The sequence below is a fragment of the Neovison vison genome, chromosome 13, assembly GCF_020171115.1.
Source record: "Neovison vison isolate M4711 chromosome 13, ASM_NN_V1, whole genome shotgun sequence".
In the NCBI taxonomy this organism is placed as follows: domain Eukaryota; kingdom Metazoa; phylum Chordata; class Mammalia; order Carnivora; family Mustelidae; genus Neogale; species Neogale vison.
In genome coordinates, this window is record NC_058103.1 from 94,191,496 (window position 1) to 94,263,584 (window position 72,089).

Below are 72,089 nucleotides of genomic sequence, written 5' to 3' on the forward strand. Positions count from 1 at the left end.
TCCAAGCAAAAAGATAAACAAAGAAATTAAGGCCTTGGTTTAGACAAGATGGCGGGGAAGTAGGAGGAGGCGCCTTTTCAATCTGTACCCTAAAGTGAGCTGATTACCTACCAAAAACTCCGATCACCCACGAAATCAGCCCGAGATCAGAATTATACACATCTGGATCTCTACAGGGTCAGAAGATGCCAGTGGGCAGGTAAAGCAGAGTAAGAATGGCGGACTGATATTGGAAGATAAACAAAAGGGGGAGGGAGCCACCAGAGGTGACTGGTTGGAAAGTAATACCCCTAATATGAGCAAGAGTGCCCTGCGTCTGGGGACCAGCATTAACTTGAAGACTGGTTGAGAGCACTCCAAAAGAGTAAAGGATCATGGGGGGTGGGGAATTGTGGGAATCAGGGTGGCTAGGGACAGGGGCTTAAGTCCCCGGTACCAGGACAGTCTCCCCTGGCACTGAGCCAGAGAGAGTGTGGTGGAGAAACCAGGCCTTGGTCCCTGAGCCACCAGCGTGCCCAAGATTGCATGGGGTCTGGCTCCTGTGAGGGGATGGGAGCCATGCCAGATGGCAGAACACGCAAGCACTGCTACAGAGCCCGAGATGCATGTGCCCTCATCCTTCCCTGAGAGAGGTACAAAGGCCCAGCCAGTGCTCTTTGACCCGCGCCATTGTTTCAGAGCCTAAGATGCGCGCCCCAAACTCTCCCCTGAGAGAGGTTTGCAATGGCCCAACCTGGTGCTTTCGGACCTGCGCCCCTTTTTCAGAGCCTGAGATGCACTCATGGCCCACAGCCTCCCCTGAAAGAGGTGAACGCAAGCCAGGCGCTCTTAGACCCAGAAAGACCAGGCATTCCTAGCCCAAGGCCAATGGGAAAATCTCAGTGTGTGATCGTTGCTTGGAAACTCTCTGGCGGTTTTCAGCTTCCCAGACAGCTGCCACTGCTGTGGTTTTGGGTACATGCAGAAGATTCTGTGTCCCCAGGGACTGTGACTTGGAACCTGCCCTGCCAGAGGCAAAGGGGAAATTTATGTGGGCTCTGCAACTCCCACAGAAGAACAGACTGAGGCTTTTCTCTGAGAGGGAGGTCAGGGTGCAGTTTGCTTTCCTCTAAACCTACAAAAACCATTAAAAGCAGTCAAGGTGAGAGGAAAAAAAAAAAAAAAAAGAAGTGAACAAACATAAAACCTCCAAAGAACAAAAGCCTGAAAAAACCGGTTTCCTCAGAGCCCACCCCCTTGAGGGGGACTGGAGGACTTAACTCCGACATCATTGACTGAAAACCCATGTGGTAGGAACCCTCCCCCAGAAAACCAACCAGGAAAGAAAAAAAAAAAAAAGACTATAAGAGAATAACCACCACTACTTCATAGGACAACTTTTATTTTTAAATTGTTCCCACTATTCTGGCTCATTTTTTTAATATAGATTTTTTTAACCTATTCACCATCACAGCAAGCTATCCGGTACATCAAATTCCATAATATACTTCTAACCTGAACTTTTTGATACATACACCTGTGTTTTTTTTTTTTTTTTGCATTTCTTTTTTTAAATTTATTTTTTAAAATTTTAGTTTAGTTCAGTCTAGTTTATTCCTTTTTTATTTTAATTTTCTAATATTCATATATAGTTAAACTTCAAAGTAATCCATTTTCCCCAATCAATACTACCCCTATAGGTAAACCAATTTTTAGTCCCCCTTTATCTTAGGAAAGTTGAGTCCTTTGACAAAGATATCAAGATACATCCAGAAGAATCAAAACAACCTTCCTTGGCCACACTGAGAATTTATAACTACTCTCCCATCTTTTTCTTCCACCACTGTTTCTGTGTTTGTCCTGATAGTATATAAATCTTACACTTGGGGCTCTTTTCGATGATGTTCTCCCTTTATTTGCATATATATATATATATATATATATATATATATATATATTTCTCTCTTGTTATATACTTTTATCAGTCTTTTTGTTTGTCTGTTTTTGTTTGTATACCTCATAAATCTTACCTTGGGGCCCATCTGGGCTGAACCTTCTCTTTATCTTCCCTATCTTTCCTGTCTCAATCTCTCTCTCTCTCTTTTTTCTTTTTCTTTTCCTTTATCTCTCAATTGGGAGGGGAATCCTGATTGCTAGAAGTGTTCCAGGGTGCACACTGACTGCACCACGGTCGATACATCCAGCTACATCTGTTCAGTCATCTCTCACCAAAATGACTAGGAGGAGAAATGCCCAACAGAAGAGAAATACAGAGGATGGACCTTCTGCAACAGAGCTAATGGCTATCAACATAGATTATATGTTGGAAAGAGAATTCAGGCTAACAATTATCGAGGCAATAGCTAGGTTGGAGAAAGCCATGGATGACCAAACAGAATTGATTAGGGCCGAGTTGAAAGCGACCAGACAGGATGTTCACAATGTTAGGGCAGAGCCAAAAGCTACCAGGGAGGAGGTTCAAAATGCTCTCAATGAGTTCCAATCTAATCTAAATTCTCTCAAAGCTAGGGTAACTGAGACAGAAGAAAGAATTAGTGATCTGGAGAACAAACAGATAGAGAGAAAGGATCAGGAGGAAGCCTGGAACAAACAGCTTAGGAACCACAAAAACAGAATCAGAGAAATAAATGATGCCATGAAACATTCCAATGTCAGAATTATTGGAATCCCTGAAGGGTAGGAGAAAGAAAGAAGTCTAGAAGATATAGTGGAACAAGTTCTTCATGAAAATTCTCCCAATCTTGTGAATGGAACCAGAGTTCATGGACTAGAGGCTAAACGGTATCCACCCAAGATTATAGATTCCAGAAAAACATCTAGGCACCTGATAGTAAAATTGAGGAATCATAAATGTAGGTATAATCTCTTGAAAGACACTAGGACAAAGAGGCTCCTTACTTACAGAGGAAAGCCCATCCGAATAACATCAGACCTGTCCACAGAGACCTGGCAAGCCAGAAAGGCCTGGCAAGATATATTCAGGATACTGAATGAGAAGAACATGCAGCCAAGAATACTTTATCCAGCAAGACTGACATTCAAAATGGGTAGAGAGATAAAGAGTTTCCAAGACCGGCAAGGCTTAAAAGACTATGCAACCACCAAGCCGACACTGCAGGAAATATTAAGGGGGGTTCTATAAAAGAGCAAAAATCCCAAGAATAGCATTGAACAGAAATATAGAGACAGTCTACAGAAAGAAAGACTTCAAAGGTAACTCAATGTCAATAAAAACGTATCTATCAATAATCACTCTCAATGTGAATGGCCTAAATGCACCCATAAAATGGCACAGGGTTGCAGATTGGATAAAACGACAGGACTCATCCATATGTTGTCTACAAGAGACCCATTTTGAACCTAAGGATACAACCATACTGAAAGTGAAGGGATGGAGAAGCATCTTTCATGCCAATGGGCCTCAAAAGAAGGCTGGGGTAGTGATTCTCATATCAGACAAATTAGATTTTAAACTAAAGACTGTTGTCAGAGATACAGAAGGACACTACATCATTCTTTTTTTTCCCCACAATTTATTTATTTTCAGAAAAACAGTATTCATTATTTTTTTCACCATACCCAGTGCTCCATGAAAGCCGTGCCCTCTATAATACCCACCACCTGGTACCCCAACCTCCCACGCCCCCCGCCACTTCAAACCCCTCAGATTGTTTTTCAGAGTCCACAGTCTCTCATGGTTCACCTCCCCTTCCAATTTACCCAAAAGCACATACCCTCCCCAATGTCCATAACCCTAGCCACTTCTCCCAAACCCCCTCCCCCCAGCAACTCACAGTTTGTTTCGTGAGATTAAGAGTCACTTATGATTTGTCTCCCTCCCTATCCCATCTTGTTTCATGGATTCTTCTCCTACCCACTTAAGCCCCCATGTTGCATCACCACTTCCTCATATCAGGGAGATCATATGATAGTTGTCTTTCTCCGCTTGACTTATTTCGCTAAGCATGATACGCTCTAGTTCCATCCATGTTGTCGCAAATGGCAAGATTTCGTTTCTTTTGATGGCTGCATAGTATTCCATTGTGTATATATACCACATCTTCTTGATCCATTCATCTGTTGATGGACATCTAGATTCTTTCCATAGTTTGGCTATTGTGGACATTGCTCCTATAAACATTCGGGTGCACGTGCCCCTTTGGATCACTACGTTTGTATCTTTAGGGTAAATTCCCAGTAGTGCAATTGCTGGGTCATAGGGCAGTTCTATTTTCAACATTTTGAGGAACCTCCATGCTGTTTTCCAGAGTGGTTGCACCAGCTTGCATTCCCACCAACAGTGTAGGAGGGTTCCCCTTTCTCCGCATCCTCGCCAGCATCTGTCATTTCCTGACTTGTTGATTTTAGCCATTCTGACTGGTGTGAGGTGATATCTCACTGTGGTTTTGATTTGTATTTCCCTGATGTCGAGTGATATGGAGCACTTTTTCATGTGTCTGTTGGCCATCTGGATGTCTTCTTTGCAGAAACGTCTGTTCATGTCCTCTGCCCATTTCTTGATTGGATTATTTGTTCTTTGGGTGTTGAGTTTGTTAAGTTCTTTATAGATTTTGGACACTAGTCCTTTATCTGATATGTCATTTGCAAATATCTTCTCCCATTCTGTCAGTTGTCTTTTGATTTTGATAACTGTTTCCTTTGCTGTGCAAAAGCTTTTTTTGATCTTGATGAAATCCCAATAGTTCATTTTTGCCTTTGCTTCCCTTGCCTTTGGCGATGTTCCTATCTATTTTTTGGAACAGTTTCAGGAGAATAGGAATTAGTTCTTCTTTAAATGGTTGGTAGAATTCCCCTGGGAAGCCATCTGGCCCTGGGCTTTTGTTTGTTCGGAGATTTTTAATGACTGTTTCAAACTCCTTACTGGTTATGGGTCTGTTCAGGCATTCTATTTGTTCCTGGTTCAGTTGTGGTAGTTTATATGTTTCTAGGAATGCATCCATTTCTTCCAGATTGTCAAATTTGTTGGCGTAGAGTTGCTCATAGTATGTTCTTATAATTGTTTGTATTTCTTTGGTGTTAGTTGTGATCTCTCCTCTTTCATTCATGATTTTATTTATTTGGTTTTTTCTCTTTTCTTTTTGATAAGTCTGGCCACGGGTTTATCAATTTTATTAATTCTTTCAAAGAACCAGCTCTTAGTTTCATTGATTTGTTCTACTGTTTTTTTGGTTCCTATTTCATTGATTTCTGCTCTGATCTTTATGATTTCTCTTCTCCTGCTGGGCTTAGGGTTTCCTTCTTGTTCTTTCTCCAGCTCCTTTAGGTGTAGGGTTAGGTTGTGTACCTGAGACCTTTCTTGTTTCTTGAGAAAAGCTTGTACCGCTATATATTTTCCTCTCAGGACTTCCTTTGTTGTGTCCCACAGATTTTGAACCGTTTTATTTTCATTATCATTTGTTTCCATGATTTTTTTCAATTCTTCTTTAATTTCCCGGTTGACCCATCCATTCTTTAGAAGGATGCTGTTTAGTCTCCATGTATTTGTGTTCTTTCCAAACTTCCTCTTGTGGTTGAGTTCTAGCTTCAGAGCATTGTGGTCTGAAAATATGCAGGGAATGATCCCAATCTTTTGATACCGGTTGAGTCCTGATTTAGGACCGAGGATGTGATTTATTCTGGAGAACGTTCCATGTGCTCTAGAGAAGAATGTGTATTCTGTTGCTTTGGGATGAAATGTTCTGAATATATCTGTGATGTCCATCTCATCCAGTGTATCATTTAAGGCCTTTATTACCCTGTTGATCTTTTGCTTGGATTATCTGTCCATTTCAGTGAGGGGAGTGTTAAAATCCCCTACTATTATTGTATTATTGTTGATGTGTTTCTTTGATTTTGTTATTAATTGGTTTATATAGTTGGCTGCTCCCACGTTGGGGGCATAGATATTTAAAATTGTTAGATATTCTTGTTGGACAGACACTTTGAGTATGATATAGTGTCCTTCCTCATCTCTTATTATAGTATTTGGCTTAAAATCTAATTGATCTGATATAAGGATTGCCACTCCTGCTTTTTTCTGATGTCCATTAGCATGGTAAATTCTTTTCCACCCCCTCACTTTAAATCTGGAGGTGTTTTCGGACATAACATGAGTTTCTTGGAGACAACATATAGATGGGTCTTGTTTTTTTATCCATTCTGATACCCTGTGTCTTTTGATTGGGGCATTTAGCCCATTAACATTCAGGGTAACTATTGAGAGATATGATTTTAGTGCCATTGCATTGCCTGTAAGGTGACTGTTACTGTATATTGTCTCTGTTCCTTTCTGATCTACCACTTGTAGACTCTCTCTTTGCTTAGAGGACCCCTTTCAGTATTTCCTGTAGAGCTGGTTTGGTGTTTGCAAATTCTTTCAGTTTTTGTTTGTCCTGGAAGCTTTTTAATCTCTCCTTCTATTTTCAATGATAGCCTAGCTGGATATAGTATTCTTGGCTGCATGTTTTTCTCGTTTAGTGATCTGAAAATATCATGCCAGTTCTTTCTGGCCTGCCAGGTCTCTGTGGATATGACAGCCGCCAATCTAATACTTTTACCATTGTATGTTACAGACTTCTTTTCCCGGGCTGCTTTCAGGATTTTCTCTTTGTCACTATGGCTTGTAAATTTTATTATTAGGTGATGGGGTGTGGGACTATTCTTATTGATTTTGAGGGGCGTTCTCTGAACCTCCTGAATTTTGATGCTCGTTCCCTTTGCCATATTGGGGAAATTCTCCCCAATATTTCTCTCCAGTATACCTTCTGCTGCCCTCTCTCTTTCTTCTTCTTCTGGAATCCCAATTATTCTAATGTTGTTTCGTCTTATGGTGTCACTTATCTCTCGAATTCTCCCCTCACGGTCCAGTAGCTGTTTGTCCCTCTTTTGCTCAGCTTCTTTATTCTCTGTCATTTGGTCTTCTATATCGCTAATTCTTTCTTCTGTCTCATTTATCCTAGCAGTGAGAGCCTCCATTTTTGATTGAACCTCATTAATAGCTTTTTTGATTTCAACTTGGTTAGATTTTAGTTCTTTTATTTCTCCAGAAAGGGCTTTTATATCTCTGGAGAGGGTTTCTCTAATATCTTCCATGCCTTTTTCAAGCCCGGCTAGAACCTTGAGAATTGTCATTTTGAACTCTAGATCTGACATATTACCAACGTCTGTAATGATTAGGTCCCTAGCCTTCGGTACTGCCTCTTGTTCTTTTTTTTTGTCGTTAATTTTACCGCCTTGTCATTTTGTCCAGCTAAGAGTATATTAAGGAGCAAGTAAAATACTAAAAGGGTGGCAACAATCCCAGGAAAATATGCTTTAACCAAATCAGAAGAGATCCCAAATCGTGAGGGGGGATTTCTCCCCCCTCACGATAGGGTGAGGGATCTCCTCTGATTGGGATCTCTTTTTATTGGGATCTCCCAATCTCTTCTGATTGGGATCTCTTCTGATTTGGGGATAAAAAGAAGTTCAAAAAGAAAGAAAGAAAAAAAAGAAAAAAAAATTTAAAAAAGAGATTGAATTAAAAATTCAATCAAGAATTTAAAAAAGAATTAAAAAAAGAGATTGAAGAGATTGGGATCTCTTCTGATTTGGGGATAAAAAGAGGTTCAGAAATAAAGAAAGAAAAAAGAAAAAAAAGAATTAAAAAAAGAAAACGAATAAAGAAAAGTATAAAAAAGAAAAAATATATATTAGATAAACTAGTTAAAAAACGTTAAAAAAGAAAAGGGTAAAAGTTAAAAAAATTAGCAAAAGAAGAGAAAAAAAATGAAAAAAAAGTTAAATTAACTGCAAGACTAAAAAATCACAGGGAGAAAGCCATGAGTTCCGTGATTTGTTTTCTCCTCCTCTGGAATTCTGCTGCTCTCCTTGGTATTGAAACTGCACTTCTTGGTAGGTGAACTTGTTCTTGCCTGGATTTCCTGTTGATCTTCTGGGGGAGGGGCTTGGTGTAGTGATTCTCAAGTATCTTTGCCCCAGGCAGAATTGCAGCGCCCTTACCAGGGGCTGGGCTAAGTGATCCGCTCGGCTTTGCTTTCAGGAGCTTTTGTTCCCTGAGCACTTTCCGTAGAGTTCCGGAGGACGGGAGTATAAATGGCGGCCTCCTGGTCTCCGGCCCGGAGGAGCCAAGAGCCCGGGGCCCCGCTCCCCAGTTCGCCCTCAGCAAACAGCTCCTAGTAACTCCCGTCTGACTGACCTCCGGCCGCCCTCTGAGCTCACCGAGCCTGCGACCGGTTCAAGGCAACACCGAGCTTTGAGATTACTGTCGGTTCTGTCTCTGTAGCTGGCTTTCCCGTTCCAATATCCGCAAGCTCTGCAACACTCAGACACCCCCAATCCTTCTGTGACCCTGCAAGACCTGAGGCCACGCCGGAGTGATGTCCCTCAGCGGAACACACTTTTAAAAGTCCTGATTTTGTGCTCCGTTGCTCCGCCGCTTGCCGGGAGCTGGCCCCTCCCCCCAGGGTCTATCTTCCCGTGGCTTTGGATTCACTTCTCCACCAGTCCTACCTTTCAGAAAGTGGTTGTTTTTCTGTTTCTAGAATTGCTGTTCTTCTTCTCTTCGATCTGCCGATGGATTTGCAAACATTTGCAATCTTTAGATAAGCTCTCTAGCTGATCTCCTGCTAGCTGAAGTAGTCTCCGACACTACATCATTCTTAAAGAGACTATCCACCAAGTTGATCTAACAATTGTAAATATCTATGCCCCCAATATGAGAGCAGCCAATTAAATAAGAAAACTGTTATTCAACATAAAGAGTCATATTTATATGAATATATTAATAGTAGGAGATCTTAACACGCCTCTCTCAGAAATAGACAGATCATCAAAGCAGAAAATCAATAAAGAAACAAGAGCATTGAATGACACATTGGACCAGATGGACCTCATAGATATATACAGAACATTCCACCCTAAAACAACAGAATACTCATTCTTCTCAAGTGCACATGGAACCTTATCCAGAATAGACCACATACTGGGTCACATACCAAAAGACTGAGATGATTCCCTGCATATTCTCAGATCACAATGCTTTGAAACTGGAGCTCCATCACAAGGAAAAGTTCCGAAGGAACTCAAACACCTGGAAGCTAAAGACCACCTTGCTTAAGAATGCTTGGATCAACCAGGAGATCATGGAAGAACTGAAACAATTCATGGAAACCAATGTGAATGAAGACACTTCAGTCCAAAACTTATGGTATACAGCAAAAGCGGTCCTAAGGGGGGCTTAACAATCCAAGCCTCCCTCAAAAAAATTGAAGAATCCAGAGCACACCAGCTGTCTCTACACCTTAAAAAAACTGGAGAATGAACAACAAATCAAACCAACTCCACACATAAGAAGGGAAATCATCAACATTAGAGCTGAGATCAATGAGGTAGAAACCAGAGATACAGTAGAACATATCAACGAAACTAGAAGCTGGTTTTTTGAAAGAATCAATAAGATCAATAAACCATTGGCCGCACTAATCTGAAAGAAAAGAGAGAAAGATCAAATACATAAAATTATGAATGAAAAGGGAGATATCACAATGAACACCAAGAAAGTAGAAACATTCATCAGAAGTTATTATCAACCATTATATGCCAATAAGCTAAGCAACTTAGATGAAATGGATGCATTCTTGGAAAATTATAAACTCCCAAAATTGAACCAGGAAGAAATTTACAACCTGAATAGACCGATATCTAGTAACGAGATTGAAGCAGTGATCAAACACCTCCCAAAAACAAGAGCCCAGGACCTGATGAATTCCCTGGGGAATTCTACCAAGCTTTCAAAAAAGTAATAACACCTATTCTCCTGAATCTGTTTCAGAAAATTGAAGCAGAAGGAAAACTGCCAGACTTTTTCTATGAAGCCAGCATTACCCTGATCCCCAAACCTGGCAAAGACCCTACCAAAAAGGAGAATTTCTGACCAATATCCCTGATTAATATGGATGCTAAGATTCTCAACAAGTTCCTAGCAAGCAGGATCCAACAGCACATTAAAAAGATTATCCACCATGACCAGGTGGGATTCATCCCTGGGCTACAAGGATGGTTTAACATTCGCAAATCAATCAATGTGATAGAACAAGTTAATAAGAAAAGAGAGAAGGACCATATGGTCCTCTCAACTGATGTATAAAAAGTATTTGACAAAATCCAGCATCTGTTCCTGATTAAAACTCTTCAAAGTATAGGGATAGTGGGAACATTCCTGAACCTCATCAAATCTATCTATGAAAGACCCACAGCAAATAGCATCCTCAATGGGAAAAAGCTTGCAACCTTCCCGTTGAGATCAGGAACACGACAAGGATGCCCACTCTCACCACTCTTGTTCAACATAGTATTAGAAGTCCTAGCAACAGCAATCAGACTACAAAGGAAAATAAAAAGTAACCAAATTGGCAATGAAGAAGTCAAACTCTCTCTCTTCGCAGATGACATGATCCTTTATATGGAAAACCCAAAAGACTCCACACCCAAACTACTAGAACTCATACAGCAATTCAATAACATGGCAGGATGCAAAGTCAATGTACAGAAATCAGTGGCTTTCTTATACACTAACAATGAAAATACAGAAAGGGAAATAAGAGAATCAATTCCATTGACTATAGTACCAAGAACCATAAGATAGGGCACCTGGGTGGCTCAGTGGGTTAAGCCGTTACCTTTGGCTCAGGTCATGATTCCAGGGTCCTGGGATTGAGCCCCGCATCAGGCTCTCTGCTCAGCAGGGATCCTGCTTCCTCCTCTCTCATCTGTCTGCCTCTCTGCCTGCTTGTGATCTCTCTCTGTCAAATAAATAAATAAAATCTTAAAAAAAAAAAAGAACCATAAGTTACCTGGGAATAAACCTAACCAACTAAGTAAAGGACCTGTACCTGAGGAACTACGGAACACTCTCAAAGAAACTGAAGACACAAAAAGATGGAAGACCATTCCATGCTCTTGTATCAGAAAAATAAACATTGTTAAAATGTCTATGCTGCCTAGAGAAATCTATACTTTTAATGCCATTCCGATCAAAATTCCACCGGTATTCTTCAAAGAGCTGGAGCAAATAATCCTAAAATTTGTATGGAATCAGAAGAGACTCTGAATCGCTAAGGAAATGTTGAAAAACAAATAAACCTGGGGGCATCACATTACCTGATTTCATGCTTTACTACAAAGCTGTGATCTCCAAGACAGCATAGTACTGGCATAAAAAGAGACACATAGACCAGTGGAACAGAGTAGAGAGCCCAGATATGGACCCTCAACTCTATGGTCAAATAATCTTCGACAAAACAGGAAAAAATATACAGTGGAAAAAAGACAGTCTCTTCAATAGACAGTGCTGGGAAAATTGGACAGTTATATGCAGAAGAATCAGACTAGACCATTCTCTTACACCGTACATAAAGATAAACTCAAAATGGATAAAGGTCCTCAATGTGAGACAGGAATCCATCAGAATCCTAGAGGAGTACATAGGCAGTAATCTCTTAGATATCAGCCACAGCAACTTCTTTCAAGATATGTCTCCAAAGGCAAAGGAAGTAAAAGCAAAAATGAACTTTTCGGACTTCATCAAAATCAAAAGCTTTGCACAGCAAAGGAAACAGTCAAGAAAACAAAGAGGCAACCCATGGAATGGGAGAAGATATTTGCAAATGACAGTACAGACAAAAGGTTGATATCTAGGATCTATAAAGAACTCCTCAAAATTAACACACACAAAACAGACAATCATATCAAAAAATGGGCTGAAGATATGAACAGACACTTCTCCAATGAAGACATACAAGTGACTATCAGACACATGAAAAAATGTTCATCACCACTAGCCCTCAAGGAGATTCAAATTAAAACCACATTGAGATGTCACCTTACACTAGTTAGAATGTCCTAAATTAGCAAGACAGGAAACAAAATGTGTTGGAGGGGCTATGGAGAACGTGGAACCCTTTTACACTGTTGTTGGGAATGCAAGTTGGTGCAACCTCTTTGGAGAACAGTGTGGAGATTTCTAAAGAAATTAAAAATAGAGCTTCCCTATGACCCTGCCATTGTACTCCTGGGTATTTACCCCCAAGATACAGATGTAGTGAAAAGAAGGGCCATCTGTACCCCAATGTTTATAGCAGCAATGGCCACGGTCACCAAACTGTGGAAAGAACCAAGATGCCCTTCAACGGATGAATGGATAAGGAAGATGTGGTCCATATACACTATGGAATATTATGCCTCCATTAGAAAGGGCGAATACCCAACTTTTTTAGCAACGTGGACGGGACTGGAAGAGATTATTCTGAGTGAAATAAGTCAAGCAGAGAGAGTCAATTATCACATGGTTTCACTTATATGTGGAGCATAACAAATAGCATGGAGGACATAGGGAGTTAGAGAGGAGAAGGGAGTTGGGGGAAATTGGAAGGGGAGGTGAATCATGAGAGACTATGGACTCTGAAAAACAATCTGAGGGGTTTGAAGTGGCGGGGGTGTGAGAGGTTGGGGGAACCTGGTGGTGGGTATTAGAGAGGGCACAGATTTTGTGGAGCACTGGGTGTGGTGTAAAAATCATGAATACTGTTATGCTGAAATTAAATAAAAAACTAAATTTAAAAAAGTAAATAAAGGCTTTAAATTATACACTGGACCAGATGGACATCACAGATATATTCAGAACATTCCATCCCAAAGAAACAGAATACACATTCTTCTCTAGTGCACTTGGAACATTATTCTGAATATATCACATCCTGGGTCAAAAAGCATGTCTCAACCGGTATCAAAGATTGGGATCACTCCCTGAATATTTTCATACCACAATGCTCTGAAGCTAGAACTCAATCACAAGAGGAAATTTGGAAAGACCCAAATGCATAGAGACTAAAGAGCATCATTCTAAAAGAATGAATGGGTCAATCAGGAAATTAAAAAAAATTGAAAAACTCATGGAAACAAATGATAATGAAAACACAATGGTTCAACATCTGTGGGACACAGCAAAAGCAATCCTCAGAGGAAAATATATAGTGGTACAAGCCTTTCTCAAGAAACAAGAAAGATCTCAAATACACAACCTAACCGTACACTTAAAGGAGCCGAAGAATGAAAAACAAAGAAAGTCTAAACCCAGCAGGAGAAGAGAAAAAATAAAGATCAGAGCAGAAATCAATGAAATAGAAACCAAAAAACCAATGGAACAAATCAACAAAACTAGGAGCTTGTACTTTGATAGAATTAATAAGATTGATAAACCCCTGGCAGGACTTATCAAAAAGAAAAGAGAAAGGACCCAAATCAATAAAATCATAAATGAAAGAGGAGGGATCACAACCAACACCAAAGAAATACAAACAATTATAAGAACGTATTATGAGCAACTGTATGCCAGCAAATTTGACAATCTGGAAGAAATGGATGCATTCTTAGAGACATATAAACTACCACAACTGCACCAGGAAGAAATAGAAAACCTGAACAGACCCATAACCAGTAAGGATATGAAGCAGTCATCAAAAATCTCCCAACAAACAAGAGCCCAGGGCCAGATGGCTTCCCAGGGGAATTCTACCAAACATTTAAAAAAGAATTAATTCCTATTCTCCTGAAACTGTTCCAAAAAATAGAAATGGAAGGAAAACTTCCAAACTCTTTTTATGAGACCAGCATTACCTTGATCCCAAAACCAGACAAGGATCCCATCAAAAAAGAGAATTACAGACCAATATCCTTGATGAACACAGATGTGAAAATTCTCACCAAAATACTAGCTAGTAGGATCCAACAGTGCATTAAAAGGATTATTCACCACGACCAAGCAATATTTATTCCAGGGCAGAAAGTTGGTTCAACATTCCCAAATCAATCAATGTGATACAATACATTAATAAAAGAAAGAACAAGAACCATATGTTACTCTCCATAGAGCTGAAAAAGCATTTGACAAAGTACAGCATCCTTTCCTGATCAAAACTCTGCAAAATGTAGGGATAGAGGGTACCTAGCTCAATTTCATCAAAGCCATCTATGAAAAACCCAGTGCAAATATCATGCTCAATGGATACGGTCAGGAACATGACATGGATGTCCATTATCACCACTTCTATTCAACATAGTACTAGAAGTCCTGGCCTCAGCAATCAGACAACAAAAAGAAATTAAAGGCATCCAAATCAGCAAAGAAGAAGTCAAACTATCACTCTTTGCAGAAAACCCAAAAAGCTATATGTGGAAAACCCAAAAAACTCCACTATAATATGATACTATATGTGGAAAACCCAAAAAACTCCACTCCAAATCTATTATAACTTGTACAGGAATTCAGTAAAGTGTTAGGATATAAAATCAATGCGCAGAAGTCAGTTGCATTTCTTTACACCAACAACAAGACAGAAGAAAGAAATTAAGGAGTCAATCCCATTTACAATTGCACCCAAAACCTTAAGATACCTAGGAATAAACCTAACCAAGGAAACAAAAAATCTCTACTCAGAAAACTATATAGTACTCATGAAAGACTGAGGAAGACACAAAGAAATGGAAAAATGTTCCATGCTCATGGATTGGAAGAACAAATGTTGTGAAAATGTCTATGCTACCTAAAGCAATCTACACATTTTTTCCCTTTTTAAAAAATTTTTAAAAATTTATTTTCAGCATAACAGTATTCATTATTTTTTCACCACACCCAGTGCTCCATGCAATCCGTGCCCTCTATAATACCCACCACATGGTACCCTAACCTCCCACCCTCTCATCACTTCAAGCCCCTCAGATTGTTTTTAGAGTCCATAGTCTCTCATGATTCACTTCCCCTTCCAATTTCCCCCAACTCCCTTCTCCTCTCTAACTCCCCATGTCCTCCATGCTATTTGTTATGCTCCACAAATAAGTGAAACCATATGATAATTGACTCTCTCTGCTTGACTTATTTCACTCAGCAATCTACACATATAATGCAACCCCTACCAAAATCCCATCCATTTTTTTTTCACAGAAATGGAACAAATAATCCTAAAATTTACATGGAACCATAAAAGACCTCGAATAGCCAAAGGAATATTGAAAAAGAAAGCCAAAGTTGGTGGCATCACAATTCCGGACTTCAAGCTCTATAACAAAGTTGTCATCATCAAGACAGTATGGTACTGGCACAAAAACAGACACATAGATCAATGGAATAGAATAGAGAGACCAGAAATAGACCCTCAACTCTATGGTCAACTAATCTTTGACAAAGCAGGAAAGAATGTTCAATGGAAAAAAGACAGCCTCTTCAACAAATGGTGTTGGGAAAATTGGACAGCCACATGCAGAAAAATGAAACTGGACCATTTCCATACACCACACCTGAAAATAGACTCAAAAGAGATGAAGGACTTCAATGTGAGAAAGAAATACATCAAAATCCTTGAGGAGAACACAGGTAGCAACCTCTTTGACCTCAGCCACAGCAACTTTTTCTTAGGAACATCGTAGCAACATGGACGGGACTGAAAGAGATTATGCTGAGTGAAATAAGTCAAGCAGAGAGAGTCAATTATAATATGGTTTCACTTATTTGTGGAGCATAACAAATAGCATGGAGGACATGGGGAGTTAGAGAGGAGAAGGGAGTTGGGATAAATTGGAAGAGGAGGTGAATCATGAGAGACTATGGACTTTGAAAAACAATCTGAGGGTTTTGAAGGGGCGGGGGGTGGGAGGTCAGGACCAGGCGGTGGGTATTATAGAGGGCATGGATTGCATGGAGCACTGGGTGTAGTGAAAAAATAATGAATACTGTTATGCTGAAAATAAAAAATAGATAAATAAATAAAAGGAACATCACCAAAGGCAAGGGAAGCAGGGCAAAAATGAACTATTGGGACTTCATCAAGATCAAAAGCATTTGCACAGCAAAGGAAACAGTTAACAAAACAAAAAGAAAACTGACAGAATGGGAGAAGTTATTTGCAAATGACATATCAGATAAAGGGCTAGTATCCAAAATCTATAAAGAGCTTATCAAACTCAACACCCAAAGAACAAACAATCCAATCAAGAAATGGGCAGAAGACATGAACAGACATTCTGCAAAGAAGACATCCAGATGGCCAACAGACACATGAGAAAGTGTTCCACATCACTCAGCATCAGGGAAATACAAATCAAAACCACAATGAGATACCACCTCACACCAGTCAGTATGGCTAAAATTAACAAGTCATGAAATGACAGATGCTGGTGAGGATGCGGAGAAAGGGGAAGCCTTCTACACTGTTGGTGGGAATGCAAGCTGGTGCAACCACTTTAGAAAACAGCATGGGGTTCCTCAGAAAGTTGAAAGTAGCCATTTGTATGTCTTGATTGGAGAAGTGTCTCTTCATATCTTCTGCCCATTTTTTGATATGTTTGCCTGTTTCGTGTGTGTTGAGTTTGAGGAGTTCATAATAGATCCTGGATATCAACCTTTTGTCTGTACTGTCATTTGCAAATATCTTCTCCCATTCCATCGGTTGCCTCTTTGTTTTGTTGACTGTTTCCTTTGCTGTGCAGAAGCTTTTGATTTTGATGAAGTCCCAAAAGTTTATTTTCGCTTTTGTTTCCTTTGCCTTTGGAGACATATCTTGAAAGAAGTTGCTGTGGCTGATATCGAAGAGATTACTGCCTATGTTCTCCTCTAGGATTCTGATGGATTCCTGTCTCACGTTGAAGTCTTTTATCCATTTTGAGTTTATCTTTGTGTATGGTGTAAGAGAATGGTCGAGTTTCATTCTTCTACATATAGCTGTCCAGTTTTTTCAGCACCATTTATTGAAGAGACTGTCTTTTTACCAATGTTATTTTTTCCTGTTTTGTCGAAGATTAATTGACCATAGAGTTGAGGGACCATATCTGGGCTCTCTACTCTGTTCCACTGGTCTATGTGTCTGTTTTTTTTTTCCCCAATTTATTTATTTTCAGAAAAACAGTATTCATTATTTTTTCACCACACCCAGTGCTCCATGCAAGCTGTGCCCTCTATAATACCCACCACCTGGTACCCCAACAGTCGCCAAACTATGGAAAGAACCAAGATGCCCTTCAACGGATGAATGGATAAGGAAGATGTGGTCCATATACACTATGGAGTATTATGCCTCCATCAGAAAGGACGAATATCCAACTTTTATGTGTCTGTTTTTATTGCCAGTACCATGCTGTCTTGGTGATCACAGCTTTGTAATAAAGCTTGAAATCAGGTAACGTGATGCCCCCAGATTTATTTTTGTTTTTCAACATTTCCTTAGCGATTCGGGGTCTCTTCTGATTCCATACAAATTTTAGGAATATTTGCTCCAGCTCTTTGAAGAATACCGGTGGAATTTTGATCAGAATGGCATTAAAAGTATAGATTGCTCTAGGCAGTATAGACATTTTAACAATGTTTATTCTTCCAATCTAAGAGCATGGAATGGTCTTCCATCTATTTGTGTCTTCTTCAATTTCTTCCATGAGTGTTCTGTAGTTCCTCAAGTACAGATCCTTTACCTCTTTGGTTAGGTTGATTCCCAGGTATCTAATGGTTCTTGGTGCTATAGTAAATGGAATCGATTCTTTAATTTCCCTTTCTGTATTTTCATTGTTAGTGTATAAGAAAGCCACTGATTTCTGCACATTGACTTTGTATCCTCCAAGTTGCTGAATTGCTGTATAAGTTCTAGTAGTTTGGGGGTGGAGTCTTTTGGGTTTTCCATATAAAGAATCATGTCATCTGCGAAGAGAGAGAGTTTGACTTCTTCATTGCCAATTTGGATACCTTCTATTTCTCTTTGTTGTCTGATTGCTGTTGCTAGGACTTCTAATACTATGTTGAACAAGAGTGGTGAAAGTGGGCATCCTTGTCTTGTTCCTGATCTCAACGGGACCAGGGTGCCTGTGGACACCAGAGAAGCTGTCTCTTCCTGCTCGGGGCACAGGGCCTGGTGGCTGCGGGGCAGGGAGGTGCTGTCAGTCCCGCCGCCAAGGGAGAAGGAAGAGATGGAGGCACTGTCATCACAGTTGTGGGCGAAGGCTTCGGCCGCTGCACCCCCGTCTGCACTCAGGTCCTCGAGAGGCTCCAGTGGGGGCGACGGGTCCTGGGACTGGGGCAGAAACTCTGTGGAGCCCTCAGGGAGATTCAAATTAAAACCACATTGAGATATCACCTTACACCAGTTAGAATGGCCAAAATTAACAAAACAGGAAACAACATGTGTTGGAGGGGATGTGGAGAAAGGGGAACCCTCTTTTTTTTTTTTTTTAAAGATTATTTATTTATTTATTTATTTGAGAGAGAGAGAGAGACAGTGAGAGAGAGCATGAGCGAGGAGAAGGTCAGAGAGCGAAGCAGACTCCCCATGGAGCTGGGAGCCTGATGTGGGACTCGATCCCGGGACTCCAGGATCACGCCCTGAGCCGAAGGCAGTCGTCCAACCAACTGAGCCACCCAGGCGTCCCTATTTTTTACTTTTTTTTTTAGCAGCTTTAATTAAAATTCAGCAGTTACAGCTGAGCTGAGTCACTACAATTAATGTTTTTTAAATCAGTCATTGGGATGCAGCCAACTTATTTCTCTGTTGTGCTCCTTGACTCATCAGACTTTCCAAATTTTACTTGGAAAAGTAAAGTAAAGATTTCAGTCATCTTCTTTGTCCTAAGCACCCTGGCCTAAGTATAGGTATATCACATAAGGTGAGATCTGAGTTGGATGATTTTCTTTCGGTAATAACATCCTTGAAATACTTTGATAATTATAGATACTGTTTTAGGGTGGATCAAGGGATTCTTTGAGGAAGACTGCAAGGATGACAGAAATCTGTTGAAAAAAATGGAAGTAGGGAATTTGGGTAAATTGGAAGGGGAGGTGAACCATGAGAGACTATGGACTCTGAAAAACAATCTGAGGGGTTTGAAGTGGTGGGGGGGGTGGGAGGTTGGGGTACCAGGTGGTGGGTATTATAGAGGGCACGGCTTGCATGGAGCACTGGGTGTGGTGAAAAAATAATGAATAATGTTTTTCTGAAAATAAATGAATTGAAAAAAAAAAACCACATTGAGATATCACCTTACACCAGTTAGAATGGCCAAAATTAACAAAACAGGAAACAACATGTGTTGGAGAGGATGTGGAGAAAGGGGAACCCTCTTACACTGTTGGTGGGAATGCAAGTTGGTGCAGCCTCTTTGGAGAACAGTGTGGAGATTCCTCAAGAAATTAAAAATAGAGCTTCCCTATGACCCTGCAATTGCACTCCTGGGTATTTACCCCAAAGATACAGATGTTGTGAAAAGAAGGGCCATCTGTACCCCAATGTTTATAGCAGCAATGGCCACAGTCGCCAAACTATGGAAAGAGCCAAGATGCCCTTCAATGGATGAATGGATAAGGAAGATGTGGTCCATATACACTATGGAGTATTATGCCTCCATCAGAAAGGATGAATATCCAACTTTTGTAGAAACATGGATGGGACTGGAAGAGATTCTGCTGAGTGAAATAAGTCAAGCAGAGAGAGTCAATTATCATATGGTTTCACTTATTTGTGGAGCATAACAAATAGCATGGAGGACAAGGGGCGTTAGAGAGGAGTAGGGAATTTGGGTAAATTGGAAGGGGAGGTGAACCATGAGAGACTATGGACTCTGAAAAACAATCTGAGGGTTTTGAAGTGGCGGGGGGCGTGGGAGGTTGGGGTACCAGGTGGTGGGTATTATAGAGGGCACGGCTTGCATGGAGCACTGGGTGTGGTGAAAAAATAATGAATACTGTTTTTCAGAAAATAAATAAATTGAACAAAAAGGAAGATGTTGTCCATATACACTATGGAGTATTATGCCTCCATCAGAAAGGATGAATACCCAACTTTTGGAGCAACATGGACGGGACTGGAAGAGATTATGCTGAGTGAAATAAGTCAAGCAAAGAGAGTCAGTTATCATATGTTTTCACTTATTTGTGGAGCATAACAAATAGCATGGAGGACAAGGGGAGATGGAGAGGAGAAGGGAGTTGGGGGAAATTGGAAGGGGAGGTGAACCATGAGAGACTATGGACTCTGTAAAACAATCAGGGGTTTGAAGTGGTGGGGGGTGGGAAGTTGGGGTACCAGGTGGTGGGTATTATAGAGGGCATGGATTGCATGGAGCACTGGGTGTGGTGCAAAAACAATGAATACTGTTATGCTGAAAAGAAAGAAAGAAATAAAAAGAAAAAATAGAATATAGACAATTTTTGCATTTTGTAAAATAGCAGGGTCTATTTCTAAAGTAACATTGTACAAATACTTTGAAATTTAAAGATGGTAAACAATTTTTAGGAATTGTAGCATAGTGTTGCCTTCCTATTTAGCTAATATAAAATATAATTAGGATGAGAAATATTTCTTTCTTGACTTTTAATGGGTGCTAGTTCAAATAAACTCACATTTTATCCATTGGATCCACAAAATTTCCATAAGAAATATTGATTTCTAGCAATGGTTATAATCAATATGATGATATTGATAAATAAATTTCAACCATATGTACATGAATGTGTTTACATAGAGAAAAAACACATGAAAACTGAATGTACTGATTGATGATGACTTAGTATTTAGGTAGGAAGGAATATATAATACTTTATTTTTCATACTTAACAGAAATAGCTGCAGCTCTATTTGAAAGTGAAGTTCATTGATTCTATACCTCCTTTATGTAGAGTTATCAGTTTTTTAAGGGCAGTAACGAAACTGTCCTTAATTCATAGTGTTTGTGATGGTCATAAGGGTCCTGACGGTTCATGACATTCATCTTGTGCTCTTAACAATGAAGTCTTTTATGGAATCTCCATAGAACTTACAACTCTAACTCAGCCTTCTCATTGCCCCCTTCATATCTCTGTTCCTTAAAGTATGGGTGGCCAGATTTAATATGGGAGTGATGGCAAAGTCCATGATGGCAAAAAATGTATTCATTGACTTGGTGGGGAAAGGCCACACATAGAGAAACATGCATGGAGCAAAATACAAAACCACTACAGTGATTTGAGCTGACAGAGTGATGAATGCTTTGGATCATTCTTTTGAAGAAAGTTGTCTGACAGTGATCAGTATAAGGATGTATGATACAATTAAGAAAAAGAAGGTGCTCATGGATATGAAGCCACTGTTGGCAGTAACCACAAATTCTAGTTTGTAAGTGTCCATACATGCAAGTTTAATAACCCTAGGGAAATCACAACAAAAGCTCCCCACATTAGTAGGGCCACAGAAAGGTAAATTTATGACAAAAACAAACTGAGACACAGCATGAGTTGCCCAGTGATCCAAGCAGCTACTATCAAAAGCATGCACATTTTGGGATTCATAGTAGTTAGATAGTGGAGAGGCTTGCAAATTGCTGTGTACCTGCCATATTCCATGGCTATGAGAAGTACCATCTCAACTCCTCCCATGACATGAATAAAGAATATTTGTATAATGCATTTGTGGAAGGAAATGATTTTGCAACCACTGAAACACAGTTACCACAGAGCCATTTACTTGGTCCATTGAATCATAAGGAACAGAAGACTTTGAGGTGACCTGAAAGAAATGAAAGAAGGATCAGTTTCAAGGCACTAAAAACTATGTGTTAAATGTTGATAATTTAAATTGGTTACTGATGGATCTTTTATTTAATTGATAGAAAATTATTTATAAAATAATGGGAACCCAGGGTACGGATTTGGTAGTATGACCAATGCTGCACTCAGAGGCCATCTATTGCATTAAATTGCCCTTATTTATTCAAGCACGTGGAGTAATCAGACAACTTAAGAAGTTAGAAGTGCATGTACAAATTAAACTCAAGGAATTTAGGTAAAAGAAAATAACAAAAATTAAAAACAAAATAATACATATTGACTCCTAGAAAATTGGAGGAGTGTACATAAAACAAAAAATAGACCTTTTAAAAGAATAATAAACAAAGATTAGAAATGAGTATAGAATAGTAACAGTTAACATAACAATAGTTAAGACACTTCTGAGGTCTGTTTCTCATAAGTCCTTAAAATAATATGCTCCAAAGGCACACATAAATCATACTTGTAATTGAAATGTTAGAAGAGACAAAAGGTTTATATCTTTATAATATAAAAAAGAGGTCAAACTATTCAGTAAAACCTCCAAAACCTACTAGACATAATTGATATCAAGAGAGAATTCACAAATGTCAACTCTATGTGTGTAGGTATATTCATTTCTTCCTTATAAGTCAAAGAAATAAGATAAAATATATATTAGTTTCCTATTAACTTACAAAGAGTTTTGTAGTTATTATAAAAGCTGGGAAGCCTCAATGAAATAGATATCTTCATAAATTGCTGGGGGAAATAAGTCTGATTCAAGCATTAAAGAAAACATTTTGAATTATGTATCAGGAATCTTGATTCTTATCATTTGGTGCAATGGTACTCCTTATGGAGTTCTATTTGACAGAAAAAGTTTCTGGCACAGAAATGTGCATTACACTCTGCAGTGGAAAAATTGAACAATTTAAGTGCCAAACATTAGTTTTAAGTCTGTTATAATATTTGCATATAATGGAATGTAACACAGTTATTAAAATAAATGTTTATAAAAGAGTTTATAATAGCACTAGGAAGATTTTTCTCTAGAATATTAAGTGCAAAAAGGTAAACAAATTGCATAGTCAATATTTTAAATAACAGTAATTGATTCTTATTTTTTTAGAATCAAAAAAAAATCTCTTTAGATTTGAAATATTATTTGGTATACATACTTTGTTTTTTGATAAATCATCAAAGGGACACCAGAGTGATTTATTTTGTTGAGCATTCTCTTCTTGGTTTCAGCTCAGGTCATGATGTCAGGGTCGTGAAATGGAGCCCCACTTCAAGCTCTGTGCACAGCATGGAGTGAACTTGAGATTCCCTCATGCTCCTTCTTCCTCTGACCCACCCCTGCTGAAGGTCTCTCACTCTCTGAAATAAATAAATAAATAAATCTTAAAAAAAATCAAAGAGGATAGAGAGTTCAAGGAATGCTTTATTCAGAATGTTTGAAAACAAGGATTGATTCATAATTATTGGATGACAAATTAACTGAGGAAGTAACACTCTAATAGATCTCTCACTTAATCAGCCATCTTCATAAACTGCCAGAAATTGGTTCATAGATGTGATTATTAAGGTGTATGTGTGGGTTTGCGAGGGGAGTAGATATAGCTTAATAACTAAAGGGTCCTGATTAAGCTTCTTGTCATTTATATAAAACTATCATTAAGTTGGAGTTTTGGGGGGGCATTTCCATCCAGATAATTGACAGAGCATCTCACCTGCTTAAGTTTGACCATTTGTAATATTGTGCTAACCATGAAGTAAATTGAAAGAAAGTAGATGTTCTGGTGGTCCCACCCAGTTCAGAGTGAACAAGGTTAGTAATGTTACGAAATACTTAGCAAATATTAAGAGAGACACAATAAATGTTTAAATAAATGGAGACAATGAAGTACAAATGGGATAGCAAAAACAGTGTTGTGGGAATATAGCAGACGGACACAAGTAGGTTTTATTATTTTCCTATTTGCACATATATGAAATTATTTTTGTTACCTCTCCATTTTTACATTGTCTTCTACCTTCTCTTACCTACATGTTCTAAATAGTCTTTATACCTCTTTGGTTAGGTTTATTCACAGTAAGGATCTGTACTTGAGGAACTACAGAACACTCGTGAAAGAAATTGAAGAAGACACAAAAAGATGGAAGATCATTCCATGCTCTTGGATTGGATGAATAAATATTGTTAAAATATATATACTGCCTAGAACAATCTATACTTTAAATGTCATTCCAATCAAAATTCCACTAGTATTCTTCAAAGAGCTGGAGCAAATAATCCAAAAATTTGTATGGAATCAGAAGAGACCCCGAATCGCTAAGGAAATGTTGAAAAACAAAAATAAAATGGGGGGAACCATGTTACCTGATTTCAGGCTTTACTACAAAGCTGTGATCACCAAGACAGCATGGTACTGGCATAAAAACAGACACATAGACCAGTGGAACAGAGTAGAGAGCCCAGATATGGACCCTCAGCTCTATGGTCAAATAATCTTCGACAAAACAGGAAAAAATATACAGTGGAAAAAAGACAGTCTCTTCAATAAATGGTGCTGGGAAAACTGGGCAGCTATATGTAGAAGAATGAAACTCGACCATTCTCTTACACCGTACACAAAGGTAAATTCAAAATGGATAAAAGACCTCAATGTGAGACAGGAATCCATCAGAATCCTAGAGGAGAACATAGGCAGTAATCTCTTCGCTATCAGCCACAGCAACTACTTTCAAGGTATGTCTCCAAAGGAAACAAAAGCGAAGATGAACTTTTGGGACTTCATCAAAATCAAAAGCTTCTGCACAGCAAAGGAAACACTCAAGAAAACAGAGAGGCAACCCACGGAATGGGAGAAGATATTAATTATGACTTTTAAACAACAAAGCTAATATCTATTTTACTGAGAGTTTTGACGGTAATTGAGAATTGCCTGGCATATACAATCATTTTAGTAAACTAGCAAAGCTCATGAGCACATTAAATATAATGCCCAATGCCACACACATCCTGCTTATACCTTCTAATAGGCAAGAAATATTATTCTTAAATGAGCACATTGACTAAGTTGATCAAAAGGTATAGACATTCTATAGACATAAGTCACACACTGTGACCAGTTGTTCAAAATTTAACCTTATTTTAAAATTATCCAAAAAATATTCATTAATAGCTTTATGCTAAATCAAGGTATTAAAATTGCTAAAGATATTAGACATTATGTTTAAGTGGACACACTGCAGAATTTTCAGAAGTAAAAAAAAAAAAAGAAGTATAACAAATAGGAAATGTAATTTTACATTTTTTTCTCATTTTAAATGCTTGTTTTATGCTCTGTACTGCAATGATCAGTGAGAAAATGTATAGCTGTTCTGTAAAAAATATCAAATTAGTCTGTATTGTCCAAGAATTTACTTAGATTATATGATCTTATGATCTCATATAAAAATGCTTCTGAGTTAGTAAATTCTATGAGAATTTGTTTCTGAAGAAGCCAATTAATTAATTAACTAATTAGTTAGTTAATTAATTGAGAAGGATTGATCACGAGACGGGGAGGGGCAGAGGGAGAGAGTATCTTTTTTTAATTTTTAATTTTTTATAAACATATATATATTATTAAAATTTATTTTCAGTGTAACATTATTCATTTATTTCACCACACCCAGTGCTCTATGCAATTGGTGCCCTCTCTAATACCCACCACCTGATTCCCCCAACCTCCCACCCACCCCCCTTCAAAACCCTCAGATTGTTTTTCAAAGTCCATAGTCTCTCATGGTTCACCTCCTCTTCCAATTTCCTCCAACTCCCTTCTCCTCTCTAACTCCCCATGTCCTCCATGCTATTTGTTATGCTCCACAAATAAGTGAAACCATATGATAATTGACTCTCTCTGCTTGACTTATTTCACTCAGCAGAATCTCCTCCAGTCCCATCCGTGTTGCTACAAAAGTTGGGTATTCATCCTTTCTGATGGAGGCATAATACTCCACAGTGTATATGGACCACATCTTCCTTATCCATTCGTCTGTTGAAGGACATCTTGGTTCTTTTCACAGTTTGGCGACTGTGGCCATTGCTGCTATAAACATTGGGGTACAGATGGCCCTTCTTTTCACGACATCTGTATCTTTGGGGTAAATACCCAGGAGTGCAATTGCAGGGTCATAGGGAAGCTCTATTTTTAATTTCTTGAGGAATCTCCACACTGTTCTCCAAAGAGGCTGCACCAACTTGCATTCCCACCAACAGTGGAAGAGGGTTGCCCTTTCTCCACATCCTCTCCAACACCTGTTGTTTCCTGTCTTGCTAATTTTGAACATTATAACTGGTGTAAGGTGGTATCTCAATGTGGTTTTTTTTTTTTTTCTCAGAATTTTTTTTTATTGTAATTTTTTTTCCTCTGAATTTATTTATTTTCAGAAAAACAGTATTCATTATTTTTTCACCACACCCAGTGCTCCATGCAAGCTGTGCCCTCTATAATACCCACCACCTGGTACCCCAACCTCCCACCCCCCCACCCCGCCACTTCAAACCCCTCAGACTGTTTTTCAGAGTGAATAGTCTCTCATGGTTCACCTCCCCTTCCAATTTACCCAAATTCCCTACTACTCTCTAACGCCCCTTGTCCTCCATGCTATTGGTTATGCTCCACAAATGAGTGAAACCATATGATAATTGACTCTCTCTGCTTGACTGATTTCACTCAGCATAATCTCTTCCAGTCCCGTCCATGTTGCTACAAAAGTTGGATATTCGTCCTTTCTGATGGAGGCATAATACTCCATAGTGTATATGGACCACATCTTCCTTATCCATTCATCCGTTGAAGGGCATCTTGGTTCTTTCCATAGTTTGGCGACTGTGGCCATTGCTGCTATAAACATTGGGGTACAGATGGCCCTTCTTTTCACAACATCTGTATCTTTGGGGCAAATACCCAGGAGTGCAATTGCAGGGTCGTAGGGAAGCTCTATTTTTAATTTCTTGAGGAATCTCCACACTGTTCTCCAAAAAGGCTGCACCAACTTGCATTCCCACCAACAGTGTAAGAGGGTTCCCCTTTCTCCACATCCTCTCCAACACATGTTGTTTCCTGTTTTGTTAATTTTGGCCATTCTAACTGGTGTAAGGTGATATCTCAATGTGGTTTTAATTTGAATCTCCCTGAGGGCTAATGATGATGAGCATTTTTTCATGTGTCTGATAGCCATTTGTATGTCTTGATTGGAGAAGTGTCTGTTCATATCTTCTGCCCATTTTTTGATGTGTTTGTCTGTTTCGTGTGGGTTGAGTTTGAGGAGTTCATTATAGATCCTGGATATCAACCTTTTGTCTGTACTGTCATTTGCAAATATCTTCTCCCATTCCGTGGGTTGCCTCTTTGTTTTTTTTACTGTTTCCTTGCTGTGCAGAAGCTTTTGATTTTGATGAAGTCCCAGAAGTTTATTTTCGCTTTTGTTTCCTTTGCCTTTGGAGACGTATCTTGAAAGAAGTTGCTGTGGCTGATATCGAAGAGATTACTGCCTATGTTCTCCTCTAAGATTCTGATGGATTCCTGTCTCACGTTGAGGTCTTTTATCCATTTTGAGTTGATCTTTGTGTACGGTGTAAGAGAATGGTCGAGTTTCATTCTTCTACATATAGCTGTCCAGTTTTCCCAGCACCATTTATTGAAGAGACTCTCTTTTTTCCACTGTATATTTTTTCCTGTTTTGTCGAAGATTATTTGCCCATAGAGTTGAGGGTCCATATCTGGGCTCTCTACTCTGTTCCACTGGTCTATGTGTCTGTTTTTATGCCAGTACCATGCTGTCTTGGTGATCACAGCTTTATAATAAAGCTTGAAATCAGGTAAGGTGATGCCGCCAGCTTTATTTTTGTTTTTCAACATTTCCTTAGCGATTCGGGGTCTCTTCTGATTCCATACAAATTTTAGGATTATTTGCTCCAGCTCTTTCAAGAATGCTGGTGGAATTTTGATCGGAATGGCATTAAAAGTATAGATTGCTCTAGGCAGTATAGACATTTTAACAATGTTTATTCTTCCGATCCAAGAGCATGGAATGGTCTTCCATCTTTTTGTGTCTTCTTCAATTTCTTTCATGAGTGTTCTATAGTTCCTCAAGTATAGATCCTTTACCTCTTTAGTTAGGTTTATTCCCAGGTATCTTATGGTTCTTGGTGCTATAGTAAATGGAATCGATTCTCTAATTTACCTTTCTGTATTTTCATTGTTAGTGTATAAGAAAGCCACTGATTTCTGCACATTGACTTTGTATCCTGCCACGCTGCTGAATTGCTGTATGAGTTCTAGTAGTTTGGGGGTGGAGTTTTTGGGTTTTCCATATAACGAATCATGTCATCTGCGAAGAGAGAGAGTTTGACTTCTTCATTGCCAATTTGGATACCTTTTATTTCTCTCTGTTGTCTGATTGCTGTTGCTAGGACTTCTAATACTATGTTGAATAAGAGTGGTGAAAGTGGGAATCCTTGTCTTGTTCCTGATCTCAACGGGAAGGCTGCAAGCTTTTTCCCATTGAGGATGATATTTGCTGTGGGTCTTTCATAGATAGATTTGATGAGATTCAGGAATGTTCCCTCTATCCCTATACTTTGAAGCGTTTTAATCAGGAACGGATGTTGGATTTTGTCAAATGCTTTTTCTGCATCAATTGAGAGGACCATGTGGTTCTTCTCTCTTCTCATATTAATTTGTTGTATCACATTGATTGATTTACGAATGTTGAACCATCCTTGTAGCCCAGGGATGAATCCCACCTGATCATGGTGGATAATCTTTTTAATGTGTTGTTGGAACCTGTTGGCTAGGATCTTGTTGAGAATCTTAGCATCCATATTCATCAGTGATATTGGTCTGAAATTCTCCTTTTTGTTATGGTCCTTGCCTGGTTTGGGGATCAGGGTAATACTGGCTTCATAGAAAGAGTCTGGAAGTTTTCCTTCTGCTTCAATTTTTTGAAACAGCTTCAGGAGAATAGGTTTTATCTTCTTGGAAGGTTTGGTAGAATTCCCCAGGGAATCCGTCAGGTCCTGGGCTCTTGTTTTTTGGGAGATTTTTGATCACTGCTTCAATCTCGTTATTAGATATCGGTCTATTCAGGTTGTCGATTTCTTCCTGGTTCAATGTTGGTCGTTTATATTTTTCCAGGAATGCATCCATTTCATCTAGGTTGCTAAGCTTATTGGCATATAACTGTTCGTAATAACTTCTGATGATTGTTTCTACTTCCTTGGTGTTAGTTGTGATCTCTCCCTTTTCATTCATAATTTTATGAATTTGGCCTTTCTCTCTTTTCTTTTGGATTAGTGTAGCCAGTGGCTTATCGATCTTATTGATTCTTTCAAAAAACCAGCTTCTAGTTTCATTGATACGTTCTACTGTATCTCTGGTTTCTCCCTCATTGATCTCAGCTCTAATCTTGATGATTTCCCTTCTTATGTGTGGAGTTGGTTTGATTTGTTGTTGATCCTCCAGTTCTTTAAGGTGTAGAGACAGCTGGTGTGTTCTGGATTTTTCAAATTTTTTGAGCAAGGCTTGGATGGCTATATATTTTCCCCTTAGGACCGCCTTTGCTGTATCCCATAGGTTTTGGACCGAAGTGTCTTCATTCTCATTGGTTTCCATGAATTGTTTCAGTTCTTCTTTGATCTCCTGGTTGATCCAAGCATTCTTAAGCAAGGTGGTCTTTAGCTTCCAGGTGTTTGAGTTCCTTCGGAACTTTTCCTTGTGATTGAGCTCCAGTTTCAAAGCATTGTGATCTGATAATATGCAGGGAATAATCTCAGTCTTTTGGTATCGGCTGAGTCCTGATTTGTGACCCAGTATGTGGTCTATTCTGGAGAAGGTTCCGTGTGCACTTGAGAAGAATGAGTATTCTGCTGTTTTAGGGTGGAATGTTCTGTATATATCTATGAGGTCCATCTGGTCCAATGTGTCATTCAATGCTCTTGTTTCTTTATTGATTTTCTGCTTCGATGATCTGTCTAATTCTGAAAGAGGCGTGTTAAGATCACCTACGATTAGTGTATTCATATCAATATGACTCTTTATCTTGATTAACAGTTTTCTTAAGTAATTGGCTGCTCCCATATTGGGAGCATAGATATTTACAATTGTTAGATCATCTTGGTGGATAGTCCCTTTAAGGATTATGTAGTGTCCTTCTGTATCTCTGAGTACAGTCTTTAGTTTGAAGTCTAATTTATCTGATATGAGAATTGCTACCCCAGCCTTCTTTTGAGTCCCATTGGCATGAAAGATGCTTCTCCACCCCTTCACTTTCAGTCTGCGTGTATCTCTCGGTTCAAAATGGGTCTCTTGTAGACAGCATATGGATGGGTCCTGTCGTTTTATCCAATCTGCAACCCTGTGCCGTTTTATGGGTGCATTTAGGCCATTCACATTGAGAGTGATTATTGATAGATACGTTTTTATTGACATCGAGTTACCTTTGAAGTCTTTCTTTCTGTAGACTGTCTCTATATTTCTGTTCAATGCTATTCTTTGGATTTTTCCTCTTTTATAGCACCCCCCTTAATATTTCCTGCAGTATCGGCTTGGTGGTTGCATAGTCCTTTAAGCCTTGCCGGTCTGGAAATGCTTTATCTCTCCATCCATTTTGAATGTCAGTCTTGCTGGATAAAGTATTCTTGGCTGCATGTTCTTCTCATTTAGTGCCCTGAATATATCTTGCCAGCCTCTTCTGGCTTGCCAGGTCTCTGTGGACAGGTCTGACGTTATTCTGATGGGCTTCCCTCTGTAAGTAAGGAGCCTCTTTGCCCTGGCAGCTTTCAAGAGATTATACCTACAATTATAATTTCTCAATTTGACTATCAGGTGTCGTGATGTTTTTTTTGGAGTGTATAATCTTGGGTGGAGACCGTTCAGCCTCTAGTACATGAACGCTGGTTTCATTCGCGAGATTCGGAAAGTTTTCATGAAGGACTTGTTCCACGACATCTTCTAGACTTCTTTCTTTCTCCTCCCCTTCAGGAATTCCAATAATTCTGACGTTGGAACGCTTCATGGCATCACTTATTTCCCTAATTCTGCTTTCGTGGGATCTAAGCTGTTTGTTCCAGGCTTCCTCCTGATCCTTTCTCTCCATCTGTTTGTCTTCCAGATCACTAATTCTATCTTCTGTCTCAGTTACCCTAGCTTTGAGAGAGTTTAGATTGGATTGGAACTCATTGAGAGCATTGTGGACCTCCTCCCTGGTAGCTTTAAGCTCTGCCCTAACATTGTGAACATCCTGTCTGGTCGCTTTCAGTTCGGCCCTAATCAATTCTGTTTGGTCATCCATGGCTTTCTCCAACCTAGCTATTGCCTGGATAATTGTTAGCCTGAATTCTCTTTCCGACATATTGTCTATGTTGATAGCCGTTAGCTCTATTGCAGAAGGTCCATCCTCTGTATTTTTCTTCTGTTGGGCATTCCTCCTCCTAGTCATTTTGGTGGGAGAAGACTGAACAGATGTAGCTGGATGTATCAACTCTGGTGCAGTCAAGGTGCACCCTGGAACACTTCCTGATCTCCGTCTCAGAGAGAAGCCTCAGTCTGGGTGCAGAAGCTGAATAAATTCCCCCTTGGATGCTGGCAGTGCAGGTTCCAAGTTAAAGACCCTGGGGGCGCAGGATCTTTTGCTCGTCCCCAAAGCCAAGGCAGTGGCGGCTGTCTGGGAGCTCCTGACCGCCAGAGAGGTTCCAAGCAGCGATCACACACTGAGATTTTGCCGCCGGCGGGGGCTGGGAGTGCCCGGCTTGCGTGCACCTCTTTTCAGAGGCAGCTGTGGGTCGGGCGCGCGTCTGGGGCACTGAGAACGGGGCGCTGGTCCATAAGCCGCAGGCTGGGCTTTTGCGCGCCTCTGTCCGGGGAAGAGTTTCGCGCGCGCGCGCGGCTTAGACTTTGAAACAATGGCCCGGATCAAGAAGCGCCCCCGGGCCTTAGAAACCCAGGAGAGCTGGAGCGACGTGCGCGCGCATCTCAAGCTTTGTGGTAGGGCTAGCGCGCGTTCTGCAGACCGGCGCGGCTCCCATCCCCTCACAGGAGCCGGAACCCCCGCGCTCTGGGGCACGCTGGCGGCTTAGGGACCAGGAGCCGGTTTCCCCGTCGCACTCTCTCTGCCTCCGCGCCGGGGAGGCCGTCTGGGACCGGGGACTTAAGCCCCTGTCCCTAGCCGCCCCGATTCCCACAATTTGACCCCGCGATCCTTTGCTCTTTTGGAGTGCTTTCAACCAGTCTCCAAGTTAATGCTGGTCCCCAGACGCAGGGCACTCTCGCTCTTATCGGGGTATTACTTTTGCACCGGTCGCCTCTGGCGGCTCCCTCCCCCTTTTGTTTATCTTCCGATATCAGTCCGCCGTTCCCATTCCGCTTTACCTGCACACTGGCGTCTTCTGCCCCTGTAGAGATCCAGACGTGTATAATTCTGATCTCAGGCTGATTTCATGGGTGATCAGAGTTCTTTGGTAGGTAATCAGCTCACTTTGGGGTACCAGCTGAAAAGACGCCTCTTCCTAGTACCCCGCCATCTTGTCCCCCCCTCAATGTGGTTTTGATTTGAATCTCCCTGATGGCTAGTGATGATGAACATTTTTTCATGTGTCTGATAGCCACAGAAATTGGTAGGGGAGGTGGACCATGAGAGACTACGGACTCTGAAAAGCAATCTGGGGGTTTTGAGGGTGCATGGGGGTTGGAGGTCGGGGTACTAGGTGGTGGGTATTGTGGAGGGCATGGATTGCATGGAGCACTGGGTGTGGTGCAAAAATAATGAATACTGTTATACTGAAAATAAAAAGTAAATTAAATAAAATAAATATGATGCCAATAAAAAAAAGAATGCTCCTCTTTCCTTAGAGTAAGGAAGACTTAGACAAATAAAACCTTATTTGAAAACTCACCTTGATTCATATGGAGTTGTACATACATGTGCTACTTTTCTTATTTTCTTTGCTTCACTTTTTCTGTTAAAGTTTTCAGTTTATCATTGTTTGTTCAATTTATCCACATACTTTCTATAATCTTTCTCTTGATATATCCCAGGTGCTAGTTACTCACTTATGATTGATAATCTCCTCCTTTACCAATAATGACTCTTTTTCTTATTCCTTTGGTGATTTGGGAAATAGTCATCTCTAATCCAGGTTTTTTGGGGTTTTTTTTGAAGATTTTATTTATTCATTAGAGAGGGAGGCATACATAGAGAACACAAGCAGTGAGAATGGCAGTGGGAAAAGTAGACTCCCTGCTGATCTGGGAGCCCAATGAAAGGCTTGATGTGGGGCTCAATCCCAAGACCCAGAGATAGTGACCTGAGCTGAAGGTGGAGGCTCAGCCATCTGACCCACTCACGTGCCCCATCTAATCCAGGTTCCTCAGGTCTCTTACAAGTCAACTTTTTCTTTATGATTTGGAGGACATAGTTACCTTGTTCAGCAGGAAAATTTTGTGTTCATATTGTTCTTCAGATAATTAAAAACAATCTGATTTCAGACTAGAGGAGTACTGATCTTCTCTGCTTCATTGTGTTCTCACGTCAGCCCCCTTTTCTTGCTAACCTTTCTCCTAGATAAGTGCCTCATGATCACTGAGTATTTTATCTATTGGTGATGTAACTCCTTCTGGGAAGAATTTTGAAAAGCATAAGCCAATGACACCTTCTGATTTCCTTTTGATCACATACATGTGCACATTCATGAACCAGTAATTCATTCTTTGTTTCATTCATTTGTTCTCTAAAATGATTTTTTTGTCTTACTATATATATGGAGCTATGCTTACTCTATATCTGGAATTGGTTCCAGGAATTCATGGAAGTACCCTAAAATGTATGGCCTAGAGGATTTTGTATATATTTAATTATCTATTTTATTTTAATTGAAAAATTTTAAAAATTTAATTTCAGTGTAGTTGACACATAGTGTTACATTAGTTTTAGGTATATAACAGCAATTCAGCTTTGTATATTTTATGCTATGCACACTAGAAGTGTAGCTACCATCACCTTACAGTATTGTTATGATACCACTGAGTATATTACCAATGCTGTGTCTTTTCTTCCCATGACTTACTTGCTCTATAAGTAGAGTACTGTATCTTCCACACACTTTCATTCATTTTGCCCACCCTTCACTTCCCTCCCCTCTGAAAACTATCAATTTCTTCTTTGTATCTGAAGATCTCATTATGCCTTTTTTTTCACTTGTTGTATTTTATTCAATTTTTTAAAAGTCTATTTGAATTCTAGTTAGTTAACACACCCTGTAATATTAGTTTTAGGGGTACAATACAGTGGTTCCCCACTTCCATATTATACCCACTGCTCATCACAAGTGCACTGTTTAATCCCCTCACCTGTTTCCTCCTTCCCTCCCGCCCCATTTTGGTAACCATCAGTTTGTTCTATAGTTTGTTAAGAGTGAAATCATGTGGTATTTGTCATTCTCTGACTGACTTACTTCACTTAGTATAATACTCTCTAGCTCTAACTACATCGTTGCAGATGGAAAGATTTAATTCTTTTTTATAACTGTGTAAGAGTCCAGCTCTTTGTTATCCATTCATTAGTCCACGGTCACTCGGACTGCTTCCATAGTCTGGCTATTGTAGATAATGCTGCCATAAATATCGGGGTACAAGTATCACTTTGAATTAGTGTTTTTGTATTCTTTGGGTAAATACCTAGGAGTGAAATTGCTGAATTGTAGGATTGCTGTATTTTTAACTTTTTGAGGAAACTCCATATTGTTTTCCAGACTGCTGTACCAGTTTGCAATCCCACCAAGAATGCAAAAGTGTTCCCCTTTCTCTGCATCTTCACTACATTGTTCCTTGTGTTGTTGATTTTAGTCATACAGTGGTATCTCATTGTAGTTTTTCTTTGCATTTCCTTGATGTTGAGCATCTTTTCATGTGTCTCTTGGCTACCTGTATGTCTTCTTTGGAAAGATGTCTATTCATGACTTCTGCCCATTATTTAACTGGATTATTTTTTTGGGGGGGGGTGTTGAGTTTGATAAGTTCTTTATAGATATTTAGATACTAGCCCTTTATCAGATATGTCATTTGCAAGTCTTCTCGCATTCCATACATTGCCTTTTAGTTTTCTTGATTGTTTCCTTCACTGTTGCAAAGCTTTTTATTTTGATAATGTCCTAATAGTTCATTTTTTGTTTTGTTTCCCTTGCCTCAGGAGACATATCTAGAAAGAAGTTGCTGTCGCCAGTGTCAAAGAAGTTGCTGCCTGTTCTCCTCTAGGATTTTTGTGGTTTCCAGTTTCACATTTAGGTCTTTCATCCATTTTGAATTTATTTTGTGTGTGGTGTAAGAAAGTGATCCAGTTTCATTCATTATCATATAGCTGTCAAATTTTCCCCAAAAGTTATTCCCATTTGTTGAAGAGATTTCCCCGTAGGATATTCTTTCCTGCTTTGCTGAAGATTAATTGACCATAAAGTTTTGGGTCCATTTCTGGGTTTTCTATTCTGTTCTATTGATCCATGTGTCTATATTTGTGCCATACCATACTGGTTTTTTTTCTTCAATTTATTTATTTTCAGAAAAACAGTATTCAATATTTTTTTCACCACACCCAGTGCTCCATGCAAGCCGTGCCCTCTATAATACCCACCACCTGGTACCCCAATCTCCCACCCCCCCGCCACTTCAAACCCCTCAGATTGTTTTTCAGAGTCCATAGTCTCTCATGGTTCACCTCCCCTTCCAATTTACCCAAATTCCCTACTCCTTTCTAACGCCCCTTGTCCTCCATGCTATTTGTTATGCTCCACAAATAAGTGAAACCATATGATAATTGACTCTCTCTGCTTGACTTATTTCACTCAGCAGAATCTCTTCCAGTCCTGTCCATGTTGCTACAAAAGTTGGGTATTCATCCTTTCTGATGGAGGCATAATACTCTATAGTGTATATGGACCACATCTTCCTTATCCATTCGTCCATTGAAGGGCATCTTGGTTCTTTCCATAGTTTGGCGACTGTGGCCATTGCTGCTATAAACATTGGGGTACAGATGGCCCTTCTTTTCACGACATCTGTATCTTTGGGGTAAATACCCAGGAGTGCAATTGCAGGGTCATAGGGAAGCTCTATTTTTAATTTCTTGAGGAATCTCCACACTGTTCTCCAAAGAGGCTGCACCAACTTGCATTCCCACCAACAGTGTAAGAGGGTTCCCCTTTCTCCACATCCTCTCCAACACATGTTGTTTCCTGTTTTGTTAATTTTGGCCATTCTAACTGGTGTAAGGTGATATCTCAATGTGGTTTTAATTTGAATCTCCCTGAGGGCTAATGATGATGAGCATTTTTTCATGTGTCTGATAGCCATTTGTATGTCTTGATTGGAGAAGTGTCTGTTCATATCTTCTGCCCATTTTTTGATGTGTTTGTCTGTTTTGTGTGGGTTGAGTTTGAGGAGTTCATTATAGATCCTGGATATCAACCTTTTGTCTGTACTGTCATTTGCAAATATCTTCTCCCATTCCATCGGTTGCCTCTTTGTTTTTTTTTTGTTGACTGTTTCCTTTGCTGTGCAGAAGCTTTTGATTTTGATGAAGTCCCAGAAGTTTATTTTCGCTTTTGTTTCCTTTGCCTTTGGAGACGTATCTTGAAAGAAGTTGCTGTGGTTGATATCAAAGAGATTACTGCCTATGTTCTCCTCTAGGATTCTGATGGATTCCTGTCTCACATTGAGGTCTTTTATCCATTTTGAGTTTATCTTTGTGTACGGTGTAAGAGAATGGTCGAGTTTCATTCTTCTGCATATAGCTGCCCAGTTTTTTCAGCACCATTTATTGAAGAGACTGTCTTTTTTCCACTGTATATTTTTTCCTGTTTTGTCAAAGATTAATTGACCATAGAGTTGAGGGTCCATATCAGGGCTCTCTACTCTGTTTCACTGGTCTATGTGTCTGTTTTTATGCCAGTACCATGCTGTCTTGGTGATCACAGCTTTGTAATAAAGCTTGAAATCAGGTAAGGTGATGCCGCCAGCTTTATTTTTGTTTTTCAACATTTCCTTAGCGATTCGGGGTCTCTTCTGATTCCATACAAATTTTAGGATTATTTGCTCCAGCTCTTTGAAGAATGCCGGTGGAATTTTGATCGGAATTCCACCGGCATTCTTCCATACTGTTTTGATGGCTATAGCTTTGTAATATAGCTCGAAGTCTACAATTGTGATGACTTCAGATTTGCTCTTCTTTTTCAAGGTTTCTTTGGCTATTCCGAATCTTTGTGTGTAGTTTCATACAAATTTTAGGATTGTTCTGGCTCTGTGAAAAATGCTGGTGGTATTTTGATTGTGATTACATTAAATATGCAGATTGATTTGAGTAGTATAGATATTTTAGCAGTATTTGTTCTTCCAATCCATGAGCATGGAATGTCTTTCCATTTTTTCTTTAAGATTTTATTTATTTATTTGACACAGAGAGAAAGAGATCACAAGTAGGCAGAGAGGCAGGCAGAAGGAGGAGGGGGAAGCAGGCTCCCTGCTGAGCAAAAAGTCTGATGTGGGGCTTGATTCCAGGACCCTGAGATCATGACCTGAGCCGAAGGCAGAGGCTTAACCCACTGAGCCATGCAGGCACCCGGAGTCTTTGCATTTTTTTTTTTTTTTTGTGGTCTTAAATTTCTTTAGCAGTGTTTTATAGTTTGTAGAGTATAATCTGTCACCTCTTTGGTTAGATTTATTCCTATGTATCTTATGGTTCTTGTGCAATGGTAAATAGAACTAAGTCCTTAATTTCTCTTTCTGGGGCTTCATTATTGGTGTATGGAAATGCAACAGATTTCTGTGTGTTGATTTTGTGTCTGTCGACATAAGTGAATTCATTTATCATTTCTATCAGGTTTTTGGTAGAATCTTTCAGGTTTTCTATATATAGTATCTTGCCATCTATAAATAGCAAAAGCTTTACTTCTTCCTTGCCACTTTGGATGCTTTTATTTAATTTTATTGTCTTATTGCTGTGGCTAGGACTTCCAGTACTATGTTAAATAACAGTGGTGAGAATGGGCATCCTAGACTTTTTTCTGACTGTAGAGGAGAAACTCTGTTTTTCCTGATTTAAGATGATACTGTATGGCTTTTATTATGTTGAGGTATGTTCCTTCTAATAGTAATTGTGGAAGGTTGAGAGACAAGATGGCGGGGAAGTAGGAGAAGGCGTCCTTTCAACCTGTACCCTAAAGTGAGCTGATTACCTTCCAAAGAACTCCACGATCACCCATGAAATCAGCCTGAGATCAGAATTATACACATCTGGATCTCTACTGGAGCAGGAGATGCCATTGGGCAGAGTAACTGAGACAGAAGATAGAATTAGTGATCTGAAGGACAAACAGATAGAGAGAAAGGATCAGGAGGAAGCCTGGAACAAACATCTTAGAAGCCATGAAAACAGAATCAGGGAAATAAATGATGCCATGAATGTTCCTACGTCAGAATTATTGGAATCCCTGAAGGGGAGGAGAAAGAAAAAAGTCTAGAAGATATAGTGGAACAAGTTCTTCATGAAAATTTTCCAAATCTCGTGAATGGAACCAGCGTTCATGTATTAGAGGCCAAAAGGTTCCCCCCAAGATTACAGATACTCGAATCCTCGAGACACCTAATAGTAAGAATGAAGAATTATAATGGTAGTCAGAACCTCTTGAAAGCAGCTAGGACAAAGCAGATCCTTACGTACAGAGGAAAGCCCATCAGAATAACGTCAGACCTGTCCACAGAGACCTGACAAGCCAGAAATGGCTGGCAAAATATATTCAGGGCACTGAATGAGAAGAACATGCAGCCAAGAATACTTTATCCAGCAAGACTGACATTCAAAATGGATGGAGAGATCAAGAGTTTCCAAGACCTGCAAGGCTTAAAAGACTATGCAACCACCAAGCCGATACTGCAGGAAATATTAAGGGGGCTTCTTTAAAGGAGGAAAAAGCCCAAGAATAGCATTGAACAGAAATATAGAGACAGTCTACAGAAAGAAAGACTTCAAAGGTAACTCGATGTCAATAAAAACGTATCTATTAATAATCACCCTCAATGTGAATGCCCTAAATGCACCCATAAAATGGCACAGGGTTGCAGACTGGATAAAATGACAGGACCCATCCATATGTTGTCTACAAGAGACCCATTTTGAACCTAAAGATACACCCAGACTGAAAGTGAAGGGATGGAGAAGCATCTTTCATGCCAATGGGCCTCAAAAGAAGGCTGGGGTAGAGATTCTCATATCAGACAAGTTAGATTTTAAACTAAAGACTGTAGCCAGAGATACAGAAGGACACTACATCATTCCTTTTTTTTTTAAATTGTATTTATTTATTTGACAGACAGAGATCACAAGTAGGCAGAGAGGCAGGCAGAGAGAGAGAGAGGAGGAAGCAGGCTCCCTGCAGAGCAGAGAGCCCAATGTGGGGCTTGATCCCAGGACCCTGGGATCATGACCTGAGCCGAAGGCAGAGGCTTTATCCCACTGAGCCACCCAGGCACCCTGACACTACATAATTCTTAAAGGGACTATCCACCAAGATGATCTAACAATTGTAATTGTGGAATTTTTTTTTTATCATGAATGGATATCTTACTTTGTCAAATGATTTTTCTACATCTATTAAAATGATTATATGGTTCTTAACCTTCCTTTTATTAATGTAATGTACATTGATTTATTTAAGAATATTGAACCACACTTGCAACCCAAGAATAAATCCCACTAGATTGTGGTGAATGATTTTTTAATGTTCTGTTGGATGCAGTTTTTTTGTCTATTATTGAGAATTTCTACATCTGTATTCATCAGGGATATTGGCCTTCACTTCTCTCTTTTTTTTTCCTTCTTTTTCTGTTGAAGAAGACACAAAAAGATGGAAGACCATTCCATGCTCTTGGATCGGAAGAATAAACATTGTTAAAATGTCTATACTGCCTAGAGCAATCTATACTTTTAATGCCATTCCGATCAAAATTCCACCAGCATTCTTGAAAGAGCTGGAGCAAATAATCCTAAAATTTGTATGGAATCAGAAGAGACCCCGAATCGCTAAGGAAATGTTGAAAAACAAAAATAAAGCTGGCGGCATCACCTTACCTGATTTCAAGCTTTATTACAAAGCTGTGATCACCAAGACAGCATGGTACTGGCATAAAAACAGACACATAGACCAGTGAAACAGAGTAGAGAGCCCAGATATGGACCCTCAACTCTATGGGCAAATAATCTTCGACAAAACAGGAAAAAATATACAGTGGAAAAAAGACAGTCTCTTCAATAAATGGTGCTGGGAAAACTGGACAACTATATGTAGAAGAATGAAACTCGACCATTCTCTTACACCGTACACAAAGATAAACTCAAAATGGATAAAAGACCTCAACGTGAGACAGGAATCCATCAGAATCTTAGAGGATAACATAGGCAGTAATCTCTTTGATATCAGCCACAGCAACTTCTTTCAAGATACGTCTCCAAAGGCAAAGGAAACAAAAGCGAAAATAAACTTCTGGGACTTCATCAAAATCAAAAGCTTCTGCACAGCAAAGGAAACAGTCAACAATAAAAACAAAGAGGCAACCGATGGAATGGGAGAAGATATTTGCAAATGACAGTACAGACAAAAGGTTGATATCCAGGATCTATAATGAACTCCTCAAACTCAACCCACACAAAACAGACAAACACATCAAGAAATGGGCAGAAGATATGAACAGACACTTCTCCAATCAAGACATACAAATGGCTATCAGACACATGAAAAAATGCTCATCATCATTAGCCCTCAGGGAGATTCAAATTAAAACCACATTGAGATATCACCTTACACCAGTTAGAATGGCCAAAATTAACAAAACAGGAAACAACATGTGTTGGAGAGGATGTGGAGAAAGGGGAACCCTCTTACACTGTTGGTGGGAATGCAAGTTGGTGCAGCCTCTTTGGAGAACAGTGTGGAGATTCCTCAAGAAATTAAAAATAGAGCTTCCCTATGACCCTGCAATTGCACTCCTGGGTATTTACCCCAAAGATACAGATGTCGTGAAAAGAAGGGCCATCTGTACCCCAATGTTTATAGCAGCAATGGCCACAGTCGCCAAACTATGGAAAGAACCAAGATGCCCTTCAACGGATGAATGGATAAGGAAGATGTGGTCCATATACACTATGGAGTATTATGCCTCCATCAGAAAGGATGAATACCCAACTTTTATAGCAACATGGACGGGACTGGAAGAGATTATGCTGAGTGAAATAAGTCAAGCAGAGAAAGTCAATTATCATATGGTTTCACTTATTTGTGGAGCATAACCAATAGCATGGAGGATAAGGGGCGTTAGAGAGGAGTAGGGAATTTGGGTAAATTGGAAGGGGAGGTGAACCATGAGAGACTATGGACTCGGAAAAACAGTCTGAGGGGTTTGAATTGGCGGGGGGGGTGGGAGGTTGGGGTACCAGGTGGTGGGTATTATAGAGGGCACGGCTTGCATGGAGCACTGGGTGTGGTGAAAAAATAATGAATACTGTTTTTCTGAAAATAAATAAATTGGAAAAAAAAAGATGCAAGATATGATCCCCCCCCCCAAAAAAGAAAGAAAACTTACACACACACAGACACACACACACACACACACACACACACAAATAAGGTTAAATACAAGGAAGGGATAGAGTATGACTATAAAAATGAAAATTAAAAAAACATTTTAAAAAAGGAATTGATAAGTTGGTTGAAAATGAAGGAAGAATAACTTAAGTAAAGAAAATTAAAAAAAAAAGAATGTTGAAAGAGTAAGCAATCATGAGAAAAAAAGCTATGAATTCTGTGTGTTGTATTCCACTAGCACTGGAGCTTTGCAATTCTCATTGCTTGGTAAATCTTGGCTGGATGTTCTTGCTGATCTTCTGGGCGAGGGCCTGTTGCATTCTCAATGCCTTTGCCCAAGGTGGAGTTACACCACTTTTACCAGGGACCAGGCTCAATAATCTGCTCTGATTTGCTCTCTGTAGCTTTTGTTCCCTGACAGCTTTCCATGCAGCTTTAGAGATGGTAGCCTTGCCATCTCTTGCCCTGGAGCTGAGAACTTGGGGTCCCAGTCCTCAGTGAGTGCTCAGAGAAAAGCAGTCAGTCACTCCTGTCTTCCTTGTCTCTGACAACACTCTGTGCTCACCTGGTGTGTGACTGAGCATTTCTGTCTCAGACACACAACCCTGTTTTGAGTCTCCAAACCTTGCAGACTTCTGTGGTGTGCTCCCACACTGCTTGTCCTGGGGAATGATGGGGGTTTCCCCTATTCTGCTGTTTATTGGGCCCATGCTTGAAGAGCAGTGGCCTGACTCTGCTGCAGATCGTGGTTTATGGCAATCCTGAGGTGAGAGCCCACTTCTGGGCTCACTCTTTGCAGCCGGCTTCCCCACTTTGATACCTGGGAGCTCTGCAATAGTCAGGCATTCCCAGTCTTTCTGTGATCCTGAGGATTCTGAGACCACTGTCCCAGCAAGTGTTCTACCCTTTGCTTAGCCACCAGAGTTATGCCTCTTACCAAGCAGACTTCTAAAAGTTCTGATTTTGTGCTCCTCTGCTCTATCACTTGGTGGTAGCCATCTGATGGAGGCTCCCTCCCTCTGTGGTCTTTCTTCTTATATATCACTTTGGATTCACTTCTCCACACTTCCTGTCTTTCAGAAAGTGGTCACTTTTCTGTTCCTAGAGTTGCAGCTATTCTTTTCTTCAATCTCTGGTTGAGTTCTCAGGTGTTCAGAATGATTTAGGAGCTATCTAGCTGAATTTCTGGGACCAGATAAAATTAAGGTCTCCTACTCCTTCAGCATCTTGGACTTTCCTCTGAAATTTTAAATATGTATCATGGTCTGGACACTTGTGGGTTCATCTTATTTGGTACTATCTGTGTTTCATGAACTTGGATGTCTGTTTCCTTCCTTAGGTTAGGGAAGTTTTCACCTGTTAGTTCTCTAAATACACTTTCTGCTATTTTCTCTGTCTCATTTCCTTCTTGGACCCCTATAATGTGAATGTTTGTTTGCTTAATGTTGTTCAAGAGAGCCTTTAAACTGTCCTTATTTTTTATCTTTATTTTATTATCTTTATTTTTTTAAAATTTTTATATCTTTTTGCTGTTCAGCTTGGGTGTTTTGCATCCACTAATCTATTGTTGATTTCTTTTTGTGTATTGTTCATTTCAGTTATTGTATTCTTGAACTCTGTTTTCTTTTAAAATATGCATATTCTATTTCTCTATTGAAGGTCTCATTGAGTTGTTCCACTCTTCTCTCCAGCCCAGTGAACATCTTTATGATCATTACTATAAAGTCTTTATCAGGTATATTGCTTACCATTTCATTGAGTTCTTTTTTTTTTTTTTTTGTTAGAAGATTTTATTTATTTATTTGTGTGTGTGTGTGTGTGTGTGAAAGAAAGAGAGAGAGAGAGAGAGAGAGAGAGAGATCGAGAACATGCCCAGGCAGTGGGGAGGGTAGAGGGAGTGGGAGGAGCATACTCCCCACTGAGCAGGGAGCCCCACTTGGGACTATCTGGAGACCCTGGGATCATGACTTGAGCTGAAGGCAGACACTTAACTGACTGAGCCAACCAGATGCTCCCATTTCATTGGGTTTTTTTCAAGGTTTTGTCTTGTTCTTTCTTTTAGAACATATTCCTCTATCTCCATATGTCACTTAACTTTGTGTTTGTTTCTTTGAGTTTGGAGGAGCAGCTACTTCTAAACTTGCAGAAATTGTCTTATGTTTATTTGTCTCCTGTGCATGTGTGTACTTGGTGACTTTTGTAGGCTGAAGGTCATGGGTTACTTCAAGCTATGGATGGCATAGACTGGAGGTCACAGATCACTTTATGCTGGAGCTGCCCTGGTCAGATGACTGGAGCTAAAGTGGGCTTCAGCTGGGGCAGTCTTGAGGTTCTCTATGAAGAGAGAACACTGAGAAGACTGCTGCATCTTAAGTGAGTGCAGATCAGGAGTGTCCCAAGACTAAATGTGCAGAGGGCATTCTGTCAGGATGGTTGAAAGTAACATGGATGCAAGCTGGAGGTCCTGGGGCTCTCTATGTAAAGGGCATTCTGATAGGAAGCTGAAGCTGAAGTGGGTCCAGGCTGGGGTATCCTGGGGTACCCAGTGTGAAGAGTATCCTGGTGTGGTGGCTAGAGGTGAGGCAGAGTGCAGGACAGCAGGTCCCTGGTGTGTCCTTGCAGCAGGTGTCCTGGCTAGACAACAAACACTTAAGTGAGTGCAAGCTAGGGGCTCCTGAGGCTCTACACAAAGAAGGCACCTTAGCAGGATAGCTGAAGGTGAAGTGGGTGTAAGCCATGGTGTTCCAATACTCTGCTCAGAGGGTTCCCTGGTAGAGTGGCTGGAATTGAGACAGGGTATAGGTTGGGGTGTCCTCAGTCACTATGAGGGGGTGCCCTAGAAGGATAGCAGTAAGAGAAGTGGGTGTGAGCTGGAGTGGTCTTGGGGTTCTTTGCATAAAGGGTACCATGGCATGACAGCTCAAACTGAAGTTAGGTGTGGGCCAGTGTTGTCTCTGGTCTCTCTGCGCAGAGAGTACACTGGCAGAATAGCTGAAGTCAAAAGTAGACATTAGATAGAATGTCCAGAGGGTCCCTACACTGAGGGTTCCATGGCAAGATAGCTGAAGCTGAAGTGGGTATAAGCTGGGTGCCTTGGGGTGCTCAGCTCAGGGTGGGGGTGCCCCTCTGAGGGGTTTGGAGCTAAAGTAGGCATTAGCTGCGAGGTCCCTGAGTGTTGTTCACTGGGGGTCCCCTAGCCAGCCATCTAAAGTTGCAGTGGTATGGGCAAGGATTATTCAAGGGTGTTTTGCACTTCTTTCACCTTGGTGCAGCTGCTGGAGCTGTAGTCAGCAGGGGTGTCCTGGTGTGTACCATCTTGGGGTTGCTTTAGTGGGATGGCTAGGGCTGTTGTTGGATAGGGGTCCAGTGCACTCTGAGACAGCAGGCTGGTTATGGCATCCAGACCCTGCTTTGGTCTGCACTCTCAAGGTAGAGGGATAGTGTAAACCATGGCACTTGCTAGCGCCTCCAATCCAGAGATAGTTCCAGTAGCTCCCTTGCCACTCGATGAGGTTCTGATGTTGGCTCTATTGTGTACTAGTTTCTCTTTTAAAATGTATTTTTTAAGATTTTATATATTTATTTGACACAGAGAGAGATCACAAGTAGGCAGAGAGGCAGGCAGAGAGTGAGAGGGAAGCAGGCTCCTTGCTGAGCAGAGAGCCCAATGTAGGGCTTGATCCCAGGACCCTGAGATCAGGACCTGAGCTGAAGGCAGAGGCTTTAACCCATTGATCCCCCAGGTGCCCCACTAGTTGCTCTTTTAAACTCTGGCTGTTTTACTATGCCCCAGGGCAGATAAATGCACTTCCCCTCCCTCAGTATGATCCCTCTTCACTGCACTTTGCAACATCAATAGTGGAACTTTCCTTTCTTAATTTGTATTTGTCTCTTCCCTCTGGCTATTCTCTCTTACCCTTCAATCTTTAGTTATGCAGAAGGTATTAAGTCAGCCCTTAGTTATTTTTTAGGAGGAGGTGAGTTCAGGATCTTACTATATCACCATCATGGACAGTAATCCCCCTCTATGTTTTACCATTTTCAATTCATTCATACTACTCTCAGTGGACTTTTTACCCATATTTAAATCATCCAAGTTACAGAGACATAGGGGCAAAGAATTTGGGGAAGAGAAATGAACCTGGGAAGCAGTATAGAATTAATGACATCATCCCTGGAAAATTTCATGGCAATACCCTCTATGCTGCTGAGCAAAAGGTGTTTGGTGATTTCATAAACTCACCACCCAATTCAGTGCCTTTAATAAAGTTGCAGATGAAGAACTATGTTGACTTCTTAAGACAACATGTTTTGTTCTGTTAAGCTGAGATGAAACATATAAACCTAATTCTTTAGGACTCTCATCATGAAAGTGGGTGTTTCATATTAGAAAATGAATTAAAGTCTCTGAATTAATTTGTGAGAATTGGAAATTTTATTACTGTTAGTACTGCTGAAATGTGTGTCCTGGAGGTTGAGGGATAATTAATTAACTTTTTAAAGCAGCAATATCTTACATGAAGTTATTAGTTTAAAGACTCTAAGCTTCTACTTATAATATAATTTATTAATGATCTAAATTATTCTAAAATGAGACAGTCACAATACAAAACATGGAACTGTGAGTGCAATCAATGCGGTGGAGTCAGAATCAGTAGCATCTGTAAGGAATAAGCAGAGAAGAAAGAGAAAGAATGAAGAAGGATTGGAAAGAGACTAGGAGAATAAAAGAAGAGATATGTAAAGGGAGAAGAAAATCCTAAAAGACAAATAGGGAGGATTTCATAGCTTTTTATAAATATAAAATTAAAGTTTATGATATAGGAACCTTTCTACTTTATCTAACACTCTATCACCTGCCTAAAATAGTGGCTGGCATATAGAAAAGCCCAGGAAATATGTGGTGAATGAATTTCCTAGAAATAGGTACTGAATTGTTCATAGAAGAAACAAAACAGTAGTCCTCAGAAATACATAGAGAAATTGATTTAATAGTATCTTCTCCACAAACTTGTACTTCCTGGTGATAACCCAGTTATATATACATAAAAAGTGGGTATTTAGCTGAGTGAAGAAATTTTCACTCTTTCTGTTACAAACATTTCAGATTACCATGTATCATTGATGAGGAAATCCTGATGACCTGAGAGAGCTTGTTTGGAGAAAAAGACTGTGCAATTGTTTTTCTACCTTTTCAGAAAACCCTGGTGACTTTGTGAAGCTCTCAGGAGTTCATCAGAAGCCAAGTCTCCACAGAGTTTGCTCTTCTTCCTCTTGGAGATGTAACATTTTTCAGTCATTCAGGGTCTGGGGAGACCCATCTTTAAACAGGAAATATAAATACATATTAAACAAATAAGATGATCATAATGGTAAGTTTGTATAGAAGTGGGAAAGAACTTTGAGAGAATCTTGTTCATTTACTTCATTCTGCCAGTGGAGAACCAACCCTGTGAGGGTAAACAGCTAGCCAGTGTGTTCACAGTGTTACATTCACAGGGCCAGAACTAGAAGTTAGCCTAACTTCCAGTTCAATCATCTTCCTCAGTAATGCTCTATACCTGCTTAGTAGAGTCATGAAAAAGCTAGAATTATTTATATTGGATAGTATCACTCTAACCTGATTAGAAGAGCCCTGATCCCCGAGTTTTAAAAATCTCATTTAAAATAATATTGTCTTTCCTTCCCGAGAGATTTTTTTTTCCAATGGGAATTTCTCTTGCTAACACCCTTTTCCTATTTCTTCACACAACCTGGTCAGACCTTGAACAGTTCCATCTCAGAACTTGTAGCTCTCTGCTTCTCTGTACCATCTCCTGGTATGGGGCCAGAAGATTCCTGACTCAGAATAGCCTCCTGGACTAGGCATTGGCTGTTTCTTTCAAATGTGGAGAAAAATAATACTGAAGGAGAGGGATCCACACCAAAATCCTGGAGATAAAGGATCAAAATTTCATTCCTCTTGCTTAAAACAGGATTTAGTTCTCAAATAGGGCAGGAATAATTGAGGCCAGATGTCTGTTTTACACAGTGGAAAAAGTTTAAAATGAGTTGGCGAGCATTAAAATCAGAAGCACATGAATCTTGGAAAATCTTCACATTATGGAGACAAACATATCAAAAGTTTTTGTGTGTAGAATTGATTTGATAAGACAATGCAATGATTGAAATTTGAGAATAAGAGAGTGATGGCGTAAAATAAAAGGATGAAAGTATTTTCAGTAAAAGAAAACTTCTGACACAAATATTTTACTGAAGAGTAGAAACTAAAGAGGAATTGAGGGAAATAGAAAGAGGGACCAGCCATGACAGGTGCAATTTTTTGTGGGGTATGAATATATATCTTTATTAGGATGCTCACAGGAATGACACACTAGCACTGTCCTTCTGATGTGATAAGGAATACATAAATCTGACCTACATCATGGCAGGCAACAAGGTAAGGGCTCTCAGAGTTGTCCACTGGAGACATCCCCATCCATCAGAGAGGATGTTTCCTCGATTCCAGCATCTTTGCTGTAGCTTCCAGTCAGGTCTCCATGACTTGCCCAGACTTCATTCCAGCATCAGCTAACCCTCTTTTTCCTAGCCACTCTGGACTCCTTCAAGACCTATGTCAGCTCCCTCATGTCTAACTTGTCCAGGCAGCCTCTGGAATTCTGCAGCACAGCTCTTTGGTATGCTGCTGCTGTGCCACTCTCAGGGGCAGGTTTGGGACTTGGGGGCGAGGGAAAATAACATCACATTACCAAAGCAGGTGTTTGGGGTATATTGGCAATGACATTTGGACATACACCTAACAACCTCACAGAATACAAATAATACATAATCCCCCAGAGAGCAACCACATATGGAATGATTTTGTGTTTCAGGCACAAGGGATACCAAGTGAATGGTATTTACATCCATCATGTCCTACGTAAAACAGGAAGTTAGCACCTGAATGTTGGAACCAGATCTCTGTCCTGCCTCTTCCTTGTCTTTTAAAGGTGTCAACACTTTGTTTACCACTGTTTCCAGCATTAGATCATTTTATAAAAGGCAGAGAGAGTAGAATGGGTGATTGGTGTAGGGTGGTGGATTAATATATGGATAACAACCTATAAAACAGAAGAAGAATAATACAAAAATGCAAAACCCAGATTTAATACTAGAATATGACAAGAGAAGGTAGCTAGAGAAACTAATGCAAGTACAGAATATTATTCACAAGGCCAGGGGAAGGACTCAGTGAAGAGTGGGGCAGAGGCAACTGGTTGAGACTAAGAGCCTTTCAGTGGATTGCTAAATGGACAGGATCTGGTGCTTCAGCTGAGAGCCTTCTTTGATGGTGACAGAGCAGGCAACAACAGGCTCAGAAACCCTGCTGACCTACCCCAGAGCAAGCTTGGAGCGCACAATCACCTAGGGCCCATTTTTATCCTTACACAGAAGCAGAAGTTGCAGGATGATCTCCAGGGGCTCAGCATCTGTAGCCATCATGATGAACGCAGAGACAACACTGTTGAGAGTTTTGGTGGCTTCATCGGTTCCTTTCCAAAGCTGCTTTTAGTTACATGACTGCTGACAAGGTCCAGTAGTTTTTGGTGAGGTGGGCATCTGCAAGGGAGTAGACCTTCAGATTTACATCACCCTCAGTCATATCTGCATTTCTGTAGTCCTGCCTCCCCTCAGAGCAAGGGGACTTAAGAGGAGGATTGAACCTGCCTTGACCAGGTCACATGGGAGGAATGGAACAGGTGCAGTTTTAGAATAAAAAAGTATCTTTCCTTTCTGCCTGTTCAGCAACAGGATGTACATTTTTAGAAGAAGAGAAATTCAGAGAGCTTAATTTCTGTGCATAATCTTCCCTCAAGACAAAACTGTACAAAAGGTTCTTCAAAATGGGAAATAATTAGCTACACAGGAGAGTGATCAACTGTTGTTACAGAGAAGGCTAATATTGAGCCCAGTATTAGCTTCTCTTGGGAGACTCTTTGAGTCACATTGACTTCCCCATGAGAGAAATAGTGAAAGAGAAATTGCGTGGTAATGAGACAGAGGGGAAGAGGGATGGTTTGTAGGCAGTATGTTGGTTTGTGTAAAAATATCCTTATATTGGTTATGTGATCTTTGAGATGAAATGCTTAGAAGAACTGAGCTAGGGAATGAGGGTGTGAAAACATATCCTGAGTGTACAGACATACCTTCACTCATGTACCAAACTGGAAAAAATAGATGTAAAACCCTTGATATGTAGAGAAAATTTTTTCAAAAGATTTATTTATTTATTTGAGATAGAGACAGTGAGAGAGACCATGAGAGAGGAAAAGGTCAGAGGGAGAAGCAGACTCCTCATGGAGCTCTGAAACCAACATGGGCCTCAGTCCTGGGACTCCAGGATCATGACCTGAGCCAAAGGCAGTTGCTTAACCAACTGAGCTACCCAGGTGCCCTGTAGATATGATTCTTAAGACTGACAGTGGGAGAATATATTGATCATTTTCCTCTTATCCGTCATAGCCTATGTTAACCTGTATATATTTACCTGTGGTCCCAAACTTTGGAGTGTTGAGGATGAAGGTCTTCTTGAATGCTTTCAACCCTTATTTTTCCTGAGTTGACCTTTACAAGTAAAATTTGTATGTAATTAGATCAAGTTCTTATGAAATCAAGGGAAAGAGATAAAAACAAAAGAAGAAAATGTAGGGAGTTAGAGTTGTTTCTAAGAGGAGCACGTTTACCTGAAGGAGATACTCATTCAAAGGACCTATGATAAGGCTTTGAAATAAGCCTAGTGTATCTCTGTAAAAGTAAGGCTTTCTTGATTTTTGATGTGGAAATATAAAGAATAAGATCTCCAGGCTATCATGGGGCTCCAAAGTGTGAAGGATCTAACTTTGTTTAGAACTGCATTTATTTAGACCTGTATTTTATTTTCTTGTGTCAGAAACAAGTAAGAATCTTAATTTTCTAATTACAGAATGAAGTTTCAAATTAATTTTCAAAAAGTATTGACATTGAACCTAGTGATTCACAGACTGTACCCCTGGGGCTAATATATGTTTATTAAAAAATTAAAAAAATATTAAAAAGTATTGACATTCCAAAATGTATAAACAAGGATACAAACTGGAGAATACTGCGGGATGATAAAAAATAAATAGGTAAGTATGGTCACTTGCACTAATCCTAGTATATATCAGATGATGTAAAGCAATTTATTTGCCAAAAAGAAGCAGAATTACTCTAAGATAAGAGGAAAATTTTTCCTGTTTCTTCCCAGCCCTCCAAAAGCTCTTCTGCAACACAGTGACCCATAAAACCATTCTATCATGTCAGTGTGCTGCTGTCCCAATATATCAGTGTTCTAAGTCAGACCCTGGATACCAGACAGAACATCAGATTAAGATGAATGAGCAGCATCTAGGTAGAAATAGAGTCCCGAAGAGTTGGTCAGGTCAATCGACACAGAGCAAGCTGTGATTTGAGAGCAATCCTCTAAGGAATGGATCTTGGGTTTGCTTGGTAACAGAAAAGGCTGCTGGGTCAAGAGGAGCAGGCATTGCTAATGTAGATTTTATGAGACCTAGAAGTATTAGAGAGGATGGAGACCACTAATTTATTTGTTGCCACAGCTGGGATTGGCCAAAGCTTTGAATTGGCTTGAATCTACAAAAGGTATTCATTAGTAGATTTCACTGTAGAGTATTCAGGACACAGAGACAGAGAAAATTAACTGAGAAAAGGAGAAAGAAAAGGACGGAAGTACTGTAATCCTATGACCTTTGGCTGAATGTATAAAGAAAGCTCAAACAGTATTCAAGAAACTATTCACATTATTTGTTTTTACTCTTTGTTGGTTTTATTCATTTATTTAATGATAAACATTTATTGAGCATTTTCTGTAGAGTTGTTACCCATTAATGTTATAGTAGTAACTGTGATGGACCCAACCCCTTCCTCACATGGAACTTCAACTATAATGAAGAAGACCTACATCAAATAAGAAATTATTATAATTCATTATTATTTTATTAATTATTATTATTGATGTTACCAAAAGTGGCATTAGGGAGTGGTATAATATATACAATGGAAGGAGTTCTTCTGGACCCACGATGTTGAGGGGAAAAAACCCACCTACTGAGACAAGATGGCAGGGAAGTAGGAGGAGGCGCCCTTTCAACCTGTACCCTAAAGTGAGCTGATTACCTTCCAAAGAACTCCGATCACCCATGAAATCAGCCTGAAGTCAGAATTATATACGTCTGGATCTCTACCGGAGCAGAAGACGCCCTTGGGCAGGTAAAGACTCCTCGGACTGATATCAGAAGATAAACAAAAGGGGGAGGGAGCCACCAGAGGTGACCCATTGGAAAGTAATATCCCAATACGAGAGTGCCCTGCATCTGGGGACCAGCATTAACTCGGGAGTCTGGTAGAAAGCACTCAAAAAGAGCAAAGGATCGCCAGGGGGGAAATTGCGGGAATTGGAGTGTTAGGGTTAAGTCCCCAGACCAGGACAGCCACTTCTGGCGCAGAGCCAGAGAGAGTGTGGCAGAGAAACCAAGTCTTGGTCCCCGAACCACCAACGTGCATGAGAGTGTGTGGCGCCCTGCTCCCGTGAAGGGCTGGGGGCCTCACCAGCCAAGAGACGCACAGCCTTTTTGCAGACCCCACGCAAGTGCCCTGCCATGCCATCAGAGTCTGAGTTGTGCCCCACAGCCTCCCCTGAGAGCGTTGCACACAGGCGCCAGCCCGATGCTCTCGGACCAGAAAGACCAGGCACTCCCAGCCGGGGCCAGCAGGAAAATCTCAGTGTGCAATCACTGCTTGGAACCTCTCTGGCAGTTTGGAGCTGCCCAGACAGCCGCCGCTGCTGTGGTTTTGGGTACAAGCAAAAAATCCTGAGTCCCCAGAGACCACGACTGGGAACCTGCTCTTCCAGTGGCAAGGGGGGATTTTTTGGGGCTCTGCAGCAAGACTGAGGCTTCTCTCTGAGAGGGAAGTCAGGGTGCAGTTTGCTTTCCTTTAAACCTACAAAACCCATCAAAAGTGGTCAAGGCGCGAGAGAAAAACAAAAGTGACCAAATATAAAAGCCAGCAGAGAACAAAAGCCTGAAGAAAACAGTTTCCTCAGAGCCCACCCACTTGAGGGGGGCAGGAGGACTTAACTCAGAGAACATCATTGACTGAAAACCCATGTGGCAGGCCCCTCCCCCAGAAAACCAACCAGGAAAGGAAAAAAAAAAAAGACGACAAGAGAACAACCACCACTACTTCATAGGACAATTTTTATTAATTTGTTCCCACTATTCTGGCTCATTTTTTATATAGATAATGTTTTATTATTATATAGATAATTTTTTAACCTATTTACCATCACAGTGAGATGTCCAGTACATCAAATTCCATAATAACCTTCTAACCTGAACTTTTTGATACATACATCTGTGTTTTCCTTTTGCATTTCTATTTTTTAAATTTCTTTTTAAAAAACATTAGTTTAGTTTAGTTTATTCCTTTTTTAATTTTTATTTTCTAATATTCATATAGAGTTAAACTTCAAGGTAATCCCCTTTCCCCAATTAATGCCACCCCTATAGGTAAACCAATTCCTAATCCCACTTTATCTTAGAAAAGTTGAGTCCTTTAACAAAGACATCAAGATACATCCAGGAAGAATCAAAACAACCTTCTTCACCCACACTGAGAACTTACAACCACTCTCCCATCTTTTTCCTCCACCAGTATTTCTGTGTTTTTGTGTTTGTCCTGATAGTATATAAATATTACACTCGGGGTTCTTTGTGACGAGGTTCTTCCTTTATTTGCATATATATATATGCAAATATATATATAATTTTTTTCTCTTGTCATATACTTTTATCAGTCTTATTTCTGTCTGTTTTTGTTTGTATACCTCATAAATCTTACCTTGGGGCCCATTTGGGCTGAACCTTCTCTTTTATCTCACCAATCCCTCCTGTCTCTCTCCCTCTCTCTTTTTTTCTTTTCCTTTTCTTTTTCCTCTCATTTGGGTGGGGAACCCTGATTTCTCAGAAGTGTTCCAGGGTGCACCTTGACTGCACCCCAGTTGATACATCCAGCTGCACCCGTTCAGCCTTCTCTCACCAAAATGACTAGGAGGAGGAATGCCCAACAGAAGAAAAATACAGAGGATGGGCCTTCTGCAACAGAGTTAACGGCTATCAACATAGACAATATATCGGAAAGAGAATTCAGGCTAACAATTATCCAGGCAATAGATAGGTTGGAGAAAGCCATGGATGACCAAACAGAATTGATTAGGGCCGAACTGAAAACGACCAGAGATCATGTTTTCAATATTAGGGAAGAGCTGAAAGCTACCAGGGATGAGCTTCACAGTGCTCTCAATGAGATCCAATCTAATCTAAATTCTAACAAAGCTAGAGTAACTGAGACAGAAGATAGAATTAGTGATCTGGAGGACAAATAGATACAGAGAAAGGATCAGAGGAAGCCTGGAACAAACAGCTTAGAAGCCACAAAAACAGAATCAGGGAAATAAATGATGCCATGAAACGTTCCAGCATCAGAATTATTGGAATCCCTGAAGGGGAGGAGAAAGAAAGAAGTCTAGAAGATATAGTAGAAAAAGTCCCTCATGAAAATTTTCCCAATCTCGAGAATGGAACCAGCATTCATGTACTAGAGGCTGAATGGTCTCCACCAAGATTATACATTCCAAAAAAACATCACGACACCTGATAGTCAAATTGAGGAATTATAATTGTAGGTATAATCTCTTGAAAGCCACTAGAACAAAGAGGCTCCTTACTTACAGAGGAAAGCCCATCAGAATAACGTCAGACCTGTCCATAGAGACCTGGTAAGCCAGAAAAGTCTGGCAAGATATATTCAGGGCACTAAATGAGAAGAACATGCAGCCAAGAATACTTTATCCAGCAAGACTGACATTCAAAATGGATGGAGAGATAAAGAGTTTCCAAGACCGGCAAGACTTAAAAGACTATGCAACCACCAAGCCGACACTGCAGGAAATATTAAGGGGGGTTCTATAAAAGAGAAAAAAATCCTAAGAATAGCATTGAACAGAAATATAGAGACAATCTACAGAAAGAAAGACTTCAAAGGTAACTCGATGTCAATAAAAACGTGTCTATCAATATTCACTCTCAATGTGAATGGACTAATTGTGCCCATAAAACAGCACAGGGCTGCAGATTGGGTAAAATGACAGGACCCATCCATATGTTGTCTACAAGAGACCCATTTTGAACCGAGAGATACACGCAGACTGAAAGTGAAGGGATGGAGAAGCATCTTTCATGCCAATGGGCCTCAAAAGAAGGCTGGGGTAGCGATTCTCATATAAGATAAATTGGATTTTAAACTAAAGACTGTAGTCAGAGATACAGAAGGACACTACATCATTCTCAAAGGGACTATCCACCAAGATGATCTAACAATTGTAAATATCTATGCTCCCAATATGGGAGCAGCCAATTACTTAAGAAAACTGTTAATCAAGATAAAGAGTCATATTGATATGAATACACCAAACGTAGGAGATCTTAACACGCCTCTCTCAGAAATAGACAGATCATCGAAGCAGAAAATCAATAAAGAAACAAGAGCATTGAATGACACATTGGACGAGATGGACCTCATAGATATATACAGAATATTCCACCCTAAAACAACAGAATACTCATTCTTCTCAAGTGCACACAGAACCTTCTCAAGAATAGACCACATACTAGGTCACAAATCAGGACTCAACCAATACCAAAAGACTGAGATGATTCCCTGCATATTCTCAGATCACAATGCTTTGAAACTGGAGCTCAATCACAAGGAAAAGTTCCGAAGGAACTCAAACACCTGGAAACTAAAGGCCACCTTGCTTAAGAACGCTTGGATCAACCAGGAGATCAAAGAAGAACTGAAACAATTCATGGAAACCAATGAGAATGAACACTTCAGTCCAAAACTTATGGGATACAGCAAAGGCAGTCCTAAGGGGGAAATACATAGCCATCCAAGCCTCCCTCAAAAAAATTGAAAAATCCAGAACACAGCAGCTGTCTCTACACCTTAAAGAACTGGAGAATCAACAACAAATCAGACCAACTCCACACATAAGAAGGGAAATCATCAAGATTAGAGCTGAGATCAATGAGGTAGAAACCAGAGATACAGTAGAACATATCAATGAAACGAGAAGCTGGCTTTTTGAAAGAATAAATAAGACCAATAAACCATTGGCAACCATAATCCAAAAGAAAAGAGAGAAAGCCCAAATTCATAAAATTCTGAATGAAAAGGGAGAGATCACAACTAACACCAAGGAAATAGAAACAATCATCAGAAGTTATTATCAACAGTTATATGGCAATAAGCTTAGCAACCTAGATGAAATGGATGCATTCCTGGAAAACTATAAACTCCCAAAATAGAATCAGGAAGAAATCGACAACCTGAATAGACCAATATCTAGTAACGAGATTGAAGCAGTGATCAAAATACAAGAGCCCAGGACCTGACGGATTCCCTGGGGAATTCTACCAAACGTTCAAAGAAGAAATAACACCTATTCTCCTGAAGCTGTTTCAAAAAACTGAAGCAGAAGGAAAACTTCCAGACTCTTTCTATGAAACAAGCATTACCCTGATCCCCAAACCAGGCAAAGACCCTACCAAAAAGGAGAATTTCAGACCAATATCACTTATGAATATGGATGCTAAGATTCTCAACAAGATCCTAGCAAACAGGACCCAACAGCACATTAAAAAGATTATCCACCATGATCAGGTGGGATTCATCCCTGGGCTACAAGGATGGTTCAACATTCGCAAGAGTGAATCACAATCAATGTGATACAACAAATTAATATGAGAAGAGAGAAGAACCACATGGTCCTCTCAATTGATGCAGAAAAAGCATTTGACAAAATCCAGCATCCGTTCCTGATTAAAACACTTCAAAGTATAGGGATAAAGGGAACAGTACTGGACTTCATCAAATCTATCTATGAAAGACCCACAGCAAATATCATCCTCAATGGGAAAAAGCTTGCAGCCTTCCCATTGATATCAGGAACAAGACAAGGAAGCCCACTATCACCACTGTTGTTCAACATAGTATTAGAAGTCCTAGCAACAGCAATCAGAAAACAAAGAGAAATAAAAGGTATCCAAATGGCAATGAAGAAGTCAAACTCTCTCTCTTCACAGATGACATGATTCTTTATATGGAAAACCCAAAAGACTCCACCCCCAGACTACTAGAACTCATACAGCAATTCAGCAACTTGGAAGGATACAAAGTCAATGTGCAGAAATCAGTGGCTTTCTTATACACTAACAATGAAAATACAGAAAGGGAAATTAGAGAATCGATTCCATTTACTATAAGAACATAAGGTACCTGGGAATCAACCTAACCCAAGAGGTAAAGGATCTGTACTTGAGGAACTACAGAACACTCATGAAAGAACCTGAAGAAGACACAAAACGATGGAAGACCATTCCATGCTCTTGGATTGGAAGAATAAACATTGTTAAAATGTCTATACTGCCTAGAGCAATCTATACATTTAACGCCATTCCAATCAAAATTCCACCGGTATACTTCAAAGAGCTGGAGCAAATAATCCAAAAATTTGTAGGGAATCAGAAGAGACCCTGAATCCCTAAGGAAATGTTGAAAAACAAAAATAAAACTGGTGGCATCACATTACCTGATTTCAAGCTTTACTGCAAAGCTTTGATCACCAAGACAGCATGGTACTGGCATAAAAACAGACACATGGATCAGTGGGACAGAGCAGAGAGCCCAGATGTGGACCCTCAACTCTATGGTCAAATAATCTTTGACAAAACAGGAAAAAATATACAGTGGAAAAAAGACAGTCTCTTCAGTAAATGGTGCTGGGAATACTGGACAGCTATATGTAGAAGAATGAAACTCAACCATTCTCTTACACCGTACACAAAGATAAACTCAAAATGGATAAAAGACCTCAACGTGAGACAGGAATCCATCAGAATCCTAGAGAAGAACATAGGCAGTAATCTCTTCGATATCAGCCACAGCAACTTCTTTCAAGATATGTCTCCAAAGGCAAAGGAAACAAAAGCGAAAATGAACTTTTGGGACTTCATCAAAATCAAAAGCTTCTGCACAGCAAAAGAAACAGTCAAAAAAACAAAGATGCAACCCACGGAATGGGAGAAGATATTTGCAAATGACAGTACAGACAAAAGGTTGATATCCAGGATCTATAATGAACTCTTCAAACTCACACACACAAAACAGACAATCATATCAAAAAATGTGCTGAAGATATGAACAGACACTTCTCCAATGAAGACATACAAATGGCTATCAGACACATGAAAAAATGTTCATCATCACTAGCCATCAGGGACATTCAAATTAAAACCACATTGAGATGTCAGCTTACACCAGTTAGAATGGCCAAAATTAGCAAGATAGGCAGCAACATGTGTTGGAGGGGATGTGGAGAAAATGGAACCCTCTTCCACTGTTGGTGGGAAGTTGGTGCACCAAGTTGTTATGTTGAAAATAAATAAAAAAAAAATTAAAAAAAAATATTGAAACTGAGAGTTGAAGAATGAATAGAAATTAATAAGCAAAACATGAAGGGTAGATGTTTGAGGCAGAATGATTAGCCAGGACAAAGCCTCAAGATGAGGGTAAATGAAGTTCTTTTTAAAAAATATTTTATATATTTATTTATTTATTTTTAATTTATTTTTCATTTATTTTCAGCATAACACTATTCATTATTTTTGCACCCCACCCAGTGCTCCATGCAATCCGTGTCCTCTATAATACCCACCACCTGGTACCATAACCTCCCACCCCCTGCCACTTCAAACCCCTCAGATAGTTTTTCAGAGTCCATAGTCTCTCATGATTCACCTCCCCTTCCAATTTATCCCAACTCCCTTCTCCTCTCTAACATCCCTTGTCCTCCATGGTATTTGTTATGCTCCACAAATAAGTGAAACCATCTGATAATTAACTTTCTTTGCTTGACTTATTTCACTCAGCATAATCTCTTCCAGTCCCGTCCATGTTGCTACAAAAGTTGGGTATTCATCCTTTCTGATGGAGGCATAATACTCCATAGTGTATATGGACCACATTTTCCTTATCCATTCATCCATGAATTGATTTTTTTATTTTTAAAGAATGTTTCAAAACAGATAGGGGCAGAAGACCACTGAGTGTGTTCCAAGACTGATTTCCATGTTTCTTCCTCTTCATGCCTGTGAATGATGCATATTTCATTTCCTTTGATTATACTTTATTTAAAATTCCGTATTACTCTTGTGATTTAAGCATTTCTTTTGTGCTCCAATAAGCATTTTTTAATTGCAAAAAAAGAGAGATTTTTACTTATTTTATTTTAGATAGAGAGACAGAGGGGTAGAGCCTCAAGCAGACTCTGTCCTGAGCACTGTGCCTGATGTAGTACTCAACTCTGGGTTCAATTTCATGAGCATGAGATCATGACTTGAGCTGAAACCAAGACTCTGAAGCTTAAGGGACTGAGCCACTTGGTGCCCAGAGAAAATGAAGTTTTAGGCAAGCAAAAGAAAATAAAATTTCCTCTGGAATTGTCCTCTATTCAGGAGAAGAGGATGAGGGCCAGGTCTTGGATCGCCTGATAAATCTTAAAAAATAGTTTATATTTTAATTTAAGAGCACTGACAAGTATGTGAGGGGTTTTAAGGAGAACAATCATGTACTTAAATTCATACTTAAAAAAATCTCTCATTCTGTATGTAGATAATGGGAATAAAGGCAAATCAGCTTTGAAGAGAGAAGACACATAGTGACTCATACTCAGTTTGAAAAATGACATGTGAAGAATTAGACAAGAATGTTGACATTTGGAAGAAAACAAAGGACATATTTAGGAGGTGTTTAGAGGTTGGAATTAATATGATTAATGATGAGACAATTAGTTTAGTTTTAGGTCTGCTGAGTGGGAGATGCCCTTGAAGCATCAAGTCAGTAAGCAGTTAGATTTATGAAGTAGGAACTCAAGAAATAATAACCTGGCTTAAGAATAAAAGGTCTTAGCAGAGATGGTAATTAAAGCCAAGGGAATGGGTGTTCCCTAGGGAAAGAATATGGAGTGAGAAAAGACCAAAGATGCAATTCTGAGGAACACTGAGTTGGGTGGTGGAGCAGATGAGAGAACCCTAGCAAACTGTTACTGGGAAGGAATTTCCCAAGAGTAGGCAGAAAAGTGGGAGACTGTACTATCTCAGAAGCTCAGTGGATTATTTATAAGAGGGAGTGGTTAGCAATGATCAAGTAAAGAACTTCCCATCCAGATGAATACCAAAGCTTTAAAAGAAGTATTAATAATTAATTTACATGGAGTAGCAGATATGCTATTGAAAAGGTTCCTGGAGAAACACTGGACAAAAAACATAGGCGTTATTTTCCTTAATTGAACAGATTTTATTTACAGAGAAGTATAAACAAATAAATGAAAACATGTGTACTTATATAAAGCACTTATTCAAAATGTAGAAGTACTCAATCAAATTGAATATGCCTTACCACTTTTGGCTTTTCACTTATCTAAGATACATAAACTTTTGGGGGAACATTTTGTCAGGTCAGCAAACCATATTCAAAGAAACCAGAATCTCTAACATACATCCTAGGGTGATTATTCTTATGTGAAACAGCTATTAGTTTTATATTTTAATTAATTAAATTTTTCAAGATTTTATATTCTTGAAAGAATTTATTAATTTATTAAAATAAATTCATTTTATTTATTTGAGAGAGAGCACAATCTGGGGTCAGTTGCAAGAGAGAAGGAAAGGCAGGCTCTCTGCTGAGCAGGGAGTCCTACATGGGGCTCAGTCTCAGGACCCTGAGATCATAACTTGAGCCAAAGGCAGATGTTTAACAGACAGAACCACTTAGGTGTCCTGAAAGAGCAATTACTTTTATAATTTTTTTAAGAATAAACTAGGATAATTGAATATTTGAAAATCTTCATCTTTAGAATAGTAGAAAGTGAGACAAAATCTCAGAAATCTGGTTTGTATTTATTGAAGTATTTATAGTGCAAAGAATTATCCTTCTTTATTTATAGCCAATCAAATCTAAACAACTAAAACAGTTTGCTTAACCTGATAACAAATAGTTGATTTTGTTTCTTATTCTAAGTTAAACTCAAACTAAAATAAAAATTAAAAAGTAGAATTTATTGATTTTGATTGACTCAAAGTCACATTTTATCTATTAAATCCATAAGTTAACCATGAGATATATTTATCATTTGTTTGAGGTATGTCTTCATAATTGAGAGTAAATACAATTAGCAAGTCACAGAAAGTGGTATTTGAATGTAAGTTTACTCCTATGAATTAGCTCAGTTTTCTGTTCTCACCTTTCTTTTCAATGTAAGTAGGTGATGTCAATTTATTCTCTGTCATTAGCAAAATAACGTCATCTCTGACTCAATAATCAATCTACGGGGGAGTTTTGTTGAACTATCATGACAATAGTAGTTCTTCCCATTGTAATGATGGCAATCACATGACTTGCAGGGGTTTTGGTGAACCTGAAGCATGTTGTATGTGGATCTGCTCCATTCATTGTGAGATCCCACTAGGACCCACAATCCGTTTGCCCAGTCTTCTCATGGCCACTCTCATGTCTTTGTTTCTTAATGTATAGATGGCAGGATTCAAGAGGGGGGTGATAGCAAAGTCAACAATGAACAAGCACTTATCCAGTGATGTTGTGGGGAAAGGCCACACGTACAGAAACATGCATGGTGTAAAAAACAAAATCACTACAGTGATGTGAGCTGACAGTGTGACAAATGCTTTGGACAAGTCCCCTGAAGAACGTTTCCAAACAGTGACCAAAATGAAGATATAGGATATAATTAAAGAGAAGAAGGTAGCCATGGATATAAACCCACTGTTAGCGATGATTACAAACTTCAGCTTGTAAGTGTCTACACAAGCGAGTTTCATGACCCGAGGAAAATCACAGTAAAAACTATCTACTTCATTAGGGCCACAGAAGGGCAAGTTTATGACAAAAACAAACTGAGACACAGCATGGATTATCCCCACTATCCAGGCAGCCACTACAAAGGAAACACACATTTTGGGGCTCATGATGGTCAGATAGTGGAGAGGCTTACAGATTGCAGTGTACCGGTCATATGCCATGGCTATGAGCAGCACCATCTCACCTCCACCCATGACATGAATAAAAAATATCTGTATCATGCATTTTGAAAAGGAAATGATTTTACAGTCAGTGAAAAGATTAGTGATTGTTTTGGGCACTGTGGTAGAGGACAGACCTAGATCAAGGAGAGAGAGGTTGGCTAACAGGAAGTACATGGGGGTGTGTAAATGAGATTCAATAATTACCGTGAACACAATGAAGAGGTTTCCCAGGATAATTCCCATGTAGAACACAGAGAAGAACCAAAAGAGAAAAAGATGCATCTCCCATGAATTTGAAAGTCCAATCAATACAAATTCAGACACCACAGAATCATTTGTTGTATCCATTGGTTCAATCAGTAGAGAAGATGCTGAAGTATTCTAAAGGTAGAAAATAAGGAAGAATTGAGAAATATGGGAACTGAACATTGATATGTTGTTTGACCATCAGTGATTTTGTGTAAAATATGTTGCAAGTGTCTAATTTAGAAGTTAGAACACATACAGAGGAGAAAGGGGAAAGGAAGAAAAATATAGAAAATAAAAAATCAAAAGTTAGTCCCGGGTGACAGGGAATGAAAGCATGTGAGAATAAGGCAGGTAAAGTGGAGGTTTAGGAGCAAAGAATAACATCTTCCTGGTAGAGACCTTCTTTACCATGCTCATTGTATAAAATTTGGGCTTCTTCTGTCTTCTCCATATATATTCAAGAAAATGACTTCTGTGTCATAGTTAGCCATAATTTGAATGTTCAAACCCTTAATCATATTTGTGCACAAATACTGTAGCAGAATGTACTCTTTGATTATTCTTTACTTTGTACCTGCAAATTTTCAGGCATTAATCACTCATGCAATAATGAAGTGACCAGACAATGAGTGTAAGAGTGTTGACTCTAAGAGGAATCATAGCTTAAAATGAATAGGCTTAGCCCTCTGATAGTTTCCAATATTGTGACTGCAACCAATGCCTTGGATAATTAAAATGTGCTTTAAACTGGTGAAACGCTAAAACTTTTGGTTTTGCCTCAGGTTGTGATGTGCAGATCATGAGATAGAGCCCTGTGTGGAGTCAGAGCCCTGTGTGGGGCCCCTTGCTGGCCTCTGTGCTCAGCAGGAGTCTGCTTGAGATTCTTTTTCCCTCTCTCTTTGCCCCTCCCATTTGTGTGCGCTCTCTCTCTCAAATAAATAAGCAAATCTTAAGAAAAAGAGAAAGGTTGAACATACGTATATATAACTTGTATTTGGGTCCATTCATTATTTAACGTAAAAGGAAAAATTAAAGGTACATTTCAAAGATAAGGTTAGAAATGAGAAGATATTCAGAAAGGGGGATATGGTAAGATGAGGTAGGCCATCATAAAGAAGCAAATTTAGACTTGCTGAGATGTCCACTAAATTATTATTTTTTTTTCTTTCCCCAATTTATTTATTTTCAGAAAAACAGTATTCATTATTTTTTCACCACACCCAGTGCTCCATGCAAGCTTGTGCCCTCTATAATACCCACCACCTGGTACCCCAACCTCCCACCCCCCCGCCACTTCAAACCCCTCAGATTGTTTTTCAGAGTCCATAGTCTCTCATGGTTCACCTCCCCTTCCAATTTACCCAAATTCCCTACTACTCTCTAACGCCCCTTGTCCTCCATGCTATTGGTTATGCTCCACAAATGAGTGAAACCATATGATAATTGACTCTCTCTGCTTGATGTCCACTAAATTATTAAGATTAATTACTTACAAAGGAATATGCATTTGATGTGCTCTTTATAATTATACATTAGAAAAATATGTAAATTATGAATCAACATTTTAGAGCATTTTGGATAATGACATTTTAGGTATTTTTAATACTAAAAATGTTGATGACCTATGTTTTGTAGTTTTCTATATTAACCATGTGTTTTAATAAAAATCATGAAAAGGAGGAAATGGACATACAAATACAGAGAATAAACTGGTAGTTTCCAAGGAGAGAGTGGTTAAGGGATGGACAAAATAGTGTAAAGTGGAGTGGGATATAAGACTTGCAATAATGGAGTAAATAAATCACTGGAATGAAAGTTACAGCACAGAGAGTATAGTCAATGACACTGTAATAGCATTGTATGGTCAGGTATGGTAGCTACACTGTGGTGAGCATAATCAATATAATAATTATGGAAAGGAATTGAAAGGAAAGCAATAAGAGAGAGAGGGGCAAGAACAGGAAAAAGAATTCTGTGAAATATATGGTTGGGGTAGAGTATGCATATATATGATAGAAATGGATTATTAATTATTACTATTTTGTTACCAAAATTTTCAACAAATGATGATTTCTGGGTATACTATGAAGAAAACCTTCATTTTTCATATCTAATCTTAACCAGAAAGGTACAGGCTGGGGCGCCTGGGTGGCTCAGTGGGTTAAAGCCTCTGCCTTCGGCTTGGGTCATGATCTCAGGGTCCTGGGATCGAGCCCCACATCAGGCTCTCTGCTCAAGAGGGAGCCTGCTTCCCCCTTCTCTCTCTCTGCCTTCCTCTCTGCCTACTTGTGATCTCTGTCAAATAAATAAATAAAATCTTAAAAAAAAAAAAGGTACAGGCTTCCTTGTTTAGAGAGCTCTAATATACATGAATGTATTTTGGCTCAAGGAATATAATGACTGGTAACTGGATGGCATTTTACAGAATGCTGGTGTGTTTATTATTTGGAACAGGCAAGTCCTACACCAAGAACAGGAAAACACTAACAATAAGCCATTCTTTACCTTGCCAACTGATTTCTTGTTCCTTATATTTTCTTATAGTCTCTAAAAGAGAGAAAACCTCTCTCTTTAGGTATTTGATGAAAATTTCTGAATTTTATAAGAAGCTAGGTTCTTATTTTAGCCATGGGATGAAATATGAATAATCTATGACTCTTGGCCATGGATTGGTGTCGGAGGGGCATGTAGCTGATTTTGGATGAGATACAAAACAATGACTTCTGTAGAACTTTTTTTTCCCCTCAGATTAAAATACAAAGATTATTGTAGAGAGGTCTCTTCTAGCTCTTCCATTCCTGCATTTGATATTAATGTGATGCCCAAAGATGCAGTAATCATGACCTTTGAAAGTCTATATGTTAAAGATGATATTATGAACAGATAGAGAAATAATCCAGTCTAAAAGGTCTTTGATGGATGTCAGTAAATGTCTGCCTTCTGAGGACACCTGGGTGGTTCAGGTCTGCCTTTGGCTCAGGTTATGATGACAGAGCTCTGGGATCCCGAGCCCAGCATTGGGCTCCCTGCTCAGTGTGGAGCTTGCTTCTCCATCTCCCACTACTCCTGCTTGTCTCCACTCTCACTCTCTCTGTCAAATAAATAAAATATTGGGTATTATGGAGGACACGTATTGCATGAAGCACTGGGTATGGTGCAAAAACATTGAATTTTGGAGCACTGAAAAAATATATTTATTAAAAAAGATCTAGGGGCGCCTGGGTGGCTCCGTGGATTAAAGCCTCTGTCTTCGGCTCAGGCAGGTCATGATCCCAGGGTCCTGGGATCAAGCCCCATGTTGGGCTCTCTGCTCAGAGGGAACCTGCTTCCCTTCCTCTCTCTGTCTGCCTCTCTGTCTACTTGCAATCTCTGTCTGTCAAATAAATAAATAAAATCTTTAAAAAATTTACATTCTGTTATCTTATAATGGAATAAAATTTAAAAAACTTTAAGAGACTGTAAGTCAGGCATTGTTAACTTACTGAAGCTGAATACATTTTTACATTCTTAGTATTTGTGTAACAGAGCTCTCTTGCTTTCTCTCTTATATCCTAACGTCTTTCACTGATGCATGGATTTTTTTTCCTGCTTATTTTTGAGTGTTCCTATGTAACCCAGGAGACCTAAAATATATATATTTTTTCATTTCAATCATGCTTCATTCTTTTAACTATTCCTCACTTAAAAGATTTCTATATCTATAGTTCTATTCCTGGACTCTAGCATAATATATCCAAGAATGTACTGTAGTACATAAATAGACATCCCTCAAACACTTCAAAGTTAAATTGTGCAAATCTAAGTTCATGATTTTATCCTCTTTTTAATGCATTAGGACATATCATGACCATTATCTCTCAGGTGCTTAATCCAAGAATCTCTGAGGCAACTTTTCTCCCCTCTTACCTTATATGACAGATGGGAAATTGTACCTCCTGAATATTTCTGTTTTGTGTCCTGGTCTTCATTTCCACTGTCAGTTTTATCTCAGATTTATATATTTTTCATTTCCAAATGATTTCTCTCTCCAATTTTAGCTAAGTTTAGTCTCTTTTCTACACTCTGCTTTTAGATCTATCTATCTAAATCTCAAATATGGTCCTATTGCTCTCTATTCTAAGCCTTTGGTTCTATCATTCAGGATATTTAAAATTCAATTGTGGGGGTGCCCGGATGGCTCAGTAGATTAAGTGTCCAACTCAGTTTTTGCTCAGGTCATGATCTCAGGTTTATGGGATCAAGGCTTGTGTCTGGATCAGCACTCAGCACAGAGACTGCTCAGGATTCTCTCTCATTTTTCCTACCCCATCTGCACTTCCCTACCCTCTCTGTCTCTCTCAAATAAATAAAAATAATAAAACTTAAAAAATAAACTTCAATTGTGTATCATATAAAAACCTTTATGAACTGAACACTTTACTATTTTTTTTTCACATTTCAGCTCTTTCATATACTTTCATGTATGTTATTCCTTGTCATTACAAAGTGGAACTGTCTTTGGCTCTTAGACCTAATAACCTGGTTGCCATTTTAGTCCTGCCACTTGTGAGTTATATAAACTAGAGTAAGGTAGTCAGTTATGCTGATGATATTTATTTGTCCATAAAATGAGAGATGACTAACTTCACCAGATGTTATGAAGGTTTGAGAATATATGGGTATAACTATCTGACAGAAATGTTAATTTTCCTTTCCTTTTATCTTTCTTTCTTTTTTTTAAAGGTTTTATTTATTTATTCGACAGAGATCACAAGTAGGCAGAGAGGCAGGCAGAGAGAGAGAGAGGAGGAAGCAGGCTCCCCGCTGAGCAGAGACCCGATGCAGGACTCGATCCCAGGACCCTGAGATCATGACCTGAGCCGAAGGCAGCGGCTTAACCCACTGAGCCACCCAGGCACCCTCCCTTTATCTTTCAAACTTAGATTAAATGCTAGTTACCCTGAAGTATTTATTGATGACCCCATGCAAAATAATGTCTATAAACTATTGTTAAATCTTCTATCTCCTTTTTAATAAAGCATATTATAATTTCTTATGCATATTAGTCTTCCTTATCATTTATGATTTCTTTGAAAAAGGAGCCTTTAGGGTAAATACCCAGGAGTGCAATTGCAGGGTCATAGGGAAGCTCTATTTTTAATTTCTTGAGGAATCTCCACACTGTTCTCCAAAGAGGCTGCACCAACTTGCATTCCCACCAACAGTGTAAGAGGGTTCCCCTTTCTCCACATCCTCTCCAACACATGCTGTTTCCTGTTTTGTTAATTTTGGCCATTCTAACTGGTGTAGATGTCGTGAAAAGAAGGGCCATCTGTACCCCAATGTTTATAGCAGCAATGGCCACAGTCGCCAAACTATGGAAAGAACCAAGATGCCCTTCAACGGATGAATGGATAAGGAAGATGTGGTCCATATACACTATGGAGTATTATGCCTCCATCAGAAAGGATGAATACCCAACTTTTGTAGCAACATGGACGGGACTGGAAGAGATTCTGCTGAGTGAAATAAGTCAAGCAGAGAGAGTCAATTATCATATGGTTTCACTTATTTGTGGAGCATAACCAATAGCATAGAGGACGTGGGAGATGGAGAGAAGGGAGTTGAGGGAAATTGGAAGGGGAGGTGAACCATGAGAGACTATGGACTCTGAAAAACAGTCTGAGGGGTTTGAAGTGGCGGGGGGGTGGGAGGTTGGGGTACCAGGTGGTGGGTATTATAGAGGGCACGGCTTGCATGGAGCACTGGGTGTGGTGAAAAAATAATGAATACTGTTTTTCTGAAAATAAATAAATTGGAAAAAAAAATAAATAAATTAAAAAAAAAAAAGGAACCTTTAGCCAACCTTGTATACCCCAGTAGTTAGCTTAATTTCTGGCACAAGGTAGGTACTATTAAATGAGAGTCTTCACTAATGTTCATAGGGGAAAGTTCAAGAAGACATGGGAAGAAAATCAGGTGCTTAGAAGCTCCTAGGGGACATATGGTGGAGAAGAAATATTCACCAAATGACTTTGTGAATTGGCCTCATTGACACCTTCACACTGATGGGAGAGTGGAAATCAGTCTGGAAGCCAGAGACCTCCTTGCCATGAAAATGTCCTTACAGAGTGACCTCAACAGCCCACATTCCCACGTAGATCTAAATCTAATACAATAAAACTAGCAAAGGTACAAACTTTCCTCTTCATTTTTTGCCTCCAGCAAAATGTGTATTGTCACTACAGATATCTGGAACTTTCCTGAAATTATACTGAAGTATTATTGCATGCTATAGAAATATTGCTGAACAGAAAAGCACCACCATATATTTGGAAAAATTCAGTAATTTAGAAGGACAGGAGGTTGATCATAATAACCTATGAAAAGCTATTTGCTACATGTATGAGGAACAGAATCTTTATATACATTTAAAACTATGTTTATAGATTTCAGTGCACATGGAACAAATTAGAACTTTGGATGAATGAAACTGAAAATATGCCTATTTTGTCATTTAGTTAAAAAAGATTATAAAATGCAAAACATTACATATAATGTAAGTGAATATATGGAAATATTTAGACTTTATACCACAGAATCTCTAAGTTGTGGGATTTTAGGTGATTTTATTTTTTCCTAAATATGAACTCTTTTTTTCATTATTTATTATAAATGATATTTACAGATTTTCTAATTTCCAAAGAAAATTTGAAATTAGTCAAAGAAATAGGAAAAATTATGTAAGAGCAATTTTATAAATAGCATTATTATGTATAACGAATAGCAAACATTCTGGGGAAAGACCACCTGGATTGCAATATCTATCTCCTTGATTTATGAACTACATGTCCTTGGGTGAGTTGCTTCACTTCTCTGTCCCTGAATTTCCTCAACTGTAAAATTAGGAATGATAATAGTACTTACCTTAAGGAAAAGAATAAATGAAACAAGATGGAATCAGGAGGGAGACAAACCATAAGACTGTTAATCTCACAAAACAAACTGAGGGTTGCAGGGTGAGTAGGGAGAGGGTGGTGGGGTTATGGACATTGGGTAAGCTGTGTGCTATAGTGAGTGCTGTGAAGTTTGTAAACCTGGTGATTCACAGACCTGTACTCTTGGGGCTAAAAATACATTATTTGTGAATTAAATTTTATTTTTAAAAGACCAAAAAAAAAGTACTTACCTTATAGTGTTGTTGTGACGATTAAATGAGTTAATACATGGAAAACAGTGAAACATGCTGTGTCATATAGTAAGTATTCAATAAGTTTTTAAAAATAATAATGATTTTTAAAGACTTGATTAATTTTGCTTTCCAAAAATGCAGGTAGCTTGCTCTGCTAGACTGTGCTCTGTTTGAATGATATACACAAAACAAAGTTTTATTTCCATGAATATAATACCAGAGAAAAAAGGGGATGGAAATTTGAAGCCCTTTCACATATCAATTTAGTAAAGATATGGGCTCTTCAAAGAGAAATTCATCTCAAAATACAATTGAAATTATGAAAATGAGACCAGAATATATATATAACTGTATAAGTGAAAATCATTCAAGTAAAGAGCATGAGCAGAAAGAACCTTGAGATAAAGAGAGAAGAAGGTTTGGGAACAAAATGTAACCAGTTTTGGGGGAGTTGGAGAGCAGGTTTCATTTGTACCTGCTTAGGTGCAGGTCTCACTCAGCAGGAGCTTCAAGAGATTGAACACACAGACAATTCACACCCTTTTCAATCACCACCTTTTCTTAAGACAGAAAGTTATAAATAGTTCCTACCATTTGGAAGGTAGTCAATTAGTTGGACTGTATGGTAGGACTGGGTAGAGTCCATAATTTCTTCTAATGGAAGCCATGTTTTTCTGTACACTGGTTTTCCCAAAGGTAAATTATCTCAACTTGCAGAAGAGATCCAGAGAAACTGAGCAGTTCAATGTGATGATCTGTGTCTTTGTGCTCTGATAATTTTTTTTTCAAATTAGAGAATATTAGGTTTACCTTAGATGTCCATTGTGATATTGTGAGTTATATGAACCACTGATAGTATCAGTTTGGCACCACCATCAAGTTTAAGGAAACTATCCCCTATACTCTTAACAGCTTTTCTCCCTCAGAATTTTGAAAAATAAAGAATTAATATTTGAACAAACTAGGGGAGTTCCAAAAGTAGTACAAATTTAAATTTGAAAATCTAAGTTGGTATTTTTAACAACTTTATGGAGGTTTAGTATTCTGCCCTCTCATAGCTGTTTTGAGTCCTTGTAATGAATTGAAGAGTAGTTATGTACTAAAACTCTCAAATTCAAATACAGTCATTTAAAAATATCTTTATATCAATATATATTGTGTTATTGCTTTCATAATTTCAATCTTTTATTTTTTTATTTTTTCTTCTAGTTTTTTTGCTTTTCCCCCCATTTTATTTTTTTAATTTATTTTTTATTTATTTTCAGCATAACAGTATTCATTATTTTTGCACCACACCCAGTGCTCCATGCAATCCGTGCCCTCTATAATACCCACTACATGGTACCCCAACCTCCCACCCCCACCACCACTTCAAACCCCTCAGATTGTTTTTCAGAGTCCATAGTCTCTCATGGTTCACCTCCCCTTCCAATTTCCCTCAACTCCCTTCTCTCCATCTCCCACGTCCTCTATGCTATTTGTTATGCTCCACAAATAAGTGAAACCATATGATAATTGACTCTCTCTGCTTGACTTATTTCACTCAGCAGAATCTCTTCCAGTCCCATCCATGTTGCTACAAAATTTGGGTATTCATCCTTTCTGATGGAGGCATAATACTCCATCCTGTATATGGACCACATCTTCTTTATCCATTCATCCATTGAAGGGCATCTTGGTTCTTTCCACAGTTTGGCGACCGTGGCCATTGCTGCTATAAACATTTAGGTACAGATGGCCCTTATTTTCACTACATCTGTATCTTTGGGGTAATACCCAGTAGTGCAATTGCAGGGTCATAGGGAAGCTCTATTTTTAATTTCTTGAGAAATCTCCATACTGTTCTCCAAAGAGGCTTCACCAACTTGCATTCCCACCAACAGTGTAAGAGGGTTCCCCTTTCTCCACATCCCCTCCAACACATGTTGGTTCCTGTCTTGCTAATTTTGGCCATTCTAATTGCTGTAAGGTGATATCTCAATGTGGTATTAATTTGAATCTCCCTGAGGGCTAGTGCATTCCTGATTAAAACACTTCAAAGTATAGGGATAGAGGGAACAGTCCTGAACTTCATCTAATCTATCTATGAAAGACCCACAGCTAATAGCATCCTCAATGGGAAAAAGCTTGTAGCCTTCCCGTTGAGATCAGGAACATGACAAGGATGCCCACTCTCACCACTCTTGTTCAACTTAGTATTAGAAGTCCTAGCAGCAGCAATCAGACAACAAAGAGAAATAAAAGGTATCCAAATTGGCAATGAAGAAGTCACTCTCTCTCTCTTTGCAGATGACATGATTCTTTATATGGAAAACCCAAAAGATTCCACCCCCAGACTACTAGAACTTATACAGCAATTCAGTAACTTGGCAGGATACAAAGTCAATGTACAGAAATCAGTGGCTTTCTTATACACTAATAATGAAAATACAGAAAGGGAAATTAGAGAATCAATTCCATTTACTATAGCACCAAGAACCATAAGATACCTGGGAATCAACCTAACCATAGAGGTAAAGGATCTGTACTCAAGGAACTACAGAACATTCATGAAAGAAATTGAAGAAGACACAAAAAGATGGAACACCATTCCATGCTTTTGGATCAGAAGAATAAACATTGTTAAAATGTCTATACTGCCTAGAGCAATCTATACTTTTAATGCCATTCCGATCAAAATTCCACCAGTACTCTTCAAAGAGCTGGAGCAAATAATCCAAAAATTTGTATGGAATCATAAGAGACCCCGAATCGCTAAGGAAATGTTGAAAAATAAAATAAAACTGGGGGCATCACATTACTTGATTTCAAGCTTTACTACAAAGCTGTGATCACCAAGACAGCATGGTACTGGCATAAAAACAGACACATAGACCAGTGGAACAGAGTGGAGAGCCCAGATATGGACCCTCAACTCTATGGGCAAATAATCTTTGACAAAACAGGAAAAAGTATACAGTGGAAAAAAGACAGTCTCTTCAATAAATGGTGCTGAAAAAACTGGGCAGCTATATGTAGAAGAATGAAACTCGACCATTCTCTTACACCGTACACAAAGATAAACTCAAAATGGATAAAAGACCTCAATGTGAGACAGGAATCCATCAGAATCCTAGAGGAGAACATAGGCAGTAATCTCTTCGATATCAGCCACAGCAA

The 72,089-nt window shown here is 39.3% G+C and overlaps 1 protein-coding gene and 2 pseudogenes across 1 annotated transcript; all 3 read right to left on the reverse strand.

The window, feature by feature from the left end:
• Positions 1-20,821: 20,821 nt before the first annotated feature.
• LOC122894597 lies at positions 20,822-46,570 on the reverse strand (annotated as a pseudogene).
• A 1,927-nt stretch (positions 46,571-48,497) lies between these two features.
• On the reverse strand, positions 48,498-48,912 carry LOC122894599 (annotated as a pseudogene).
• Positions 48,913-60,916: 12,004 nt separating this feature from the next.
• Positions 60,917-61,858, reverse strand: LOC122894600 (olfactory receptor 4F6-like). Its single transcript, XM_044232376.1, has one exon. The coding sequence runs from the start codon at positions 61,856-61,858 to the stop codon at positions 60,917-60,919; it is 942 nt and encodes a 313-aa protein (XP_044088311.1).
• Between the last annotated feature and the right edge of the window lie 10,231 nt (positions 61,859-72,089).

Coding starts and splice junctions, on each gene's coding strand:
- LOC122894600 (XM_044232376.1), bottom strand. CDS start 61,858: ATGGATACAACAAATGATTCTGTGGTGTCTGAATTTGTATTGATTGGA.